The following is a 56,138-nucleotide window of genomic DNA, read 5'->3' on the forward strand; positions in this document are numbered from 1 at the left end:
AGCAACTTTCGTAGCTCAAAGCTCCCTAAATTTTGTGGATGGTATTGATATGTATCGGTGGCCTAATATTTGATTATCCCATTTAATTTTGTGAAATGGGTAGCTTAATTAAATAAAGTCACACTATTTCATCCAGGTAATGCTAGGTGGACGAATATTTTTAAACTAAATTTGTAAACCAAATTATATGGTAGTTGATGATTGAATTATTACTTAAATCTCACAAAATAACCAAAATGATTGATGGTGGACAAAATTTAAGGACCACTTCTATCAATTTCAAATCTTAAGAACCAAAGAGGAGTTATGCCAATCCTTGAAACCATTTTTATAATCCTCATATTTTGTCCAATGTTACACTTTGATAGAAAAACAAATAGAATTCATAATAAGAGCTGAAGTGAGACACAAGATAAATACGAGATTTTAGAAAATTAAAAAGCATATTGCAAGACTAATGTAAGAATAGCGTCAATTAGAGAAATAATTTAAATGTAGTTTACAAAATTTCGTTTTTATAGCATACCCATATACAAAGAAAGATAAACAGAACAGCCCCGACATGGAGCAACCGGACTCTAAGAGATATTTTAAAATTTAAGACTTTGCTAAGAAGATAAAGAAGTTATTCGAATTAATTATTTTTTGTCCTTTTTTTTTTTTTTTCAATCAATATTTTTTGTGTCTTATTGGAGTTTGATGATGTTCCTTCCATACCTTTCCGTAACAAAGTTTGAAATACAATTCCAACCAACTGCAGAAAGTCTTTCTCAAATAACCACCACGGGGCCAGCAGGGGATAAATTTCAAATCCGTATTGCACATGGCACATTTTGAATTCAATTGCTGACAGAACCGCAAGATGGTGGGCAAAAAGAAAAAAAAAAAAAAAGAAACAAAAAAGTCTTTCTCCAATCTCTCCATGCATGCACAATCACAATTCACGAAATTACGCACTCTATATATAGACAGTATTTGTTCACTTCTTCCTTACATTACAACGGACGTCTTCAGCTAATATATTATCATGGCCTCTGTATCCTACTTCTTCATTTTAGTAGTCTTCATCTTTGGCTGCTGCAGCAATGCACAGCTCTCTCCCAAATTCTACGCCTCAACTTGCCCAAACCTCGAGACCATCGTGCGCAGAGCTATGACTGAATCCGTTATTAAAGAGTTACGGATCGGTGCCTCTATCCTTCGCTTGTTCTTCCACGATTGCTTTGTCAATGTGAGATCATCGATCTATATATATACACACTACACAAATGCTATATGTGTTAATTGAACTGGTATTTCATGTTAACAGTGTGCATTTTGATTATTTTCTTCTAGGGTTGCGACGCTTCCATACTGTTGGACGACACGCCCACCTTCACAGGCGAAAAGAATGCGTTCCCAAACCAGAACTCAGCTAGGGGCTTTGAAGTGATCGACACCATTAAAACCCGTGTGGAAGCAGCTTGCAGTTCTACTGTATCTTGCGCAGATATTTTAGCACTTGCGGCACGAGACGGAGTAGTGTTGGTGAGTAGACTCCTCACTATTTTCTCGTCTCTACAAAATTTAATCGGAAACTGGATCTAAGAAAAGTGTAGACATACTTGTTAATGCTTACGGGCAAAAGAGATTTCAGATCAAAGCCCTGATTAGGTGACATCTTACATACAGGCTATATTGTTAAGTACGTATTTTCTAATTGCTGTATATGTGCAGCTTGGAGGACCCAACTGGACGGTACCACTCGGCCGAAGAGATGCAAGAACAGCAAGCCAAAGTGACGCCAACACCCAAATGCCAGGCCTGTTCTCTGACATCGCAACCCTGACCGCCATCTTTGCAAGCAAAGGCTTAGATGCCGAGGACATGACCGTGCTCGTTGGTGCCCACACACTTGGCTACGCTCAGTGTGCAACTTTCAGGAGCCACATATACAATGATACCAACATAAACCCCATTTTTGCAAATTTTCGGAAGATCGGTTGTCCAACTTCTGGTGGAGACAGCAATCTAGCCCCCTTTGATGCAACACCAGTTACTTTCGACAATGAGTACTACAAGACCCTTGTTGGTCGTCGCGGTCTTCTTTATTCGGATCAGGAGTTCTTTAATAATGGGACTCAGGATTCATTGGTTACAACTTATAGTAGGGACAATGCAGCCTGGAGAAGCGACTTTGCTGAGTCCATGGTGAAGATGGGCAACATTAGTCCTCTAACTGGGACACAAGGAGAGATCAGAGGGAATTGCAGATTCCGAAATTAAACATATATAACTATAACCATAAACAAAGTTTACAATAACTGTGAAGTTAAGTAACTGGAAAATGTTATTAAGTTTCCCTAGTTTGATTGAAGAAGTCTTGTAAGGAAGTGCTCAGCAAGATCATGCAATTCAAGTTTAGTGCACGATTTGTGTAAAATTTCCTTTGTAATGAAGAAGGTACGTGATAATTAAATTAAGAAATAATTTACATTTATGTGTTTATTTGATAAAGAAATCCATGCTTTCCAAATATTTCTATGGTTTGAAATATGTTTGTGATTTATTTCATTTCTTGTTGGAAAATCAATCCAATTAATTAGAAGTGTCAAACAGGCTAATCTGACTATTTAAAGTCGGTCCAAGCCTGTTTGGCCATATTCAGGTCAACCCACTTAATAAATAGGAGCAGACTAATAATGTTTTGTGTAAGAGTTTAAGACTATCTCCCTCTGTTGATGGCAATGCCAACATCCTTTTTAACATATCCGGTAACTTTCAATTAACCTCATCAAAATGATTTTTTTTTGGTAAACAACGGGGCTAAATTCCCTACTAAAAAGCAAAACATCACTGAGTTCTAGAAAGCCCAACATCAAGGGATGTCTACAAGAGGCAGCCACTGTGTCGTAGCCAAATTGCAATATGTTTGGCGCTAGGAGTCATAATTAGGTATTCTGGCCTCTAATAACTCCAAACGTTAACAATCATGTTGGTGCTTTATGTCAAAGAGGCCTCTTTGAAACTGATTTTGTGTATGTCTTCCCTCTTGTAATGCGATTTGTAGATAAAATCATTTTTGTTGATATCTTGCTTCAAAGCTATCATTTTGATTGATCATAAGATACCACCGGGGTGCCAAATTATGTCGCTATTTTTAGGAAAAGCCACAACCAAACAATTTGGTCCCTTTTGGATTTAGGGTGCATGAGCGTGCCACCACCAGTTCGTGCCTTGGTCTACATGAACTAAATGCCCCTTGGTCCTTACTTCGACTAAGCTTTGTGTGGCCAAACAAAGAACCTCGTCCGTAGGAGACTAGGACTGGTTTATTTTTCTACCCTTGGGGAAAAAACCTTGATGGACAACCAAGAAACGGAAAAAACTTAAAAGATTGAAGTATCCTTGTGGAGGAAATTAATTGATAGGATTTTTCGTACCTGCGCAAAGAGGGGAAAAATCTCGCAAAATACTTGCAAGAAAACAAGGTGGTTGTAGTAAGAATGCTCATGTAAAGTCGTTCTCACGGGTTTTTTGTTGTTGTTAGATGATAACTTTTATTAAATCCTAATAAAAATATTTACATCTTCAGCAAAAATATTAAATAAAAACTCCGGACTAATAGCATCCCAACAGAAAGCACTTCCATGCGAGGCAACGTATGAGGCTACAACATGAGTAGCGGCATTTCCATTCCGCTTGACAAACACAAACCTCACTCCTCTTAATTGAGACGTCAGGTGACCAATATCATGGATAAAACACTCCAAAATAGCATCTACCACATACTCCCCATTAAGCATACTAATTATCACCTGAGAGTCAGACTCAATCTCCACTTCATCACAACCCATCTCAATACATACCATTAACCCCACACGAATCGTAGTAGCTTCTGCCATTGCCACATTATTGAAAAATAGGTCTCCTTCCCCACCTGCCGCTTGCAGCAATTCGGCAAAGTCCCTCATAACCCATCTATATCTTCCTTTGGGTGTCTTCCCACACCATGCACCATCACAATTAATCTGAAGCACACCATAATTGGGCTACCTCCATCGAACTAATTGTCGAGCAAAGATAGCTTCATCACCATCCTCTTAGAATTATGGCATGCTCTGAATTTAATAAGTTGATGTCTCACCAAATTAACCCCTTCCATGGGCTTAGTCAACACTCCTTTAAACACCATCTCATTTCAACTCTTCCAAATTCTCAATATAATAAAAACAAACTCCTGCAAAAACTTATCTTGTCTATCTTCATCACGAAATCGAGCACATAACCGCTGCCAAGACTCACAAAAATCCTGCCCCATTATAGACTTCATGTCTAGCAGCAAAGAGCAGCAATACCACAACATACTGCTGAACTCGCATTAAAAAAAAAAAAATTGTTGCTCCACACATAACACATGAACTGTCTACTCTAGGGGTAGTGGATTCCCAGTCAAATTTGCACTAGACCGAGTTCGGATTCGAGTTCGAAATCGAATCAGGACAGGAAGAGGGCACCGTCATAAACAAATAAGAAAACTGGAGCGATGAAATCGATCAACTTCCAGTATCCCATTCTCATCTGCAATTATCGAACCACATCGACATCACCCCATACAAGGCTCCAAGCTCTTTCCTTAGTCGCTGCGAGGAAATCCTGCAAGCGTCCATCCTCAGATCAACAACTACAGCCACAATGTCCCTCACGATGAACCAGTCTTGGTTGCATTTCACCGGGTACACGTCCTGGTAGTGGGAGTCGTAGTTGTGGGACTGGATTGCCAGATCGAAGACGTCTTGGAGCTACTCGAGCCGGTTCTTGAGCATATGGGGCAGGCGAACAATGAACGGTAGCTACAACCCGAGCCCGCAGTCCGATTTTGAATCCGAAACCTTCTTCACGATCTTCAGCAGATCAATTTCCTGGTGTGGTAGAGTCGTCCTCCCGTGAGGACGGACAACAATGTTGCCGGAGGAATTGAGCATGAGAAGACTAATGGTGAGATATGTATGCGGGTGGTGCGAGGATGAGAAGACTTAGAGTCTGGACGATGATCTCTTCAGTTTGGAATCTAGACGATAAAGAGAAACGGATCAAGCTTTTGTTATCTAGGACTAGTTCCCTTTCAACTTAGGTTCTCCTAAGCCCAACTCATAAGGTCCATGCAAAAGCCCAAAAGATTAAAAATGGGGCTGTCCGGGGACTCGTTTTTCTATACATTTGGAACCGACTTGCCCCTAAAATTTCATCAACCTGCCTCGCCCCGCCCCGTTTCTCTTATTAAAAACTTAGAACCGGCCCGTACCCTCCCTGAACCTTGATTACCTGCCTCGACCGGCGGTTCATATACCTGTTTAGCCATCCCTAGTCCACTCGTATCCGTCGTCGGAGAAGACTAACCCGCACTGCTAAAGATTTGTTGCAGCAGCGCCAAATAAAAAACTTCATTTTATTTGGCACTACCAACCTCCAAACATTCTGCCAAAAACGGTCAACCACGTCCCGCCAACTAGTACCCCCCATCCATTTCCTACCAAGTTCCCCATTTTCCTGCATCTCCATGGCAACTTCATACCCCGTACTAACAGTATGATCCCTGTTTCTAGAATAGTGTTATATGACTCTATCCTTACACCATGTTAAACTTATTGGTAAACCAAGAATAAGATTGCCATCCTCTTCCTCAAAACACCGCCGAATCAAGCCTACCTTCCAAGCCCCCACCTCTAAATCAATCAACTCCCTCACCATCACCGGCATCTCATTATGTTTCAATCGAACTCGATAAGTGTGAGGTCGTGGAAACCAAGGGTCATGACTAACTCGAATACACCTACCATCACTAACTCGCCATCTTATACCTCTCTCCAGTATCCTTCGCCCCTGAATGATGCCCTTCCACCCCCACGAAGACCTTCTACCCAACTTAGCCTCTATAAATGATCGATCCGGGAAATATTTTGCTATAAGAATTTGTCATAACAACGTACTAGGATTATGCAATAGTCGCCACCTAATCTTTGCTAAATAAGCTAGGTTAAAAGACAATAAGTCCCTAAACCCAAGCCCTCCCATCTTCTTCCTTTTTTTCATTTTCTCCCAAGAGATCCAATGCATGCCATTTTTGTCCTTACTTCCCTACCACCAATACTTTGCAATATCATACTCCAATTCCTTACATAGGCTCACTGGAAGTTTAAAACATGACATCGCATAGTTTGGTAACACCATAGCGACCTCTTTAATTAGAACCTATTTTCCAGCAGGGGAAAGAAACTGCTTTGCCCAACCATTAATTCTCCCTTCCAAAGCCTCACGAATCCCTTTCAAACATCGCATTCTTATATGAGCCAAAATCAGCACTTAGCCCCAAGTACTTACCAAAGTCTTCACTGCCATTAATATTAGTATAAGTAGCAAGTTTCCTTCACCGTTTCCACAAACAGTGAGCCCCAAAATACAAAGAGCTTTTCTCTCTATTAATAACTTGTCCGGAGGCTTCCGCATAACACTATAACATATCCATAACCTTTCAAACCTTATCCTCATTTGCCTTGCAGAAAATTACAGCATTATTTGCAAAAAATAAGTGAGATATTGATATCCCACCAGGTGCCACCCACATCACATGTAGAGAACCACCCTTTTCCCTTATTCATAGCAAATCCGAAAAGTCCTCGGCACAAATTAAGAACAGAAACGGGGACATAGGGTCCCCTTGCCGTAACCTTCTCTTCGGCTCAATAAACCTAGTGGAAAAGCCATTAATTAGCACACTATAAGTAACCATAGTTATGCATTCCACAATTCGAAGACAAAGATCATTTGGGAAACCTAATGCTTTCATCATTTCCAATAAAAAAAACTCCATTCAGCTCAATCATAAGCCTTCGCCATGTCCAACTTCATTGCCACGCAACTCTCATCCTCGTCACATTGTTGATTAAGAGAATGAAGTATCTCATGCACAACCAATATGTTATCTTGAATCTGTCTATTGGCCATAAAAGCCGATTGGTTTGCACTGATAAGATGCGACAAAACCATCTTCATATGATTGGTAAGTAGCTTAGCAATCACCTTATAAACAACATTACATAATGAAATCGGTCGTAACTGAGTCATATTCTGAGGGCTAGAAACTTTCGGTATGAGAACAAGATGTATATGATTCAATTTCCTTAGGAGTTTCCCAGAAAACCAAAACGCCTTCACCATATCCACAATATCACCACCCACCACATCCCAATATTCATGATAAAAACTTCTAGTGAACCCATCTAGACCAGGTGATTTACTAGCAGGAATCTGGAACATAGTTTGTCGCACCTTTTCATCCGTTATCGGTTGCATCAATCTCCTCGTGTCCTCAGAAGAAATCCGAGCCTCTACGCAATCCGTTATTTCCAGCCCTTCTCGGACTACATGTCAGAAAGAGATTTTGAAAATAACTCACTGCGATCTCATCCACCTTACTAAGGGTCGGTACACCAAACCCCCTGACCATCCTCCAATCTTATAATTTTATTACATCGACGCCATTTCGCCGTTTGAGCATGAAAAAATTTTATGTTCTTATCCCCCTCTTGAATCCACTGAGTTCGTGACTTTAGCTTCCAATACCCCTCTTTCTCCCTAAGCATAAATTTTAACTCACCCTCCTTACGTCGAACTTCCTCACTTGCAAATCTCGATGACTTATAAGCATTTTGTAGTTCTTTCTTCAATGACTCAATACGAACTTTCAAGTTACACCCATTGGATCTTCTTCAATTTTGCAATCCACGACGTACCCATATCAACTTTTCCACCACCTGAAATGCATAGGATCCCACAAAACCATGCCTCCAATTTTTCTCCACAATGTTGTGACAATCCTTCTCCTTACTCCACCATGGATCATAAATAAATTGTCTCCTCCGTTTTAATGCAGTAACTTTTGTATCCAAAATAAGCATAGCGTGATCGGACCTCTCCAATACTTCATGTAAGACTTTCGCCTCTAGATATACATTAATCCATCCATTCGTATCCAATCCTCGATCCAACCGTTGTTGTATGGGCCATTCATCCCTTTGATTCCTCCATGTGAACGGGTAGCCCATAAACCCCAAATCGAGCAACCCATTACCGACAATAAACTCACAAAAATCCCTTACTTGCCACTGATCTATAATTTCCCTCTTCCTTCTCCTAATCGTCAATAATATCATTAAAATTCACCAATGACCAAACATTTATCTCCCGCTGCCACTATCCATCGAAACAAAATTCGCCATTGATCTTTCCTCTTCTTATCATCAATGCTCACATAAAATGTAGACAACCTCCATTGCTCATTTTTTTTTACCATCACGTATACCCACCTCAATGAAAAAATCCACATACTTGACAAGTAACACTTGATCATAGTTCTGCCAAAAAATACACATACCACCTGCAATTCCTGTAACGCCCCGGCCCCGAAATATTTATTTTGGGAAATAATATCGGTGACAGGCCCAAACTAAACTCTTATTTAGTTAACTACCATTAATCACGATTCCTTACTTCAATTCCTTAACTCCTCACAAAACCATATCCATATTTCAATTATCAAAACATACAATTAGATTATCAATTAAATCCCCAAACTCCTTCTATTAAAACAACTTCCCAAAAATATTTAATTCTCGATTATTTAGGGCTGCATCTAACCCTTGTTAGACTGTCTACATACCCTTGAGCGGGATCAAACCCTTCCTAGTCCACCATTCAACCTTTTATCTATTTCTGAAAATATTCTAGAAATGAAATATTCACCATTATGCTTCCACAATTGAATCATATCACATAGGTACCAATTACGGATTTTAAAATATCAAAATCTACATGAAAATGAAGCATCGGCCCACTGGCCACGTGTCGCCGCAGGTGGCGGTGTCTGACAAATGTAAACCCAATTTTTTGACTAACTCTAAAAATGAGAGGAACAACTTTCATACCTGGGCTGAAGTCCAATTCGGCCGGGAAACGCCTGAAATCATCCTTTGACCTTAAAATGAACTTCAACGCCCCAACCATTTATTGGGTTTTGTTCCAGACATTGAGGGGAGACTATTGGTGATGGTGATGGCTGGAGTTAGCTTTAGGTTTTGGCGAATCGAGCCCAAACCCACCATGCGATTACTCTTAAAATCAACCTTTTTTCTTCGGTTTCTTGGGTATAAATGGGAGGGAGAACAACTGAGTTCGCAGTAAGAATTGTTTTGGCACCGATCCTGTTGTCAACGGTGACCGAAATCGGAAGATCCGATCAGGTGGGGTCGGCAGGTCAATGAACGATCTGATTCTCTCCTCTACTTTTCCCTCATTTCCCCTCCTTTCTCTTTCTCCTCATTGGCCGGTCTCCCCCTCATTTCCCTCATTTCCCTCCTTTCTCTCATTTCTCTCATTCCCTCTTCATCACAGCCACATACGTGGCATGCTCTAGATTTTCTAGAGCATTCCAGATTATAGGAAAATTACCAAAGTGTCCCTAACTTTAAACATTAATAACTCTTTCGTTATAATTCTGTTTCACGAACGATTTGTACCTACACGCTCGTGAGACGAGCTCTATCCAAATATATCAAGAAATCCGTTAAAATATATGAGGATAAAATACGTCCTCGTATAATTAAATTAAGCCAACTAGGGTATTTTTGTCTTTTTATTACTTATCGATACAAATATCCGCCGTAATTATAAATATGTCGTAATTACGAATATGACTACAAAATACTTATTTTAATATTCAAATCCAAGAACGGATTTCACATATTTTTTTTCCACTGAAATTTCCTTAACCATTTATTGATTTATTTTCCTATTCCCTTCACATATTCATAAACATAAATAATTAATTTGTATATTTAAAATTTTCAGGGTATTATAATTCCCCTTGGCTCAACAGCATGCATGAAATCCATCCCAAGCCCCCTCTTCAGATAAACATAGCGATTACCTTGCTTTTTTGTTTCAAGAAGTTGATGGAGCAAAATAGGTCAATTTTAACTTATCGCTATATTGTAGGTGCATTATATTAATTAGCTAGAACAGTGTATTTATCGAGAGATTTTTCAGTGTGACCAGTACACGTAGTGGTACACCACGTGTCACTAAACAAATGGTGAGATATGTATGTTAAAAAGTTAATAACTTAAAATCCCATTATTCCTATTAAAACACGTGATATATTACTTGTGTTCCCGTCACAACTAAAAATTTTCCGTATTCATCATGTTGCAAGAGTGATTTTTTAATGTGACCAAAACACAGGGTGGTACACCATACACGTGTCAGTATACAAATAGTGTAATATGTGTGTTAACAAGTTAAACTTAAAAAATAAAATTTCTCATCATTTTTATGAATACACACAGTGTACAATAAAAAATTTCTTCACATTGCACCTCAGCTTGATCCAACTTTTCACAAAATTAAAGGTTTTTTTTGTCTTCGACCTCTTTTTTTGTTTATTTATTTATTAAAGAAGACGAGTAGTCTTGTTACAAAAAATAGGTTAATGATTCTTGTCAATTATTTAAGTTTTTCCTCTTTTTGAATGAGTGTAGAATTATCAATCATGAGAAATTTTTCAAGTTTTTCAGAACATGGGGTAGTACACTAAATTTCATTATAATTGGAGAAAATGTTTTTTTTTATTTAAGTATCTCTCTAATTATATAATAGCATGTGGTGTATGTGTTTGTGTGCTTGGCACATTAAAAGTTTTCTCCTCAATTATGTGGTCCCTACTTTCTGGCTTTTAGTCATATGTTGGTGCATGCCAACTCCGTCGTCATGCATGGGGACAAATTAACCTGCTACGTACATTTTTCAAAATTTCAGATAGTAAGTGATTGTACCACACGTACCCATTTTTGCATGGATGCAATGCAACTCCGAAGCCTAATCCACAAACCATAAAAAGTCATGTATTCTATTATCTCTAGAGTTAATCAGATAATATTGATCACATGACATGAGCACTTGTCGTTTGTTTCTATGTGCAGCTTGGAGGAACCTCATGGACTGTAGCCCTAGGCCGTAGAGATGCAAGAACCGCAAGCCAAACTGATGCCAACAACCAGCTCCCCTCCCCATTCGCCGACCTCGCAACCCTACTCTCAATAGCTTTGCAGCCAAAGGTTTAACTGACAGTGACATGACCGTGCTCTCCGGCGGCCATACATTAGGCCGGTCTCAGTGTTCTCATTCAGAACCCGCATATACAACGAGACCAACATCGACCCCGGCTTTGCCACTACTCGTAAGGATACTTGTCCCGCTTCAAGTGGCGATACGAATCTTGCTCCTTTCGATCGATATACTTCCAAATCGCTTTGATAACGAATACTACAAGGCCCTTGTTGCTCGCCGTGATCTTCTTCATTCGGATCAGGAACTCTTCAAGGGTGAATGTCAGGATGCGTTGGTTAGAACTTATAGTTAGCAACAACGTTGCTGCTTTTACGAGAGATTTTGCTGCAGCTATGGTGAAGATGAGCGCTGTCAGTCTTCTAACAGGGACAAATGGAGAGATCAGGAAAAATTGCAGAGTAGTCAACTAAGTTTGTGAGATTTACTGTAATACGGTGGTATTGAATATGTAAACTAGAAATATAACAACTATCTAGTATGTAGCTAGGAAGTGGGCGAGAAAGTGCTGTTAACCAATTAATCTGTGTCAAAGTTTCATGAGGACTTTTCCTCCCAAAAAAAAAAAAAAGTTTCACGAGGACTGAAGAAGTATTAGCAATGAAAGCAGTTATAAAAAACTTGAATATTGTTAATGGTTGAAAAAAGCTATATGACGCAAAACCAAGTAGTACATAAAAGAGATAAATATTGGACATGAAAATATGGAGAAATTAGGTTTCCATCCTGTTTTTTTTCCTACTCTATTGATTAAAATTTTATTCATTTTCAACTTAGATCAAGGTTCTTATATTTTAATGAATGTCATTATTTCAATAATAAACTATTTACATGTCAAGATAATTAAATTTTATTTCTAAATATATTCATGTAGTAATATATTCATTTAGTGTTAGAAACGTTACATTTGGTCTATTTATATTTATGACTAAACTTTGTATCATATATTTCTATTTTTAGTTTGTACCCATTTTTAATTTGCAACCCTTTTTTTTAATTTATACCCATTTTCTTTACAGTTTTTAATTTGTACCCATATATTAATTTTTTTTGTTCCCATATTTTTAAAATTTTATTTATACTCATAATTTTTTTCCCATTTTATTTGTACCCATATTTTATTTACAATGTACCCATGTATCTTTAAAAATGTACCACTTGTTATATGTAAAATTTACCCATTTTTTAATGTAAAACTATTTTTTTTAACGCGTTCGAGTTATTGGCCCGTCCAACCCAGCTGCATTCATGAATCTAAAATGTATCCATTGTTGTTTATTTAAAATGTACGTATTGTTTTCTATATAAAATGTATCTATTTTTTAATATAAAACTTCCCCATTTTTTGTATATAATGAACCCACATTTTCTAAATTTATAATTACGTGCACCATTGTCACATCCCGGCCCGGGACGGATCACTTCCCGGGCCCGCTCCACCACCGTAGCACGATATTGTCCGCTTTGGGCTTACCATTCCCTCACGGTTTTGTTTTTGGGAACTCACGAGCAACTTCCCAGTGGTTCACCCATCATGGGATTGCTCTAGCCCCCTTCTCGCTTAACTTCGGAGTTCCTACGGAACCTGAAGCCAGTGAGCTCTCAAAAGGCCTCGTGCTAGGTAGGGATGAGAATATACATTTAAGGATCACTCCCCTGGGCGATGTGGGATATCACAATCCACCCCACTTAGGGGCCCGACGTCCTCGTCGGCACATTTCCGGCCAGGGATTGGCTCTGATACCAATTTGTCACATCCCAGCCCAAGGCGGACCACTTCCCGGGCCCGCTCCACCACCGTAGCACGATATTGTCCGCTTTGGGCTTACCATTCCCTCACGGTTTTGTTTTTGGGAACTCACGAGCAACTTCCCATTGGGTCACCCATCATGGGATTGCTCTAGCCCCCTTCTGGCTTAACTTCGGAGTTCCTACGGAACCTAAAGCCAGTGAGCTCCCAAAAGGCCTCGTGCTAGGTAGGGATGAGAATATACATTTAAGGATCACTCCCCTGGACGATGTGGGATATCACAACCATTGTACTCATATAATTATATGGGTACATTCTTTTTAAACATTTTTATGGGTTACATATTAAAACATTTTACTTTTGGAACAATGTTGAAATTGTACCCCATAGATAATTATATATGGCGAATGTACGAGTACATTCTTTTGACATGTGACAACTATTTTATCATTCATAACAATGTTTTCTTTTGGTCAAATTCATAACAATGTTGGATACATTCTTTTGACACTTTTTTTAAACACTGTTTCCAATTGATTGATACATACATACATAAATACATACATACATACATACATATATATGCGTACATGGACTTAACATCTATTAATATACATTTTCAAAAGAAATTATACTGTTATATTGATTTTTTATTCAATCAAAATTGTGAAAAAATTTCCACATTTTTTGTTGGCCCTTTTTTTTTTTTTATAGCTCATTAGATGTGAGATTTTAAATACCATATAATCTCAAGTTTTACTGTTCACATGGAAATATATTAATAGTAATATATTGAGGTGTACAAAGTCCTAGTGGCCAGCAACTGCATTCAAAGTCTTCTTAAAAATATACCCAGCTGAAATTACACAAATGAGACATAAATTATTTGGGAAATTGGGGGTTGAGTTTTAGAGAGAGATAAGGAGGTGTGTGGCAATTGAGCTCAGAACAGAAAAATTTATGGGAAATTGGGGCGGGGCGGGGCGGGGCGCGGGTTGGGGGGGTGGGGGGGGGGGGGGAAAGAGAGGAGGTAGAGAGACCCATAACTTTTATTTGGGGAAGAAGACTTCCCAAGAAATTTTATAATTGAAAATTATTATTTATTTTTTTATTCATGTAGCACAAATTTATGGGACCTACGATGGTATATAACAGAAGAATTGACAGAAATTTTAACAGATGTATGAAATTATAAGAAAATAATAAATAATGTATGATATTGAAATGTTTTAAAGATATATGATGTTGTAATTGCACTCAAACCTAAAAAGATAAGGTGTAATTTAGTCAAATCTCTAGAAGAGAAATACAATCACCCTTCTTAAACAAGGTGTATGACAAATTTCATTTTGAAATTAAGTTAGTGGGCAAGTTGGTCTCTCAAAAAGCAAAAGTGCTTTTAGATTGATTGAAAATGTTTTTAGTGAAATTGAGTTTGAGTCCAAAAACACTTTAAGTGCTTTTTAGAAGAAGCACCATGTGACATCCCACATCGTCCAGGGAAGTGATCCTTACATGTATATTCTCATCCCTACCTAGCACGAGGCCTTTTGGGAGCTCACTGGCTTCGGGTTCCGTAGGAACTCCGAAGTTAAGCGAGAAGGGGGCTAGAGCAATCCCATGATGGGTGACCCACTGGGAAGTTGTTCGTGAGTTCCCAAAAAGCCTCGTGCTAGGTAGGGATGAGAATATACATGTAAGGATCACTTCCCTGGGCGATGTGGGATGTCACAACCATATATGTGCTTCTTGCAAAAAACACTTAAAGTGCTTTTTCATGATCTTCTTTTGGATTTTAACTAGGGGTTGGTTTAAAAAATATTTTTTCCAAAAGTTTTTTCAGTCATTTTAAAAGCATTTCTAAACAAGTCTGCCATGTAAAAAGTTTTCCCTTGAGTGTTGTGTTCATCCTTCTTAAGGGTTGAATACATGCAAGCCTATGAGAGCTTAGAAACTCAAAAGGAATCCAAAAACACCACCACTATCACTTTGGTGTCCCCTCCTCTCTAAAGAGAAAAAGAGAGCACTAGCACATCTCTTTTTCTCACCCACCACCATCTTAGTCCTCCGGAGGTGTCGAAAGTTATAGAGATTCTACCTTGGAGCCTAAGATCAAGAAGAAAAACTAGTACCAAGCAGTTTGGAGCGTAGAGGAAGAAGCTTGAGACACAAAGCTTAAAGGAGCACAAACGAGACCACCCATACGTGTTTGGTTAAAGCATCACATATATGTTTTGTACTAAATCCATGATCCATGGAAGACTATTTAGGAAGTTCTACATAAATTCATGCTTCCGCTTTTATCCTTTGCTTGCATATGTTGTTGAATCTTTGCGTGCATGTTGTTCCAGAGCCTACCATGAAATCCCAAGGTCTCAATTTAAAAGAAATTTTAAATTGTCACCTCTTTAAAACTAGCTAGCTTAGTCTCTTTAACACTACTAACTATATAGGTTGAGTTGGTACGTCTCCAATCTTATTCTAACGTCAATAAGCTTTTCTTAACATCATCCTCAATCTCAGCTAGGTAACCAACCTTGCTATTGAAGCAATGTTTAATGAAAGTAGGACTATGCATACGTAAGTTACGACATCTAAAAATTGATATTTAGTAAGAATATACTGCATCAACAACAAACCGTTGCACCCTTTCTCTAACAAAGTGGTAAACAGAATCTAAATGTATAATTTGAGAATGGAAGATTGGATTTGCACAAAGAGGTTGGGCAGACATATTGCCACAGTGTAATGTAGAAGGGTTGGAAAAAACTGATGCAAAATTTAGAAGAGAAATTATGTATAGTTTTGCAATATATTTTTTGGAGAGAAGATTCAAGCTCAAGGATTGGGTTGGGATTAGCTTTAGCTCGATGTTTTTTCAAGGTAAATTAAAGAGGGAAATTGGACTTGACTAGAAAACCTAAAAGAAGCAAATACATTGTAAAATTCCTAAATAGCTGCTGGAAGTACTATAAGAGCCACCGGGAATATTTCATTAACTCCGAAAGCATTTCAATGTAACAACAAACCAAACGCTTGGGAGCTGTTGGAAGAACAACAAAGTATTCATTGGGACTCACTTCTCTTCAGGATGTTTTGTGCCTAGTTCTGGCTAACTTAGAAATGGGGGAAACGAAGGCTCGTCCACCAATTTCAAACACAAGCTCAACAAAGGTCTTCGAACGAAAAAGACCCTAACAATTCTATGGTACCTTTAGTAAGAAATTGGTATTGATATCATTTAATTTGAGAGTTAATACTACAAGGTTATAATTAATAGCACATAATTACGTTATTATTACTATAACAAGGTTAGTACTTACATTGAAGACTGTGAGTCTTCCCAGCCCTCATAAGAGGTGGATAACCATAACTTGCTACCAATTGTTTCCCTTTAAAAACAAAAAAAACAAAAAAAAAAAAGACTTTCTATTACAATGTAATGGTAGATTTTTATACTTAGATGTGATTGAATTACAATAACAACGTTTATGATTACACCATTGAGTTCCGATTACGACATAGACGTATGCTATTAATAAGAAACATCATAAAATTACACTACATCATAATGGTGTTACAACATAACGCTAACATTCAACATCTGAGGTGAGGTTACACTATAATCATTTAAACTTACACTAGTTACAGAACTATCACAACGTTATAATTAATTACACAGAATGACAGTGTTACTACAACAAAGTTGCCTTTTACAATGTAGATGCTAGATCACATTGTTAAGGTAGAAAGTTATACTTGAACGTTATTACATTAAAGTATTAACGTTCAAATTAAACGATACTGATATATTTTTCTATTAAACGTATTGTAGACTAAACCTTCATTTTATCCTTACATAAACATCGTCTCTAAAAGAATTTATTCATAATAAAAAATATAAAAAATATAAAATTTATTCGATTTTGTCAAAAATAAAAAAATTTGATTTAAAAACTGCTTAGACATTCATATACTTAAACTAATTGACGATCACATTAATAAGTAGCCTTATCACGAAAAGATTTTAATTTTATGATTCATAAATAATCATACCGCGTTCAAGTTTCCAAATCAAATGAATTTTTCTAAAAATAATCTTCGTAACGATAGAGAAAAGAAAAGGTTTCATTTCTGACGTATACCAAAATAACGACACGTTAGGAAAGATGAGACTTTCTCCCATTTGTAACAGTAAAAGAGAGTAAGAGAGTGAAGAGAGAGAAGGGGGTGTGTGTGAGAGAGACTCGCAATCTCACATCACATGGCCTCTGTGGGTTTGGGGCCGAAGCATCAACAAGCAGAGGCACATCCACAGCGACAGCCAGACAACAGTGAGCCACTGAACCACGTGACTCGCCGAGCCCCCCCAATGGACTCCGACAAGGTACTCTCTCTTTCCTCACTCTCGCTCACACATTTCTCAGCCACCTCTTTGAGCTCTGCTCCTCTTAGAGGTTTGCTTCATCTGCGTAAAGGTAGGTTTTTGGTGCTCAGATCGCCCTTGATCCACCTCAACTCTTCACTTGTGTCACTAATTCTAGTCGATCCGCAACTTTCTGCGTCTTTTGAGGTCTTACCCACCTCGCCGGAGCTTCTCTCCGGCCAGATTTTGTGCTTTTTTTTTTTCAAATTTTTTGTTTAATTTTGGTGTTTCTTCTATTATTTCTGTAGTTACAATAATTTTTTGTAAATTATGTTTTCCTGCATGAGGTGGAGCTGCTTTAGGACAATTAGGAGAAAAAATTATAGAAAATGTGGGTTTGGGTTAAATTATAATTGGGTTTATAAGCTTGTTAAGTTACTTAATATGGAAATTAAAGCTTAGTGGAGCTGAATTTAGAAGTTCTGATTGCTCGAACTTTCCCACACAGCAGCCAATTTGAGCAATTGGGTTTTGTTGTTTTTGAACCGTTTCCTTTTGAGCAAATTCATATTTTAAGTTTGACGCCGTTGCACTTTTGCTTTCCGACTCGGTTTCTTGTGATCGAATGCTTGTTCTGGCACTCATCTGATGGTCTTTGGAGGCTGTTGTTAATCTGGTTTTCATTTGGGTTTTCTAGGTTTGTTAACAATGTTGTAATTTTTGCCAACTTTTTGTCCTTTTTCTTTCCTTGAGGTGGATTGTTCTTCGGAGTATTCTAGTTTGCTTCAGGAAGTTGATGTTCTTTGATTCTTTAGAATGCAAGTTTTATAGCATGTGATGCTTTCTTGTAAACTAGGGTCACCTTGTTTTGCTTTTAGTTTAAATATGTGTTGAGATCTTTGTGCTTTCCCCTTTGCTAAATTTCGTTTTGAATATCCATACATTTGCGGCAGTTATGTTGGTTTGTTGAGTCTCTTTTAAACTTGTATGTATTAACTTCTGTTATCATCAATGCATTCAACATTCGGTTGCTTAAGATGGTTGTTAAGTGTACTTTAATTTCTCACTTTGTGTAGTACATAGGTTTCCAAGCATAACATTTTTCCAAATTCTTACTACTATTATAATATAGAGGGGGGTGCATGCTTTCGTAACTTCACCATACACATAATGTACTGCATCACATATTCAATCATACAAAACAATATGGTATACACATAAGGCACTTACTAGCCATTTGCGGTTACCTAAAGTGATGACCAAACAGTGATAAATGTTAGAATTGGTATGAAGACAAAAAGACATTGTTGACGTGTTCATTTGGATTCTTTTAGGGCTATTTTGGGGTATCACCCATAAGGGGCCTACTGGTTTCAGTTGCATTTAGGCAGGGTGAATCCTTAGCAGGCACCAGCCTGCCAGTCATATTCTTTCAAAGCAAGCCTGAAGTTTGTGCTTGTGTTTGAACTTTTTTGTTTCTGTAAATTGCAGGAAATGTCAGCTCCTGTTATGGAGGGAAATGATGCAGTCACTGGTCACATTATTTCAACAACAATAGGTGGTAAAAATGGCGAACCCAAGCGGGTTAGTACTGGTTCCTTCTTCCATCCCTTACCCCTTTTGATCCATTTGATGGCTAAAACTGTGATCAAACCTTTCTTCATCCCATTTAATTCCTTTTATAGCACAAAAAGCTGTGCAGTTTTCTCATTCATAATCAAGGATTACATAACACGAGAGAGGATAAATTCTATATGAACACTGTTTTTGGTCAGTTTTTTATTTCATGTTCATCAGAAAGAGGTTCTAACAGTTGAGGCTCTATGTGAACACTATAATTTCTGAAGAATTATTCAGTTTCCATTTATTTTTTTATTCTTAAGTGTACCTTTTGTTCTTGATTACAGACGATCAGTTATATGGCAGAACGTGTTGTAGGTACTGGATCATTTGGAATCGTTTTTCAGGTATATATTTTACTCTAATGACAGCTAAGCGCTCTCACATTCTATTCATAATTTAAGTCTCTGATGATCTTTTTTAATTCAGGCTAAATGTATTGAAACTGGAGAAACGGTGGCCATAAAGAAGGTCTTACAGGACAGGAGGTATAAAAATCGTGAGTTGCAGTTGATGCGCTTGATGGATCATCCAAATGTTGTTTTGTTGAAGCATTGTTTCTTCTCTACAACGACTAAAGATGAGCTTTTCCTGAATTTGGTTATGGAGTATGTACCCGAGACTATGTACAGAGTTCTGAAGCACTACAGTAGTATGAACCAAAGGATGCCACTCCTCTATGTGAAACTTTATACATATCAAGTATGACTCATTGTTTGTTATGATGTTTTTTTCCTTGTTAATGGTTGATAATCGTTTGTATTGACTTATGCCCTTGTAATAAATGGAAAAAATCCTTTTCAGATTTTTAGGGGCCTGGCTTATATCCATGCTGTTCCTGGGGTATGCCACAGAGATGTGAAGCCTCAAAATCTTTTGGTGCGTGCTCTTTGTTTATTTTTTATTTTCATTCTCCATTATGAATTAAAGTACTTATTCTATTTTCACATACACTTGGCAGGTTGATCCCCTCACGCACCAAGTTAAGCTTTGTGACTTTGGAAGTGCAAAAGTTCTGGTATGGTGTCCTCCACATTATTTTCCACATTTTTCTGCTAGTCTGAATATTAGACTGGCCATACATCAGTCATCTATCTATTCAGAGGCTTCATGTTAATGCAATTGGGAAGTTGCGAAAAAAAAAAAAAAAAAACCAGTTTCCTTGTATACTTTATGTTTTAATGATTTTGGTTGTAATCAGGTCAAGGGGGAAGCAAACATATCATACATATGTTCTCGTTACTATCGGGCTCCTGAACTCATCTTTGGTGCGACAGAATATACATCATCCATTGACATCTGGTCAGCTGGTTGTGTCCTTGCTGAGCTCCTTCTAGGCCAGGTTATCTACTTCTTTGGGAATAAAGTTCTTATTCTTGGCCTAATTTAACTTTTGGGTTAAACTGTTTGTACTTTGGACTTATAAAAAAAATTCAAACTATTCTACAGCCACTATTTCCAGGAGAGAATGCAGTGGACCAACTTGTGGAGATTATCAAGGTCATGCCGTTAACTCTGTTGAATTAAATAAATCACGCAAGTGTGTGTGCTTACTATTTGTGTGTCTTCTTGCAGGTTCTTGGCACTCCAACTAGAGAAGAGATTCGATGCATGAATCCCAATTACACAGATTTTAGGTTCCCTCAGATCAAAGCTCATCCTTGGCATAAGGTATGAATTTAGTAACCCTTCGAATAAGTTGATTGTTAAGGCAATGCTTGTAGAGGAAAATGCTAGAACACTGTGAAGACATACATATACATGTATCTAAGTTCTGGACATGGTGAAATCTTTTGTTCAAAATTTGAGTTAGCCATTATTGTCTGGTAGCATAAGGTTACTGGGAGGGTTAAGTAAGCTAAATTGGTTTTGGGAGTATGATGTTAGCTGGACTTTGGTTGGTTTTGCGGGAACAAAATAGAAGAATCTTGAAATTTATGAAGGAATGGGTATGGAGTAACCATGGGAAAAAATTTGTTACTGGTCCTCTCTTTGGGCTTCAGATGTGATGGAATTCAAGGAGCTTTTGTTTCGTTCTGTTTTATTCTTATAGTTTATTTCTTGGGTATGTGGTATAGTAGCAATTTAGAGTTTTTAGTTTCATCTCTGTTGCTGTGAACTACTGCTCCCCAAAGTGTAATTTCCTCAAGTAAAATTTTGTTTATGTGGTTCTTTCCTTTTATCCTTGTGTTGTCCATAGTGCTTAGTCTGCTGACTAATACAATTATTAATTATTATGCTATGATTGTAGGGATTTAATTACTGTTATCTGTGGGATTATTTTCTTTGTGCATCCATCCTATGGTTTGCATATGTGACAATGCTCCTCTATTCAGGTTTTCCACAAGAGAATGCCGCCAGAAGCAATTGACCTTGCTTCACGACTACTTCAATATTCACCGAGTCTACGCTGCACTGCTGTGAGTTGGACTTCTATTCGCATGGAGTTCTACTGTTTTCAAAACCGAGACATCATGCCTTCACATTGATGTGGTTTTGAATAAAGATTTGAGAGAGTTCCCTCTATATGGCATCTTCCATTTTTGTGCTGAGTTGCAGCTTTTGCACTCAGCTGTTGCATTTGAAAAATTAATTGGTTGATTTTGAGTTGCTTGACTCCATTACATGTGCTAATGTCTGAATTCTCACTGATTGTCCAATTACAGCTAGAGGCATGCACGCATCCTTTCTTTGACGATCTTCGTGAGCCCAATGCTCGCCTACCAAATGGTCGCCCGTTGCCGCCACTTTTCAACTTCAAACAAGAAGTGAGTCCCATATTCACTTACTTTCTACCTGTTAATGACATATTGAAAATATTTATTGCTTGTTGAAAATATTCTGGGCCTTTCAACACTTGAACGCGTTGAATTTCTTTGAATTTTAGTAACGTGAAGGTCAAGTAGCAACCATTTCCCTAGGTTTAGATGGGATGCATAATCTGAAAGAATTAGAGTAGGGGACATCTAAGTGGTTGTAAATTCGTAAGGCACCAACTCTATGAACATACTTTGACACATACATAAATATAAATAATATATATATATGTCTTGTCTTGTCTTTTCATTACCATCCACAAGTTCAAATGAAAATTTTCCGTCTTTCTTAGCAATCATATTTTCACATTTTACACTCCTGCAAGTGTTGATTGATTCATTCCTCCCACCGGCTCCAAAATTGAGTTGCAGTTAAACGGAGTGTCACCAGAACTGATCAAAAGGCTCATACCAGATCATGTGCGGCAGCAGGCCGGACTTGGATTCCCACACCCAGTCGGTACTTAAATATAAAGTGATGAAACAAGGAATTATCTTTTGTACTAGTGGATGGATGTGAAGCAAAAGAGGGCCTCTTTGTGGTCTATATATAACTGAGCATTTTGGCCTAACCTGCTGTTCTCGCCTCCCGAAGATGTATACATATACTGGCTCTCCGGCTTAGCCTGGAAATTGTTGGCCCTATCTACCGTCATTTTAGCTGTCTTCCTCCGTCTGTACATCATTTTTGAGTGTTAAGGATTCCAGAAAGCCAAATGTACAAGGTATCGCTGTTCAAATCTAGCTAGTAGGGGGTGTAAAAAGTCCAGCAGGAGCCCGAGGGGCGTAATAGTAGCGGCGTGTCTTTTACTTTTGATCATCGTATGTTATTTCCACCGTATGTTTGCAGTATCATCGTACATTTTATCCTTGCTATTGTTGATCACTGTCTGTTTCAATGTTGCACTTTCCGGATAATTTCTAATGTAGCTGAATATTCTTGCTTAGTATTTTTCTACTCAGTTATTTTTCCATGAGGACGTAATATTAGTCCAAGAACATTGACCTTATTTCTAACTTGAGGTAAAACCAAATAACAAATTTGCCTCTCAATGTATGTAGTGTATCCAAAATAAAAGTCAATAGGTGAGCAAAAATTCAATGATTTGAACCTAACGAGGACGTAAACGTAATGTTCAACGATTTTACGATTTGAACCGTCTGTATTTTAAGTACTCTTTTAAAGGTCAACCTTCAAAAAAAAATGACCCAAAAAAAAGGGTTTATTACATGATAAAGTTAGGATGAAGGTTCGGTTCTTTTTATTGTCTCTCTTCAACGGTTCAGATCTCCGGATCTATGAACTCCAAAAATAAAAATCCTGAAAGAATCCCGACTTGTGTCAACTTGTTGAGGAAGGGAATTGTGTCCAACACGACCAGACCGAAAAACACCCGTTTGCCAAGTCTATCCCTAAAACATGAGTTAAAAACAAAACTGGTTTGGATCCAGGTTGACCCGACCCGCAGTATTACTGGTAAGAAAACCAAGAAAAAGGAGATTCGGATCCCACTTCGAATTTCCTAGCAGCCTGCAAAAATAGGCGCTTTTTTTGCACTGCTTCCCTTTCAACTGCTTCACTTAGTTTACAGTGGCTAACCGTTACGCAGCTCAGCTGCAGCTATGCTGCCCCCAAAGCCCCACCTCTCACTCTTTGGCTCGAACCATCCACGCCCACATGATCGCTTCTGGGTTCAGTCCACGTGGCCATATTCTTAACCGTTTGATTGATATTTACTGCAAATCTTCAAATATTAGGTACGCCCGCCAACTGTTTGATAAAATTCCCAAACCAGACATCGTTGCTCGAACAACCTTGGTTAAGGCGTACTCTGTCATTGGAAATCTGACGCTGGCCCGTAAAATATTCGATGAAACCCCGTTGAGCATGCGAGACACTGTTTCTTACAATGCCATGATCACTGGCTATTCCCATAACAACGATGGCTATGCCGCTGTTAGACTGTTTTGCGACATGAGGCGAGGGGATATTAGGCCTGACGATTTCACCTTCACGTGTGTTCTTAGTGCTTCGGCGCAGATAGTGGATGACGAGAAGCAGTGCAAGCAACTGCATTGTGGAATAGTTAAGTCTGGAACGGCGTTTGCCACTTCGGTGTGGAATGCGCTATTATCTGTTTATGTTAAATGTGCTTCCTCGCCATTGGTATCATCGTCATCGTTGATGAGGGAAGCTAGGAAATTGTTCGATGAGATGCCTAAGAGAGATGAACTGTCGTGGACGACAATGATTACTGGGTACGTAAGGAATGAAGACCTTGATGCAGCTCGTGAGTTGCTGGACGGGATGGATGAAAAGTTGGAAGTTGCATGGAATGCCATGATTTCGGGTTATGTGCGTCATGATTCTTTCCAAGAAGCATTGTTGTTGTTTAGGAAAATGCGTTTGCTGGGGATTCGTCAGGATGAGTTTACATACACAAGTGTTATCAGTGCTTGTGCTAATATTGGATTATTTCAGTTGGGGAAGCAGGTGCATGCTTACATACTAAGAACCGAAGCAAAGCCCACTCTGGATTTTTCATTATCTGTTAACAATGCATTGATTACACTATATTATAAATGCCGTAAACTTGATGAAGCACGATATATTTTTAATAATATGCCTGTTAGAGATCTTGTTTCTTGGAATGCAATACTGTCAGGGTATGTAAATGCAGGGCGCATTCAGGAAGCAAAATATTTTTTCGAGGAAATGCCAGAGAGGAGCATTCTAACATGGACTGTGATAATATCTGGTTTAGCTCAAAACGGATTTGGAGAAGAGGCTATGAAGCTATTCAACCAAATGAGATTAGAGGGTTGTGAACCATGTGATTATGCATTTGCTGGAGCCATTACTTCTTGTGCTGCGCTGGGAGCATTGAAGCATGGACACCAGCTCCACGCTCAACTGATTAGGTTGGGGCATGATTCAAGCCTTTCAGCTGCAAATGCACTTATCACGATGTACGGCAGATGCGGAGTTGTTGAGGATGCAAACACTTTGTTCCTCACGATGTCTTATATTGATTCAGTGTCTTGGAATGCTATGATTGCAGCTCTCGCACAGCATGGATATGGTGTCCAAGCGGTAGGACTTTTTGAGCGAATGTTGAAGGAGGATATGCTACCAGATAGAGTAACTTTCCTCATCATTCTCTCAGCTTGTAGTCATGCTGGTTTAGTCAAAGAAGGGCGCCATTATTTTAGTTCAATGCGTGATTCTTATGGTATTAGCCCTGATGAAGAACATTATGCTCGCATGATTGATCTGTTGTGTCGGTGCGGGGAGTTCACAGAAGCCAAGGACTTGATTGAATCAATGCCTTTTGAGCCAGGTGCGCCGATATGGGAGGCTCTTCTTGCTGGTTGCAAGACTCATGGGAATCTGGATTTAGGAATTCAAGCTGCAGAACGACTCTTGGAGTTGGTGCCACAGCATGATGGAACCTACGTACTATTGTCAAACTTGTATGCCACCGCAGGCTATTGGGATGATGTGGCTAAGGTACGGAAACTAATGAGAGATCGAGGGGTTAAGAAAGAGCCTGGTTGCAGTTGGATTGACGTTGAAAACATGGTCCACGTCTTCTTGGTTGATGACACAAAGCACCCTGAGGTGCAAGCAGTATACAAGTATCTGGAGCAACTAGGACTTGAAATGAGGAAGTTGGGATATGTACCGGACACAAATTATGTGTTGCATGATATGGAGTCCGAGCATAAGGAGTATGCCATTTCCACTCACAGTGAGAAGCTTGCGGTTGCATTTGGGCTCATGAAGCTTCCTCCTGGACACACAATCAGAGTATTTAAGAATCTTAGGATTTGTGGGGATTGCCATAATGCATTCAAGTTTATATCAAGAGTGGTAGGGAGAGAAATAATTGTGAGAGATGGGAAGAGGTTTCATCATTTTAGGAACGGTGAATGCTCTTGTGGCGATTACTGGTAGCCGGGAGTGAAAGCTTGATGGAAAGAGGATTCATATCTGAGGCAGTTGATCCCTTCACCCACCAGGTTAAGCTTTGTGACCCCGGAAGTGCAAAAGTTCCGGTACATTCGTCCTTTCGTCATACTTTTTTATTCGGCTATGTCATTACACTGTTTATTTAGAACTTTGGTAGCAGAATGACCAGCTGCAGTTTCTTTCACGACCGTTGAATGTTTACTTCCTGATAAAACCATAATCCATTCCTTCTGGTTTGATGAAAAATAATGCACGACTTCAACAGCAACATATTGCTACGAAGAAAATCGTGCTAATGCAGTTGCTACGTTGCTAAGAAAATCAGTTTCCTTGTATGATTCTAGTGATTTTCTTTCTAATCAGGTCAAGGGGGATGAAAAGATAACATACGTATGTTCGCAGTATTATCAGGCTCCTGGTCTCATCTTTGGTGCAACAGAATATATACAACGTCCGTCAATATCTGGTCAGACGGTTGTGTCCTTGCTGAGCTCCTGTGCCAGATTATCGGCTCATTTGGCAGTAATATTCTTAGTCTTGGCTTAAGTTAACTTTTATTCCCATTTTGAATTGAAGAAATTCAAACTCTTCTACAGCCATTGCTTCCGGGAGGGAATCATGCAGTGGACCACCTTATACAGAATATGAAGGTGAAGCCTCACTTTCTCTGTTGAATCAAGTGGATCATGTAAAAAGCGTAAATTTACGGTTTAGGTGTCTTCTTGCAGAATGCAGGTTCTTGGCAATCCAACTAGAGAAGAAATTCGATGCATGAACCCGAACCCATGTTATAAGTTTCATTTATTTGTAATAGTACCTCAAATATAACCCCATTGTTCACTTGTATTATAACACGTAGATCTGCTACATCAGACCATGATTTGTGTATTCTGCAACCAAAAGTCAGTGTTGCACCTTGTATTCCGAACATAAAGAGATCATTTTTCTTTGGCAATGCTAACTTGAAATGGTAGCGTGTTGACTGTCCCTACTCGATATTCCAATGTTGCTGAAAGGGAAGGTATACGAGCCATGTTTCTATGGCAGCAGCCAACAAGCCCCGCCATTTAATCACCATGGGGTGATCTAATAGTTGTGGACGAATTCCATGCCTATATTTTACACATCACGTCATCAGTTTAATTTTTTACACTGGTCAACCACACGATGATGGTCATGGAAGGTTGAAATGCCTCTATGTGACTTTTAACCCCCGAAAAAGAGGACTACCGTGGCAAAGCCACCGGTTAGTCCCCTTTTAAGGGAGAAAAAATTATATGCAACCACAATTTCATTGCAGAAATTATTACCCACCATTCAGATTTCAATTTGTCCATGCAAATATCGTAATCGTCTAAATCATGGTTGTAGTTTATGATGATTTGATGCAACAAAATACTTCAAAGCTAATTTTATTGCTGAAGGCAAAACCCATAGTATTTTACTACAAATTATCGGGATAAATGTCACTCCTCTTTTAGGACTACTTGTAGAGAGAACAGCTCGCCCTTGCAGAATCAAAAAATGGGGAACGAGACTGAAAAGAGCTCACCAATGGCGGTTGTTGTTTATTGATCCTTCCTTTTCTATCATAAGAAGATGAGGACGACAAGCAAATCAATGTCTGATACAGTTCCTAAGGTCCCTTGGGGACTGACCGACCTACGATTGAATTCTCTATGTTGATTTTGTGACTTCATGTATAGCATTTGCTAGATATCCAACATTGCCCGTTGTAACACCGGCCATGCTGCATGCACATGAATATCATACGTGAGAAATATCCAACAGCACTGCTTGTGTTTGTGTGTCTGCGAGTGTGTGTGTGTGTGTGTGTGTGAGAGAGAGAGAGAGAGAGAGAGAGAGAGGGTACCTTATACGACCATTGCGAGTCATATAGATATGAAATTCATTTGTCAAGCGATCAACCTGTTCAGGTGTCATCCCGCTGTAGCAAAACATACCTATCTGTTTGCAAAAACCAGCAAGATCGTAAATAACATAACTAGAAAACAAGCTGAAGACCCAAAGAGACCGAGCAACACAGATTATATGTACCACAGACAAGGGACCCCTAATTATAAATACATTTACACAGAAATTACCAACAAAAAGGAAAAGTGTTCTTTTACGTTAGACCAGCGCCCTAAAATTTGGTAATGTTTGTTTGACGACCATAATCAAACAACAAAAATACGATGATTAGACAGAATATACACACCTGATTTGTTATGTGCTCCCACGATAAGGGTGACCCTAGTTTCTCAAGATTTTCTCGTAGAGCAGTTCTCATTCCAATGATGCGATCTGCCATGCCCTATAGAGAAGAATGAAGGAGATAAAAATCAGAAGATAAAAGAAAAAAAGATACAGCATAGCATGCCACCATTGGTTACATATTTGATTTGAGGATAAAAGCGACTGAATTTAAAATACGTTACGACAAAACACTTGTATGAAATACAAGTTTATCCTCAAATTCCCCAGTTCCAAGGAAAAAGAATATAATAGAACGAATTTTTAGGGTAGAATCACACTATTTATGTAGTCTCAGAGGATAAATGGAAAACATCTGTGAGCTCCAAGGACAATGAGGCCTAGCCCAAAGTTGGCCAGCTAATCCATAACAAAATTTCTTATAGGAGGTGCAAAACCAGCCAACATCCGTCATTGGAAGTTGAAACACTAAAACAAACGTGTCGGACATACTTCATAAATATAAAAAAGTTTGTCACCAGGTGTGTACTCTATTCACTTTACTTCTACTTTTCCAGCTAAAAGCATAAGTTAGTTATAGCATATCACCTTAAAGAATGAAGTTCATCACAGAAATGGTAAACACAAGAAGCCTATACATGATGATCAAGTTTTTAAAGAAGTTCTACAGTCCACCATTCAATTCTCCATATTTCAGCTAGTACTTATTTTTAAACTAATGACCTGAAGAGAATTTTGAACTTAACAGAAACAATGTAACATATAGGAGGCGCTGGATGTCGATTTCATGATAAACATACTGGTACTTCTGGTAGCATGTTATACAGAACTAGAGAATACACTAATCAACTTACAGACCTCACTCTTTAACGTATATTTCATGTTCAATGTTAGCTTTGAAACAAAGCTTTTCATGCAGTATCAAAAGTATTTCATTAAAGATGTACATATGTACGATAAACATAGATCCAAAGTCACTTTTAATTACTTTATACTTGGATATGGGCTCCTACTTGGTAGTTGGTTTGATCACATATCGGCATCTCCTTTATGGTAAAGAGTTGAAAATACGTCTATCCTACTCTAAAATGAGACTTAATGAGAAATTCTAACGATAACTTAGAAGTATAGGAACAGTTACCTTAACTTCCTTCAGCCATAAAGTTTTCAATTCTTGATCACCAAGGATAGTTGAAACTATAAGCGCTCCATGAACAGGTGGGTTACTATACATGGGCCTGGCAAGCATCTGCAACTGGCTTTTTACTGCCACGGCTTGTTTTTCATCCTCACAAAGCATGCTGCAAACATAAAGAACATCAGCATAAAAGATGTACCGAAAGACCCCCTGCTTTCTTAGTATACTTCCATAGCTTACAAGTAGAGTGGACATATAAGCCATGTGTACACTAGGTACCTAAAGTGCATTAGAAAATATGGCCATAATCCTACAAATGCTACTCCACAAGACTAGTCACTGTCATTTAAAGGAGAAAATAAAAATTCACATTGTCCATGAGTAAAGTTCAAACTACTTGCGATATGAAGAATGCTCGTTTATCATATATAACCTATGTTTCCTTCACAATGTTAAAGGCATGGACAGAGATTCTAATGAAACCAGTGTCATATTAAGCAAAGTGATGTATGAGATTAATCATCGAGTTTTGATTGAAATATAACGGAAATTGACTATAATCAATTTAAGCATCAAATGTAAAGGTTGTACACAGTACTAAACATAAAGAATATGTCCTACTTCTATGTCATCCTATACACAATTTGCTAATTGATCACATAGTTAATATTCAATCTTGTCTTGGATTATAGAGAGAACAGATGGAACAAAAGAAACAAGCAGCTGCTACTTTCATTAAGATTGCAGTAACAGCCACTAGGCAGTAGGATTAAAAGTACCAAATTAAATAGACAGTATTTAGAAATAGACAATTACCTAAGACATCCTACTCTCTGGCCATAGAGTCCCATGTTTTTGGCATATGATTGAGCAATTCCAATTAGATGACCATCCTCAAGGAAAATCCTGATGGCTTTTGCGTCTCTCTCTGGGTCACCGCTAGCAAAGCCTTGATATGCCATGTCGAAGAAGGGGAAATGTCCCTTTTCCTGAATCAACCACAAAAATCAAAATAAGCAAAGGGAGAAGCGGAAGGTTATTAGAGGTAGAAGAAGAAAAAACTTTTAAAGAAAATATTCTGAGAAATTTACCTTGATCAGTTTTGAAATCTCTTTCCACTGTTCCTCTGAAGGATCCACTCCAGTGGGATTGTGAGCACAGGCATGAAGTAGAAAGAATGAGCCGTTTGGAGCATTCTGTACAATACCCCGTCGCAGAGGAAGGAACAGGGTGTCAATGAAGAGAATATACATATAGGGTAAAAAGTACATGCAAATTATATTTACCAGGAAGGATTAAAGCAGCAGAATTTTTAGAACAACATAGGTGGAATAATGTAAAAGTAAGATATGTTTCTTTCTACCTTTATGTCATCGACCAGTCCTGCAAAGTCCAAACCCTTCGTTTCTGGATGATAGTAATGGAATGTCTTTTGGGGGACGTGAGCATCTCTCCAGATGTTATGATGGCTGTTGATATTTCATTTAAGAAGCGCCGCATCAGAAAATGCTATTAGTTAAAATGGAGAGGAGTGGGAAATTTTTAAGCAATAAAAGAAGTTCTAAACAATGCTCACTTGGCCCATGTTGGCACTGGTATATAGATTTGAGACTCGGGACGAAAACGCTTTTGAAAGTCTGCAAAAAGACGGCATGCACCCGTTCCAGAGAGAGCTTGCACTGCTGCTATCCTTTTATCTTTGATGTGCTCCGAATTCTCCCCATATGCTAGCTTCAATGTTTCTTCCACCTTCTTCACACTTCCCCCCATAGGAAGATACTCCCTGTTGAGAACAAACCAATCGTAAATCACTATACCTTAGTATAAGGAGAAGTTAAGAAGATAAGTGAACTTGCATAATAACAATGGAAAGTGTTTGGTCTTTAGTTCCTATTGTAATATGTAAAAGATGCATGTATTTGCGAGATTCCAGTCCTTACTTTCTACTTTGCGCAAGAGTTCCCACAGTAACTTATCTGGCACAAGTGCTTTTTGAATTATAAGGAGAGTAGCAGTTTAGGGTGTCTACGAACAGTAGATTGAATAACTCTATTCTACCTACTTATCTTCCCTCTATTCATAATTGTAAAAGGATTACATGTTCCTTTGCTACTGCTCCTAACAGACTTCTCCTACATTTCACATCCTATATAAACCCTTTCTTGTGTAGATTTTGATAAGGAAATTGTATACTAATCTTGAGATGTACAATTACAAGAAGATATATACATGAAGAAAGATTGAGGGTCAGCAACTAGAGCTGCACCATACTGAAGACCCATAACATATGACAGCTATGATGGGTTAGTAAGGTCTAAGAACTATTACACCCCATACTTTGGTAAAGTGAAAACAGCTCAGTAAGGTAGTGGCTACAACTCTCAGCTAGATAGGGTGGTACTACCCATGCTTTAATCATCCAATAATGTAGCTGTGAGGGAAATGAAATCTCAATCCAAATCCAATTATTGAATACCAGACACAACATTACGAAACTCAAATAACAAAGTCACGATACAATATACAGGCAAAAATTTCGTTCACCACAACGTGGTTATCAAGAAAACACGTCCAAGCATGGACTGACTTTACATGATTATCTTCTAAAGTTGCCAGTTTTTAGTCCAGTTTTTCAGTACATCAAACATCCAATTCCATAAAGCTCCAGCACTCCCCAAATAAAATACAACAACAACAAGAAAGCCTTATCCCACTAAGCAGGTCAGCTGTATGAATCCTAGAACGCCATTGCGCTTGGTTTTGCACCAAGTACTCCCCAAATTAAATAAACAGAAAAAGCAGAAGCATATATTACTTGGATGATAGAGATTCGAGTCAGTGAATAATAAAGTTAAGAATCTAAATCCAAATAGTGAAAAGGAAGCACACTATGTGAGCAATGTGACAAAAGAATCAAATGTGTTTGTGCCTGAGTGGGGCAATGTAAAGGTGTACTTAAAGGGACCACTGAAACATTGGCAAGTTGTGAAACACAACACGTATCGAATAATTTCACAGCTCTAATTATAAATATAAAAATACTAAAAATGCATAAAAATGGGGAAGTGACGGATCAATCTATTCGGTATCCTTCTTGGATCAAACTTTTAGTTTTTGAAAATGATGAATGTAGCTAAATTAGTTGCTACTCACATGTTTAAGTTTCCGGCAATCCTCCGCTCGGCTTCTCTAACGCATTCCAGAACAACTGGCTTTCCATTATCATCTCGATACGCACCCTTTAATTAATTAAACAAAATAATTAGAAAATAAATATGAAAAAAATTATTAAACGCGATGAACAAACAACATAGCTCAGAGATAAATCAGCATCACTGTGTTAGCTGTTGATTGACAAACATATTACAAAATAAATAAAACATTAAAAAAAAAGGAAAAAAAATAAGAGATAAAATCATCTTAAATATTACTGCAGAAATATTGAGATTCAAATTATCGTCGATTAGGATCAAACAAAATCCCGCCAACCAAGCACAAGATACAGTCCAGCCCGGTGAGGATTTGCATGTCCTTCAATTAATAGCAAAAGAAATTATCCACTGCTTTTCCTTTAGTTCATTTAATTCTTGTTTGGCTTCTGAGAAATTGAAAATTTTAAAAAGTACCGGAATTTTTTTTACTGTTGTATTCATGGCCCTGTTTCCTACCAAATTTCCAAAATTTCTGAAAATTCCGATCTCAGTTGAGCTAATCGAGTTTCACAGAGAAAATATAAACACACAAACAAATTAATGTTTAAATTTCTTTCTTATCAAAAGCTTAATCATTCTCTCTCTCAAAATGATGAAAGAGGCTCACCACTCCAACATTGACTTTATCGGGACTTGGATCGGCGAGGAAAGCCTCGGTGACACCGAGAATCGGATCCTTAGGAGCCGGCTCGACGCTCCGCCACCACGACATGGATCGGCTTCCGAATACGGAACTCCGCTGCTGAACAAGTTTCCGGGAAAGCGCCATCGGAACGGGAAGGGATGCGGGAAGCCGAAGCAGCAAAGCAAGCCTGACTTTTGGTTTCTAAGATGGGAGGTGACAAGATCGAGGGATTAACAGTTGATATATATAGGTGGAGAGAGATAGGAATTGGGGTGGATTCTTTGATGTGCGTGACAATTTTGTGTACGTTGTTTCTAGAACATTAGTTACGCTTTTGCTGACACTTCTTTTGGCATCTCTCTTCTCGCTCTTTTTAGTTACTAATTACTTGGTTATTTTTGGTGGAAAATGATCTTCTTCTGATTTATTTTGTGAAAATTTTACATCTTAATCGTTTATTGTATATAGTATAATTAGTTTTGGTTAAATAGTATTTTTGTTTAATTTTAAATAAAAAAATTAAATAATTTATGATCGCACGATAAACGATGAATGATTAAGATGTAAGGATCCCATAAATTGAATCAGGATGGCCAATTCCATTTTTGGCTGTAATGCTTACGGGGTTTGACTGGCTCTGCAGTCACTCGTCAGCACAAGCATTTCCCATGTCGCTCCATCCACCTAGAGCAATTCGAAATGGTTACCAACAATTTTTAAGCAAATTAGTATTAAATTTATATACTCACATAAATTATATTTAACCGCCAAAATTATGGTAGTCAAATTCGCAAATACGTAAACTTTTAGTTTATATTTTTGTCTTTGGTCCAAAAATAATTTAAGTATTTTGACTTTTTTACTCAAATCTCAAATGCAAAAACATGTATTCTTAAATTTTGAATTTAAAGATATGAGTCATTTTGCATTTGCATTGCAAGACAAAATAGTGGATGCAAAACATGCATGATCGAGTTGGATTTGGGCTTTGGTAAAATCTCTCAACTCCTTTGATTCATTTTCGATGTCAAGTCCCGCAATACTTTGAAAAAACTAGCATGTCTTAGAAAGTATTCAAGATGAATTAATGATTCTGATTTAGCAGTGATTGAATAATTACAATAACTTGTAACTTGCCTGATTGAAACGTGGCATAAAAGTTAAAAGCTCACTGGTTTATCATGAAAGAGAACTTGTGCTTGCAGATGGCTAATCTAGGGTTTCTAATACTTCGGCAGTTTTATAAAGCCTAAGGAAACTTAAGGAAGAATGAAAGGAAAGCTTATCGCTCAATAATAAGGTTTCCTGCACTTAGAGGAAGTTTACTCTGTTTGGTGCGTTCTTGCCCTAGTCCATCCCATCTTTCCCTCGATGTTGTCCCCTTCAACATATTATCCTTTGATTTCCTCTCTTCTTCCTGCTTTTGCTAAGTTTTATCCTTCTCTTCTATGGTTGCAACTATAAAACTCCTCTTTGGTATAACGCTAAAGGAGGTTGGTAGCCTCGTGAACCTAGGTTGAACACGTTGCCCAAAATGCCTTCTTTATGTACCAGGTTCAACAAACTACTCCATATTTTAAAGAAAATAAACTTCAAGTAACTAGCTAGTTCATGCGGTTTGATTTAAATTGGTGAAGTATTTTTTTTGGATAGCTTAAGTTTAAATTGTAAGATCTCACATCGCCCAAGGGAGTGATCCTTGTATGTATATTCACATCCCTACCTAGCACAAGGCCTTTTGGGAGCTCACTGGCTTCGGAGTTCATCGGAACTCTGAAGTTAAGCGAGTAGCCCGCGAGAGCAATCCCAAGATGGGTCACCCACTGGGAAGTTCTCGCGTGAGTTTCCAGAAACAAAACCGTGAGGGTATGGTAAGGGCCCAAAGCGGATAATATCGTGCTACGGTGGTGTCGAGCCTGGAATGTGTTGGGGGCCCGGGTCAGGATGTGACATAAATCATGATAGTTAGGCCTCCCATTAGGTCGGAAAAATTGAGTTTGATTCAATTTTATAGGAATCAAACTCTTGAAATGACCTGAGAATTTTGAGTTTTAAAATAGTGATTTCATTTCTCGAGTTTAATATTAAACTCATGAGTTTGATTCTTATACAGTAAATAACTAATTATTTGAGAAGTATAAAAAGTAGAGAAAAGGAGAAATAGATGGTTTTACACAATTACATATTTTCGTTTTGAATAAAGGAAAAAAAAATCTAATAAGCAAAGGGATCAATAATTATTATAATCAAGAAGAAGAAGAAAAAAAAAAGAACCTTTGCATGTTAGCTTTAAATTACTATTTATTTTGTAATCTAAGACTTTGATTCATAGAAACTTTTTTGTTTTGTTTTGATATAAAAGATATCATGGGAAATGAATTGAACTCGGAATATTTGGTAGTCGGGTATAAGGATAACTGTTGTTAAGCAATTGAATTATAAATTGTCTTTTTTTATTAACTCTCAAAATTTGGTCTAACTACAGATTTATTTTTCTTGTGAAAACAAAAAATGGCCGGTGGATTTTGTTTAATTAGCTATTGGATTTTGTTTGGATGAGTTTGAACACATAAAATTTGAGGAAAAGAAGAAAGAAAAAGAAAAGGGAAGGATTTGTTTAATTAGCTATGAATTGTATACACATGGAAGATCTAATCTGAACCGATAATTAAATAAATCTCAGCCACAAAACTCTATAAATTGAGCCTTAGTGAAATATTTATCATTTAAAAATTTTCAGAACAAATTTGAACGAGTACAAAATCATGACTAGTCAGGGTTGGAGTCTGTTACTGTGCCTTGCTTTTTTAAGCTTGACCGTTGCAAGTTGGTGCCTCATCGCCAATGCCTCGCCAAATACCAACGAGGATGAGGGAAAAACACGCATGGGCACTTCAAGTTGCTGGATCAAATGGTTATATGAATTATAGGCATCAGGTTTTAATTTGTCCAAAATTTTTGCATGCAGTGTAAAGCTCGTTTGGATGTGCTTTTAAAATGATTGAAAGCTCTTTTGGTAAAAATGTTTTTAGAATCAATTTTTAGTAAAAATGCAAGTAAATCCTTAAAAAACATTTAAAAGTGTTTCTTGAAAGAAGCACATTATTAGTGTTTCTTGCAGAAAATACTTGAAGTGCTTTTGGAATAGAAAAATATTTTCTCTAAAAACGTTTTCAATCATTTTAAAAAGAACATTCAAACGAGCCCATAATTTTCTTTCTACAAAGCGTTGGTCCTTTAACAAAATAATGCTCGTGTAAATAACATATCGATGATATGTTTTATTGATACGTTTTTAACCTCAAACAAAGGCCATACATTCTGCACAGAGAAAATCTAAGATAAATAATTACTGTGGCTTAATTATTGCAGGCTGATGTATGCCATGCATACCAAATACTGAAGAAAGGTGGAATGAATGATGAAAATATCATTGTTTTCATGTATGATGATATTGCATTGGCCGAGGATAATCCCAAACCTGGTGTCATCATCAACAAGCCAGACGGCAAGGATGTTTATAAAGGAGTTCCAAAGGTTTATTTGTTCTAATTGATTTCTAATTGAGTAATGCTAACGGGACTTTCTGTTATCCTACAGTTTATCGTAATTTCTATGCCAAATTATAAAGCATTGTGTCAAAATTATAAGGTGGTGGACAGTCTATGAAAAGTGTCATTTTTTGAGAGAGTCCCCTTGGTATTTCTCATTCTAATTACTAGCATAATTATAAGTTTAACCGTATTTCATTTTTTTAATGAAAATATAGAAGAATAAGATGAGATTAGCTCTTTGTCAATAATAGCGCGCACATTTTAGATGTACTTGATTAGATTTTTTTTTTTTCTTTTCATTTTTTCAATCAGGATTATATAAAGGATGGTGTGAATGCAGCGAATTTGTCTGCAGTTATTCTTGGGAACAAAAGTGCCCTCAGTGGAGGTAGTGGCAAGGTTCTGAATAGTGGTCGAAATGATCATGTATTCATATAGGTATCATTTGATATGCAGACGGGACGGGACGGAACGGAATGGGACGGGATGAGACGGAACAGGACGGAACGGAACGGAGCGGGAGCAAAGATGCCCTCGGATGGAAACAAGGAGGAAGAAGAAGGAGACGGAGAGGTTATAATTTTGTGTTCCACGGATGTGGAACGAGTTGTTCCAGGGGGTGAGGTGGAACGAAAATTCACCCAAAACTCATCCCGTGAAACAACTCGTTCCACCCGTTTTAGGCGCAACAAACGTGGGACGGAACGCCTTGTCCCACTCTGTTTCGTCCCGTCCCACGTACCAAACGGTACCATACTATACTGATCATGGTGCTACAGGATTAATTGGTTAGTAACTATTAATATTTTTCTTATTTTCTTGCCGAGGTTCTACAAACAGGTGTGACTTGTGCAATAAAATTTAAGAACCCAATACAGATTGAAAAACCTAAGTGGAAGTTGCCCCAAATTATGAACCAAAACCCTATTGGGAAACAAAGAAGAAATTCTAGTTATTTGGCACCTTTTTCCCGAAAGAATGGTTGGGGTTTTTCATTTCACTTGGTCTACTTGGATTCTTCCCATTATGTTAATAACTATTTGATTTTTTATTTTTAGTGTTCATTTTTTGTGTTTGACGCAAAACCGAACGCAGTAACGTTTTAAGATTCATACAATCAACCACACTTAGTGGAACAAAATTCGGTTGTTGTTGTTGTTTGTATTTTTTATGCTTGAGATATAAGAAAAATATATGGTGCAAGAGAAAAATAAAGAAGAGCTAATGGATGAATGGCGGGAGGAGAGATCGAGGACATGTACAATAAAGGGTATACCATATAAAATTTCGAAAACCAAAAAGGGTATCCACTAAATTGTTTCAATTTGTTTTCAAGATCGATTTTGTTTTTATTCATTTGTCGTTCTTTCGTTATCTCCCTCAACCACCCTTCATCTCTTATTTCTCCTTATACTTTCCGTATATGATCTCAAGCACAAAGTAAAAACCAAAACAAAAATGGCACAGCTTTCAATTTGGATTTTATTTGCTAAAAGTTTCTTTGATTTTTTAACTAGTACTAAATTAGTATTTAAATTAAAAAAAGAAAAGGATTTATATTTGATCTCTGTCCAATTAATTATTGCATAACTACAGACGTCTGCATAAAATGTTCCCAGGGATGCCTGTTGGTGATCCTGTTTACGCTAAAGATCTTGTACATGTGTTGGAGAAAAAAAATGATGCTAAAAGCAACTCCAACGTATAAAAGACTCCGAGGGTAACTGCCTATTGAATCTCTTGCAGTGAATAATAACTAGTCATGGCAATAGGCAATAAAATATTAGTATTTTTTTGTTTTATAAAATAATACAAAATAATTTTATTTGTAATTTCGAATAAGATTTTTAATCGTTCTCATTGCGCCACGTGTCATTATCCGAAAAGACAATTTTTGGTGATAGATTTTGATAAGATTTGTAACTAATCACGTTGTGCCACGTGACACAAGAAGATTTTTAACCAATCGTTGAGGATAGAAAAGTAAAATCAAATTTTTTTTCGAAATTTTTATTAATTTTTAACATTTTTTATTAACTTAATTAATTTTTGTCGTTGGATTAACAAAAATTTGAAATCCAACCCTCCAAATTGTGCCACGTGGCACAATTGTAACTTTTTTCCTTTTTTTTCTTTTTATATTTTTTTAATTTTTAAAGATAAATAACGTGGACCGTTGATTTGAAATCCAAAGGTTGATATTGTGCCTCGTTAGCTAGCCACTTGGGGAAGGTTTGAAATTTTTTTTTACTGTTGGAAATCCAAACTTCTGGACCGCGGGCCCCACCGACTGAAAAGTTGTCGATGACGCGCCCCCACACACACATCCGCGACACACGCTTGACGCAAATTTTTTTATAATGTGGCTGACGTCAACCATGCATCATTTGGCCTCATGTTCTCGGGCTTGCGATTCAAGCCCACCCTCTCACTCAGGCCCCCCCAGCCCAAACGCCTACATGGGCTGGAGCAAGGAGAGGGAGGCAATTGGATGAAATGGTTGCTAGTCCACTAGGTTATCACCCACGGTGGAGTTGCTCTAAAGGTTACAAAAGTTTGGTAAGAATTCTTTTTGACTTAATAAATAGTAAATGAATAAGGTGTTGGGTTTCTACTAATGTGTCATGGACCGAAACGTAATAGTTTTGAACTCCCGCATTCTTCTTAATAATAATAATTTGAAGAAAAAAAATCCTAATGCATAAGAATTTTCCGCTGCCTCACTAAATCTAAATTACCACTTCAAAATTAAGGCATTTATTAATTTATTTATAAAAATTATATATATGATCAGGTAATTTACCTGGAAGCTTGTAGCTCTGGGAGTATGTTTGAGGGTCTCCTTCCAAACAGCATAAATATATACGCTACAACTGCAGCAAATGCAGAAGAGAGTAGTTACGCAACTTACTGCCCTGGCCAAGTTCATGTTCCTCCAAAATATCACACCTGATTGGGAGACTTGTACAGTATATCATGGATGGAGGATTGGTATGCATGCATGCCTGCGATATATATAACATATTTTAATGCAACAAAATACTTTGATTTATCAGTATTTAAACATGTTTAATTAAATCCAATCCAAAGCTGATGCTAATTACTTTGCTCTTGCGTTGGACTTTTGGTATTTACATTGACAGCAGCGATGCAGAAGATTTGCAGACAGAAACTTTGGCCAAGCAATATGAACTGGTAAAATCATGAAATTTGTCTTTTCAAATTTAGGGGCTTATTGATCCCTGTCCCATTTAAAATCGTGAATTTTTTTTAGTCTTAAATCTAATTATCTGTTTAAATTAAAATGTAGTATTAATCTGCAACTTCCTCTTTTCTTACTGTAAATTATGATTTTATTTAAATGTCTAAACAAGATCTGTAGTCTCCCAATATAATAAATTTCTAGCCATATAAAGTAAATGTATGATAATCATGTCAACGAAATTACAGGTTCGAAAAAGAACAAATGCATCTCATGTTATGGAGTATGGAGATATGAGTCATAGGCAGGATGTCCCCTCTACTTACATGGGTGGAGCTCCTGCAGCAAACCCTAGCTATACTTCCACTTCCATCAAAGACACCTCCGCATCGAGCTCAAGGGTTGTTAACCAACTCGACGCCGACCTCGTTTACTTCCTGCTCAAGGTTTTATACTCTTAGTTTATCCTCAGTTTCTAGCCTCAAATGCTCTTTATTTGCATTGTAACGTTGATTCATGGTTCAGATTTGTAGTCTGACAACATATGAGAAATTTCGCCGTACACTTTGATAATTTAATTCTATAAGCTCGAGATGTTTGCCTTAAAATCTATGAACCATGTCCCTTTAATCTTCAGTTCCATGGAGCTCCAACTGGTTCTCAGAAGAAGCTGGAAGCTCAGAAGCAGCTGCTCGATGAAATTTCTCAAAGGGAGCATGCGGACTACGGCGTAAAGAAAATTGGCGAGCTTTTGTTTGGGAATGAGGTGGCCTCAAAAGCGTTGATGAATGTCAGGCCTCTGGGGCAACCGTTGGTAGATGATTGGGACTGCTTTAAGACGCTCGTAAGTCCTTCCGCTAACTACAAACATAACGTTACAGACTAAGCCAATTAGCCAGGGCAATGAATCCGACGCCTGACACCTGAGTTCAAATCCCACCACGGAAGATTATTGTAGTTTAGACATTAGAGTATCGCTCCCCTTTAGAAATTTTTTTTGCTAATTATGTATTTAGTTCTTTTAATTAAACTAATAAATTGGATGTTGATCGATGTTGGAATTTGATTTTATTTTTGTATGTAGTTGGGAACTTATGAGAGGCGTTGTGGAGGTTTATCAAGATACGGAAGGAAATACACAAGGGCAATTGCCAACATATGCAATGCTGGGACCAGCATGGAGAAAATGGATGCAGCCTCACATGAAGCTTGTTCTAAGAAACCCCATCTCTAGTTTTAATTTGTTTCTGATTGAATTAAGTAATTAAATAGATAGTCATGCATACGTGACACCATTCATGCATCTTCTTCTTAAGTTGGTTGAATACCATCATATTGGCAAAACAAATTTCAATGCAAATAGACCATCAAAATTGACATGAATGGTTGGTCTAGTTGTATTCCGTCTCCATTTTATTAGACATCTGGAACAAAAACGTCAAATGGAAGCTTTCTTTCTATGTTACATGGGGAATTGAGGACTCAAACTATGGTGGTAGCTCATATATGATCTTGAGCTGATGCGAAGGGAATTTAGATTGTTTGTGAGGTTTTAAGGCACCAACAACTAAAAATCTACACTTTCGTTCTCTGAGAGCGATTTTAAACGCACTTCTAAATTGAAAACAAACAATTAATCAGTTCACTCAGATATGTAGAATTAAAAGAAGAACAAAAAGAAATTGATTTTAGATGATTTATTTACTACAAATTATCGTGCTCAATAACTTGAGCTCCTCTCCATTCCTCAGCAGGGTTAATAACCACAGGAACGAGCAATGAAGCTGGTCCAGTGCATATAAAGTACTCCTTACTGCCATATTTCTCATAGAATGAACCAGGACTTGACAAATATATATCCTCAAATCCCATGCATATCACCCTGTAGAACAAATCACGCCCCTGAAATATTCACAAACCAATAGAACAAAATGAGTTTGTCTATATACATATATGAACATGTACAACATTTTATAGGATTGCTAGTTTTCCTGCCCGACCGTGAACCAGAACCCTTGATTAAGGTAAGTGGCACGGCCCTGATTCACAGTCGGGAAATCCGGTCAAAAGCTGCCAAACAATATCAAGTGGCTTTACGTCCGGCCGAGCCAAGTTTCCATCCTTTATGTTTTTGTCGATTTTTTGTTGTTTAGATTGAACAACACATCAAACTCTCGGTCATGAGATTTGAGCTCAGAAAATGGAGGTATATAACTGCCATTAGACTAAATGTGTTTTTTTCCACTAAAAAACACATGAAACCTTCATCCGTCAATACGTGCTCCAACAAAGTGAAGATTAAATGTCACTAAACTAGACGCCCATAAGCTATGTTTATGTTTTTCAGGACTTAAATGTAAAAATACTAGATAATGAATGTGTTACCTGATCCAGTGTTTCATATTTTGAAGGTGGGGTGTTATAAACGGGCTTCAGTCTCTCTTGAGGAGGCGCAGCATAGACTCTGCTGAGCTTGTTTTTCAAAATGGTGTACGGCACATCCTGCCGGCTCCAGGAACCTGGTTTTTCTCGATCCTCAGAACCGAAAGAGAACCACCCTGGAGTGTCAGCTTTCATTGCTTCACCGGGAGACATAATTTCGAAAGGAGAAGATGGTGGAGGGTGCGCAGTGTAGCTACATCCCTTGAGACCTTGGATTGCTGCTCCGCCTCGTCGTTTAAATTTGAAGTGGCTGAGTATAGCATTCGTCATAGTCACCGGCTTCCGGCCTTTGTTTTTCACAATCACAGCCGTTGCCATGCTTACTGGATAGAGTGTCACAACATATGTTATATCAAGTGTTCCACTAGTGCTGCTTAGTTCAACCTGCAACAAATTAAGTTCCGAACCCAATGGGAAAATAAGGAAACAATACATTCATCCGAAAATTTTACCATGTGCCGGTGTATCCTGGAGTTTTTGTTTGTAATGGCAATCGAAAAATTACCTGGAGAGCATCGATGGCATCGGAATCAACATCTTTAACAGTCCATTCGGAAGCGGAAAGAAGTGAGCCTTTAGAGCCTGCTTCCGATGCATCATTCAAAACCAAACCAATTCCCCCCTTGGCTTTGGTAGAATCCGTTTCATTGCCTGGAATGGTGTACAGAACCTCCTGAAAGCCGTCGTCTTTCCAGTACACCTTTGGCTTGTATGAAGTCACATGGGCATTGGGTATTTCAAGCTTTAATGAACTTCCATTTCTGACTGTGAGCTCAACAATTGGGACGCTGTCCGACTCCGAAAACTTGATGCCTTTTCTGCCAAATTTGTCGCTGAGGGTCTCTGGAACCGAAATTGCCGGTGCAGAAGCAGCTGTTGAAGAAGCTCTTATCATCTTTGAAGTGGGAACAGAGAAGGAAAGAAGAGAAGCCATGGGAGTAAGAGAAAGAGAATGAAGAAGCTTTTGACAGCTTCCACACACTCTAGTCACTAGTTTGTTAGGAGGCTCATCCTTTTTGCTCAACTGTTTTGTTTGGATGTATATTTTGGACACTACCACTTTTTCTCTTGGCTCAGCCTATCTGTTCAAAGTTCCACATAAATGTTTCTTTGCAAACCTTAAGCATAATCCTAAGGGATTGGTTTAGTGGAAAGCGAGTAAAGGTTTGAAATGCCAAATTTGAGTTCAAACTCCCATGAATGTATTTCTTAGGGCCACTGGCTTTGCTTTGGCTTACATTGTGGCCTCATGTAGTATCCAGGCTGCATAAGAATGGGATTAATACATCATTAATGTATGGTACGATATCTCCTATGTTCAAAAAAGAAACTCAATGGTTTCAAGTTTTGGCAATACAGCATTTATCCGACTGACAAATCTGACAACTTATGGGTTTGTTTGAAAGTGCTTTTAAAATGACTAAAACCACTTTTGTTGAAAATTTTTTTACAATTAACCCTCGGTAAAAAAGCCAATAAATCCTTATATGAAAAAATAAAAATAAAATAAAAACACACACACACACTTGGAAGTGCTTTCTAAAGCACTTCAACTGCTTTAGGAGCCCAAAAAAAATTCTCTAAATGCACCCTCAGTCATTTCAAGAGCAATTCGAAACGAATCCATAACTTTAATTGTATAGCACTTATTCCCTCTAGCGACTGAGAATTCCCGAGAAAGACTTGAAGTCGACTCACCATCCCCAACTCGAATTACAAACATTCAGCATCTACAACAAAGATTGTATAATCTCAGACTATATTCGTGGCATTCATCACTAATGCTTGAAAAAGAATCAAGAGCTAAATACAACAGAAAACAAAATTCATTCAAGCTTTTCACTAAACATGGCTCAAGCACCAAATCATCTTTCCTATTCAAAATCCGTACACCCCAACAACGGGAAAACAACGCGTCTACTGTAACATAAAAGTGGCATTTACAAGGCGTGATCAGCGATAAGTTTCTTTTCCTCTAAACAAAACTGTTTCTAAAATGTGCTTTTCATATCTTAATGAAACAAAATGTCGCACGAAAATTAGTCTTCGTCCATCCCGGCAGGCTGATCTCTCCGACTTGGGCCACCTGCTGGTTTTGCCATTATGATCTGCAAGACAGTCGAAGGCATTGTCAATAAACACTTCTTATTGAATATTAGAAACATCTCAGTCGTGAAATTAGATAAACGACTTTCGACACTGGACTAGACATCAAGATAGCTTTTATGCACTTTGTGATCCTGTTGTCATCGTTTAATTTTCTATTAGTAGGTAATCATCAAGAGCCAATCAACCAAAAAAAACGACCCCCAACTTATACACTCAGCTGTGATAAGATGGGTAACACTAACAGATGCTATATTAGAAAATACATTTGGAAGCTGAAAATTTACTCTCACACATTTAGGTAACCAGAAAACCCGACAGCCAAGCATATAGAATTCCTATTTCCTATCGAGCCTTCTGCACTGACGCCAAATTTACTAAAAAGGTAAAACAGTGCACAAAACTATCTTTCTTCTTTTCTGTTGTGGAAAAGAAAAAAACTAACATTTGTGGTTCTTTATGGTTATAATGGAACTTTGCTTTGAGTGGGTACACATGAATATATGCGTGTGTACTAAGTTAGAAAGTAGCTCAAAGATGAAATGAGAGAAACATTTCATAAAACAAAAAGATAAATACACAACTAATCCATAGTGCCTCGACCAATTTCTACTAATTAGCATTTTTCTACTTTCGCCTCAAAAGATGCAACCGGAGATATATAAAAGAAGTGCATACCAAGTTTGGGTACTCCAAAACTAAGAAACTTATTGGCAAATATAAGATATATTACCTGATCTACTCGTAGAACAGTGCAGGCAGCATCTGCAGCATACTTGAGAGCAAAGAACCTGAAACAAACATCCCAACAAAGAAGATTGTTACCTATAAGACATGATAAGACTTTCCTGACCAACCAAAACACATTGATTCCCATAAATTAAGGAAAAAGAACCGTCTACAATTACGAAAATATCCAATATGTATGAATTCAAGATCTTTTCAAGTTACCACTCACTTATCCAAATGAAACCTCATTTGTCCCAAAATACTACAAATCCTTTCACGCAGCTGTAGCTCATATTGACTAATGTGAACCATCCACAAGTATCTTTAAAACAAATAAATGAAAAATGTTGCATTGTCGTTTCATTATAACTCAATGACTAGGTCATGTGGCGAATAAAGGATTTCAGCATAAAGATGTAGTTGTTAGACCACAAAACTTAAAACTTCTTTTGCAAACAAATTCAGACCAAAATTTAATGTACAAAACTTAATCTTCAGAACAATATTGCGTCAAACATCACAGCTGTAACAGCATACAACGTATTGAGAACTCTCACACAAAAGCATGGATTGTTACAAGACATCTAACAGCTTACTTGGTTATGTGGAGGTCCCAAACATTAAGAGTTGACACATCTTTGCAACAGCCTCCCTCCAAGTCAAGGCCAACTTTGGTATTTCCTGATGCATGTTCAGCATATAGAGAAGATATGATCTCCATTGCATTAAGCCCAGCATTTTCAGCCAGTGTTTTAGGTACCATCTCAAAGCTTTCAGCAAATTTTGCAATAGCATACTGATCCAATCTGTAAAACCATTGTTTTAGTACGTTATTTCACTCATGCCCATTCGAGGCCAACAACAGGCATGTTACATATAAAAAATTACTGAAAAATAAATAAAATACAAAAGGCAGAGACTATTTACCCTGTTTCTGTAAAAGAGAATTCCTTTAGTCTCCTAGCTAACTCAATTTCAGTAGCTGCAGCTCCAGGAACAATACGGCTATCCTTGCACATTGCCTGAAAATGAAATGCATTATGATAGAAAGATTCCAATGGCTTGGACACCTGATTAAACAATTTTCTTAAAGGTTCCTGAGAACCATACACTAGTAATGATGCAGAGGTAAAACAAAACCATCCCAACAAGAACATATGAATCTGAATGTTTCTCGTAAATTACCTTGTACGTGTTCACTCCATCATCAACTGCTCTTTCGAGGTCATCCAATATACTGTCAGTACTCCCTCGTAGAAGCACAGTGGATACAGAGTTACCCCCTTCTTCATTCTTCACAACAGTGACCTACATGATAAATCAATGGGTTAAAAAGAAATAAGGAAGAACAAATGAGGCCAGAAAAAAAAAAAATTATAAACCAAATTCTATGCCCAGTGTTGTTATCTCAGTCATTTGGTGTGAATCAGAGCAAGGCCGAAGAACAGGCTCTGCTGTACGGTTTAGCAAGACATGCTTCTGCCATGACAATGAGATGGCACAAGGTACAAACGATGCTGCACTGACAGCAAGAATGCCACAAACTACCTGTATCTTTTCCTATGCTTTTTGTTTATCTTTGAATACTTGAGCAGCTTTCTTCTGAGAGAGTTTGAACCTTCTCAATTGATTGTTTGCACAGTTATATACAATTGATACACTGAGGTTAGTTTGGGACTGTATTTTATAGGACAAAGTGAATGTTATTTGTTCTGGGATTGACATCATCCTTGAAACAAAGTTTATACTTGTAATTAATTCTTTTAATTATTTATATTTCTTCTATTTAAAGTAACGTGTCTTAACCTCGCCTCAATGTTCATGGAAACAACTTTCAACATACCCTAACACCAGCAATTTCCTCGACCGAGACAGAGTCAACATATCCCAAATCATCTGGGTTAGGCTGGCTGAGCTTCAACTGTTGCAAAAATACAAAGTGTATTAAGAAGCATTCGATAAGGTACTCATAAGATAGATGACCAAAAACAGGTTTTCTCATAAGATATCAAATTCTTCTAAAATTACCATGGCAACAGCACCACTTGTACAGCAAAAGCGTCTCAACTCAAACTTTGAACTGATTTTCAACACCATGAGCCTGGAACCAAGAACTAGAATGTCAAAACACAAAAGGAGCGCAAGGATATCTAAAGAGATCTAAAAGTACACATGTTGAAGTGTTTATCTGATTCTGCAGTTCTAAGTAAAACATTTACGTAGCATGAATGCTACAAGGTCCGAAAAAGTTAAAAATAACAAGAAGTTAACACTTACTTGTACCGCTCACAAAAATGTAGTGCCATCTCTCCAACTGCTGCTCCGCTGACAATTACTTTAGCACCAGAATCTGCAACTGCTTTGATGAGCTCCTCAATTTTAGCTTCTTCTGTTTTTGCATAATTTTCTAGCTACATGATGACCAAGAAAACAGTTGCTAGTTAATGACATATCAACCACGTTAAACTAAACTTTGCAAATAATGGAAACATATAGGCAAAACAGTAATACATGGAAACTATAGAAACAGACATATTATATATTGCTAATACCAAAGAGAGAAAGACAAGGTCAGAACGATTTAAAACAAAATCTGTTAAACTAATCATGCAAATACCAAATAATTCAGGCATCACCCGATTCAAACATATTTACCATGTCTCAATTTCCTGAGACTAAAAATAAAGAAGGAATATAATCAAAAGCAGTTGCATGGATCTGTAGGGGACAATGAGTTTACAGTAGTCTGCATACACACTAGATTTCAGTAGAGTCATGAGGCTTAATTGTATTTGTACATGAGGTTAGTCTTGTCATTAGAGTTCAAGAACCCATGTCAACCTAACACTATTTAAATATGAAAACCCAAACTACTATATGTGTATATTAGTATACACGTACACGAGACTGCTTCTTAAACAGGATCTCACAGTTCAAGTGGAAATGTCCAAACAATGCAGCAAAATATTCAAAGCCCACACTTCAAGGCCCCAAACACAGAGCTAAATTCTAAATCCCTAGTCCTAAAACCCAACATTACACCCTAGAATAACAAATTATCTCATTACATGGAAAGGATGATAAAGAAACCTAAAGAGAGCGTAGTTCAAAAGGGTTGGAATCCCACAATGTGAGACCCCGTCAGAGGAACTATTAAGATGTATTATATATGACACAATTCTAGACACAGGGAAATTGTACCAAATCATCAATGACATGTAGATATACATATCGCTACAAATTGGATATGAGATGCTCAGTATATTGTCCTCGCAACACCCACAGGAACCAATAAATTGTGTCTTTATATCAACTTATCAACATAAAAGACTTCTCTCACTAATAAAGCACTTCTATTTACAACACAAAAGATTTCTCTCATTAATCCGCTTCAACACAAAGAGAACCTTCCTCTTCGTCAATTACCTGGTCAGCAGTATGAATTAGGACAGTTCCCTTGGTCTCAGTTGCAGAGGTATCAACACCACCAGCAAACACAGCAACCTGAAAAGGTAAAATAGAATATACAAGCTGAGATACCTGAACCTTGCAAGCATATATTTAGAGCACATAAAAAAGTCAAAGGATTTTTTTAATAAAAACTGGATCACACAACGAAGAACAGGCATGAACAATCATAAAGAATTATGAACTACAACAGAAGAAAGTTTAAAAAATAAATGGCACCAAAACTATATAAATTTAATTACTATTATTCATATCAACAATTCACAAAACACAAACATATAACTAACAAATTTAGCTCTAAACCCTTTTTGGTTTAATAATTTAACACTATAAACGAAAGACCCAAGCACACTCATATTAGGTATATGTACTATCCAAAAAGCAAAAAGAAAAAAAAAAAAATATATATATATATATATATATATATATATGTCTGAATATCAGTTACCCTTACATAGAACAAAAACAACAAATAAAATGGTCAAATATATAGAGAGTGTAAAGCATTGGACTTTACTGGGTTCTCAGTTGTTCTCCAATGTCTTTAGAGTTTACTAAACTAAACAAGCCGTCACAGTTAAAAAAAGTAAAATAATACATTATTATGTGAATTGCAGCTAACCAGGTCACTATTTTCCTGCTTCCAAAGGTTTCAAGTGTGACAAATAGGGGACATTGTAAGTCCAAAACAGACCAAAACCTACCCTATTCTAACTGGTATTTCTATGATCAAACATCATCAGACCAACACAGACCAAAGGTTTATTTTAATCATTCAACAAACCTACCATTTCCAGTGATTTTTTTCTGAAATATCATGGAATTAAACTGTCTATGACAAACAAAAAGCAAATCAATTTACACATCTGACATTGGCAAATATCAACCAGCTTAATGTCATTTAATGGGGGCGAAAAAGTATGATAAATGATAATCATGCTAACTTTCCTGTTACAATCATTGAATTTTCCCTTCCCTACACCCAGCATTCCATGCTGGAAGTTCAAATAAAGTGCACCTCTGCCCATCATTTACCAGTTGCTTCAAATTTTATATGAGATTCTCAGTATAATGTCCCTACAGTTCCCAGAGAAACCAATAATTTGTGCCTTTATATCAAAGTCCAAAGGTAAAGAATAGTGAAAACTCCATAAATGGCGCTAAAAGGACAACTCAAAGTAATTAGCAATGAGTAATCTTTCAAAGTTTTTAATAGACCATGTGGAAACTAAACACATCATTTCAAGGGTATAGCATGTACATTTTATGCAAAATGTTCAAAAGTACATATACATAAAAGACTGCTAACCTTGGCCTTCTCCATTCGCTTTATACTCCCCACAGCATCAGTTTTCAACACCATACCTCGAACTACTGTACAATTATGCAAACCCCCTCCCACAATCTTTGCAACACGTACGTTATCCACATTGAAGTTTACTGGGTTCTTCGGGCACACTTGTATACATGCCTGTATCATCCAATATTAGAAATTGCTAGCAAACAGTAATATACTATTCTTCTTTCCTTGGCTTCAAAGTAGCTTAGTAGCTGACGTAGAAACTAAGCAATAACACATAAGGGGATAAAAGTAAATACTTACATCGGCAACAAGCGAGGATAAGATATCTTCTTGCCCGAATTGCTTGCTGGCAATAGCAGCTTTCATTCTACAAACCACTTGTTCTTTGTTGCGCACATCCATGTTCTCAGAACCTTCCTCAACCAGTCCATCTAAGATTTCAATTGTCTGAAACATTCAAAAAACGGAACAAAACTCAGAACACAAGAATTCCAATGATCTCAGTTCGATGAAAGAAAACAAAAAAAAAAAAAAAAAAAAAAAAAAACTCAGTCATAAAACGGAGTTGACAAACCTTTTTGATGGCTTTGTTGTATCCACTAATGATCTCGCTCGGGTGCAGGCCCATCCTGATAAGCTCCTCTGCGTTTTGAAGGAGCTCCCCGGCAAAAGAAATGGTGAGATTAGCGCCGTCGCCGATTTCTTCCTGCTGAGCCCTGCCTGCCAAAACCAATATCTTGGCAGCAGGATGCTGAACCTCCAGTTCATTGACAATGGTGGCAGCATCATTGGTCACAAATAGCTTGTCCAAGTGATTGATTACCATCTTATTCATACCTGATCAGTGAAAAAGCAGACAAATAATTCAAAAAAAAAAAAAAATTTAAAATCTACTTGCAAAAGTATGCATCTGACCAACCAAAAGGGAGTGTGATTTGTAGTGCGTAGAGTAAGAGAGGACATACCATTGGGACCGAGAGAAGTTCTGGTGATGGTGGAGAGTTGCTTGCAGGCATCGATGTTCTTCAGCACCGCCTCGTCCAAACCGGAGAGATGCTTGTGGCCCTCCTTCAGCATCGATTGTATTCCGTAGGGCTGCATTCCGAACCCCTTCTTCTTCTTCTTCTTCTGCTACTCCTGTACTTTTCGTTGCAACTGCAACCCTAGAAAAGTAGTAATGGCCGCTTAAACCTTGCTCCCTCAAACTGAAGCCTTTTCTCGTTCAACCCAGACGCTTCTAGTTCTAGCGGGCTTTTCTTCTCCATTAAAAGAGATAAAAACATAACTACTGACCAGTAAGTACTCTATTTTTACTGACTGCTTACGTGGCCCAATAGGCGTATTAAATAAAAGATTCTCCCATGAAATAGACAGAGATATTTGTGGAGTTATCCTCCGAACTTATATAAAACTGTTATTTTTTTTTTTAAGAATTTTAATTTTAGCCCATTACTTCTTTTAACTTTTATGAATAATCAATTTTTTTCATTGCCTTAGATTTAAAATTTTACATCCAATTTTTCATTCTTTTAGCCTTATACAGTTGTCATGTGTTGTATGCGTGATCAAAATGGACAATAAATTTGATGAAAATTTTTAAAATCTAGCGTCATGAGAAAAATTGACTATTTATAAAAGTTCAGGAAGTAATTAGGAGAATTAAAGTTTTAAAAGGAAATATGCTAATTATAAAAATTTAAACGGTAATAAACTAAAATTAAAATTCAAGAAGAAAATTTACGTCACATACAGATTTTAGAGGCAAATTGACAAATATGCTAAGTACAAATGAGTGATTCATGTGACAATATTCTCCACGGGCGGGCCAGTGCAAAGCAACCAAAGCCCCAGGAAGGGATACTCTTCGGATTCCTTCCTCCTAATCCACCAAATCAAGGGATTCGTGCTGTTGAAATTTGATTCAATGGTTGAAGTTATTATAACTTTTAAAGTGTATCCCTATTTTCAGCTGTTTGATCAAATTTCAACGACACGAATCTCCTGATTTTATGGATTAAAAGGAAAGGATCAGAGATAATCCCTTTCCAAAACATAAAAGCAAAACTGTAATTTTGAAAGTCTAAGAGGGGTAATTCTGTCTCCTAAAACCCTAGCTCCGCATAAGCTGGACCTCGTCATATTTGGGTTCTTGACCCTCTCTCACTCTTCATACCAGACACCTCCTGCGGCTGCCACCCACCTATCCCGAATGGTCTCTCTCTCTCTGTCTTCGGTTTCAATGTTTAATTTCTGCATTTGGGTGTTGGTTAATCAAGTTTGGTAATGGTTGTGATTTGGATTTTGTGGTGTGTGGGAAATGCAGGCTGAAGAGAAGAAGTTGGCGAACCCCATGAGGGAGATCAAGGTCCAGAAGCTGGTCCTCAACATCTCCGTCGGTGAGAGCGGAGATAGACTCACGAGAGCCGCCAAGGTACTCCCCATTGCTATCCTCACCACCCATCTCACACAAATTCTGTAATGCCATCTTATAGTAGAGCCTGTAGAGGAATTTATGTTTTCTGTTTGATTTAATTGTTTTTTGTTTGAAGGTGTTGGAGCAACTCAGTGGCCAAACACCCGTTTTCTCCAAAGGTAATAAATTTTTTTACCCGTTTGGATTTTTATTGGTGACTTAGATTACTTGGCTCTTACGGAAGACGTGACACAAAATCTAGCGCAATGGCGTTTTAGAATTCATATAGCTGACCTCACTTAGTGGGAAAGGGCTTTGTTGTTATTTGGATTTTTATTGGTAATTCATTTTTTTCCATTATTTCATCTGTCTGCTGCTACAAATTAGTTTGCTTTTTCATGGGTTCTGGGATTTGGGGGGTACTCATTGGAAATGAAATCAAAATCTTGGGTTTATGTTTCACTATGTTGACTACTTCTTTTGTTATTTGTTTTCGGAATCGTAAATTGACTATGAGTTTGAGTGCATTAAAAGTTTTCTGATTTTATCTGTATCGTGGGGCGGTTTTTGCTTATGATCTTTTCCTTTGTGTTTCATCAATTTGCCTATATTTTACCTTCTTATTGCTTCAACGGTTGAGGAATTTTGTCTATAATGCTCCAAGAGCCCAAAAGTTGAATTGAGTGTGGACTTTGTTCTGTTTTCGTGCTTTTAGCCCTTCTAGTTAGATATGTTTAAGGTCTTGGCTAATGACTTAGTTGTTAAGGAGTCTAGCAGATTGACGTTGAGTCTAACGGATTGACGTTGTTAACTCTGGTTAAATTTTCTAGTAAAAAAGGTTTTTGCTGATAGACCAGCCTCTTCTGTATTTTGCTTTGTGGAACTAGGTGGTGTGAATGTATGAATTTTTGGAATTTTCCTTTTATTGGATTGTAATTTTTCATTTGGTTTATGAGTATTTGTTGTATATGTTTTCATCTGTTCTATACCGTGTATTTGTGTGATTTTCTCATTTTCAATGTATAGCAAGGTACACTGTCCGATCCTTTGGTATCAGGCGTAATGAGAAGATTGCCTGTTACGTCACCGTGAGGGGCGACAAGGCAATGCAACTTTTGGAGAGTGGATTGAAGGTCAAGGAATATGAGTTGCTACGAAGGAACTTTAGTGACACTGGTTGTTTTGGATTTGGCATCCAGGAGCACATTGATTTGGGAATCAAGTAAGCTGCTTTATTTTCTAGAATAAATGGATTCATGATTTTGCAGGAGACCGTAATAGCTGAATTTTGTAGATGACATGTAATTTCCGTCTACCATGTACAGGCGTTTTGCATGCATAGTAGTGTATTTGCTAGTTAGGATTGCCCTATAATTTTACAGTGACTCTTAGGGAGCAGTTCTTAGTTTGTTTCGTATTCCGTCCTGGAGGTGGTTATAGAAACTTTGCGTCAATTTGATTGTTGTTTGGACTCTTTTGTTGCTTTTCCTGTCTTATGTATCTGATGTTCTTACTCAATGCATTGTTTATTTATTATCTTTCTTTCAGGTACGATCCTTCTACCGGTATCTATGGAATGGATTTCTACGTTGTTTTGGAGCGTCCAGGTTATCGTGTGGGTCGTCGTCGCAGGTGCAAGTCTCGCGTGGGGATCCGGCACAGGGTCACAAAGGATGATGCCATGAAATGGTTCCAGGTCAAGTATGAGGGTGTGATTCTTAACAAGTCACAGCAGCTCACAGCTTAGGCCCCAACTTTTGTCGAATTAGTTTGTCCAGTCTCTATGACCAGCCTCTCGTAAATTTCAGTTTTGTCAAAGCTTGAGTTAAGGTTTGGAACAGATTATGTTAATTTGTTTTTCGAATGATACGTTTCTGGATTTACCTCTAAAAATTTTGTAGTTACTATATACCATTAGATCTTGAGTTGCCTGGAATTTCAGTTTCTTTGCTGCACGCTTGTTGTAAATTTCTTGTTTGTGTCGAAACAAGTTGCGTATTGATCCGCTTGAAAATATGTTCGATTTAAAAGAGTCAAGTACAAATTTACTTCTCAACTTCAGGTAATGAAACAAACGGAACAAAGGATGTAAGGCAGACAAAAGCGACTGCATTTGATTGCCAACATTTCTTGAAACTACAAAGGATGTAAGGGAGGCAAAAGCGACTGCATTTGGTTGCCTAACTTTTCTCCAAACCAGTTTATAGGACAACAGGGAGCGTATGTGTTCATGGAATGATAAGCTTCTTGCCAGCATAGATCGTATCTCCTGTAAGACCGTTCGCCTCTTTGATCGCATCAATGGATACCTAACATGAGACGTGCACGAAAAGATAATGTATACATCAATTGAAAAGCAAACCAAGATTACCAAAATAAATGTAACAAGTCATACTGCTGCGATTCAATTGAAGTAGGCCTTGTGCAATGAGCAACGAGATACGCAGATTGTCTTAACCTTCAATCGTTTCTCGAGTGGAAGCACTCAAGTGTTATACGTTGCTCTAGTAACCAACATTCAATCCGTTGATCAAATGTTATATGTTGCTCTAGTAACCAAGTAACATTCAAATCCTTTGAGCCGGTTAGTTGGATCAAGCTTAGTTCAATCATGAACGAGCCACTTCTTTGCAAGTGACAAATTTCAAGGTTTTCAAAACATGGCCTAGAATTTCCCAAACATTCAAGGACAAAAGAGCAGGAACTTTACAGGCACGTAGTCATCGAGATACAAAGTACATGTTTCAAAGTCGGTCGAAAATTTCACAGCTGTTTTCTTTTTCCAGGGGTTGCGTCTTGTTTGTATGATTATTGTTCGAAAAACAGATTCACAATGTGCAAGTTAAAGGTGTTTTCAACATCTCTTCAACATATATCTCCCAAAGCATATGGATATGGTTTAAAATCATAAACTTAGCAGGCCGCAATTCGACGCCAAAAGAACTACTTCATGGATGCCAATTCTCCAAGAAAAATGTAAACACATGTGCAATACAAAGACAGTTAAAATAGTTGAAAAGCTTACCCCATGTTCTCTAGAGAGTCCCCAAAGAGTGTCTCCTTTCTCGATCTCTATCGTTTTATGCGATGACTTCGGCGTCTCCTGTACAGTTTGGTCCTTGCTGGTAATGGATTTCTGCAATAACATCCACAAATCAAATCAATGTCGATTTTTCAGTGTGCCGAACACAGCCCGATAAAACGATAAAATACACTGAAAATTTTCTCCAAAACTAAATCAGAATATAAGTAAAGGGTTTTTTTTCTCTTTCTAAAATGTACACATGATTTGATCACTCAAATAACAATAAAAATTCAAAAATTCACAAACAAGTCGAAACAAACAAGGAAATGGGCGACCCCAAATCGTCTAATCAAAACTTGCAGGTACCGGAGGTGGAGGGTGTGGTTCCTTGACAGTGATGGGTTGCTGTTGCTGGGAAGGGAGAGGCGGCTGCGATGGAGGCCGAATGGGCTGAGTTGACTCGGAGAGTGGAGGAGTTTCTTCATTTCCGCTTTTGTTAAAAGGGTTTAGAGCTTTGAGAATGCTCATAGCGATGCCGGAGAACACCACTAAGCCGGCAGTCTTGGCGATGGAGTCGTCCTTAGGATCGCTGTCGCCAGCGGCGGAGCTTCGGTCGGACATTGATGGTTTGTTCAGGGGGAAGGGAAGGCGAGGAGAAGAGCTTGAGACTTTAAGTTGGTGTTTTGAGGGTTTTCAGGGAGATCTCCTGCTTTCGCATTTAGACCAAATTACCCACTTATTCACAATCCACCACCCACCCCCCCACACACCAAAAACACAACCCAACCCAACCCAAGCCCAATCTTTGGGCTAAAAGCCAAATGCCAAACCAAGGCCGAATACCCCCCAAGATTTAGCCCACAAACGCGTGGACTCGCCCAAAATTAGCCCAGTCTCGACCCGTTCACTCTCCCACTCGCCTCACGCGGGCCGTTTGCCTTCAGTGCCCGACAGGGAGGGCCTATTGTCAGGGCCGCTGTCGGCCACAAACCAGAGCCCAAAGGCTCTTTTCTGCATCC

At 37.9% G+C, this 56,138-nt stretch overlaps 8 protein-coding genes and 2 pseudogenes across 11 annotated transcripts; 6 read left to right on the forward strand and 4 right to left on the reverse strand.

Annotated features, from left to right (window-relative positions):
- The first annotated feature begins 988 nt into the window (after positions 1 to 988).
- LOC137709405 (peroxidase P7-like) lies at positions 989 to 2,500 on the forward strand. Its single transcript, XM_068448499.1, has 3 exons — positions 989 to 1,231; positions 1,336 to 1,527; positions 1,717 to 2,500. Exons 1-3 carry the CDS (start codon positions 1,028 to 1,030, stop codon positions 2,263 to 2,265), a joined length of 945 nt encoding a protein of 314 aa, XP_068304600.1. The 5' UTR covers positions 989 to 1,027; the 3' UTR covers positions 2,266 to 2,500.
- A 6,688-nt stretch (positions 2,501 to 9,188) lies between these two features.
- On the forward strand, positions 9,189 to 11,573 carry LOC137707702 (peroxidase-like; annotated as a pseudogene).
- A 5,510-nt stretch (positions 11,574 to 17,083) lies between these two features.
- Positions 17,084 to 22,659, forward strand: LOC137707548 (shaggy-related protein kinase zeta). Of its 2 annotated transcripts, none has more exons than XM_068446439.1 (12): positions 17,084 to 17,297; positions 18,768 to 18,860; positions 19,184 to 19,243; positions 19,326 to 19,598; positions 19,701 to 19,775; positions 19,858 to 19,914; positions 20,098 to 20,238; positions 20,346 to 20,396; positions 20,472 to 20,567; positions 21,233 to 21,316; positions 21,563 to 21,664; positions 22,085 to 22,659. In XM_068446439.1, the coding sequence occupies exons 1-12, from the start codon at positions 17,175 to 17,177 to the stop codon at positions 22,178 to 22,180; spliced, it is 1,251 nt and encodes a 416-aa protein (XP_068302540.1). In that variant the 5' UTR covers positions 17,084 to 17,174; the 3' UTR covers positions 22,181 to 22,659. The 2 variants fall into 2 exon arrangements, with proteins under 2 accessions (XP_068302540.1, XP_068302541.1); XM_068446440.1 differs by having other exon boundaries at positions 17,270 to 17,388.
- A 258-nt stretch (positions 22,660 to 22,917) lies between these two features.
- Positions 22,918 to 26,760, forward strand: LOC137707500 (pentatricopeptide repeat-containing protein At1g25360). Of its 2 annotated transcripts, XM_068446378.1 has the most exons (3): positions 22,918 to 25,771; positions 26,049 to 26,335; positions 26,414 to 26,760. In XM_068446378.1, exon 1 carries the CDS (start codon positions 23,391 to 23,393, stop codon positions 25,668 to 25,670), a length of 2,280 nt encoding a protein of 759 aa, XP_068302479.1. In that variant the 5' UTR covers positions 22,918 to 23,390; the 3' UTR covers positions 25,671 to 25,771; positions 26,049 to 26,335; positions 26,414 to 26,760. The 2 variants fall into 2 exon arrangements, with proteins under 2 accessions (XP_068302479.1, XP_068302478.1); XM_068446377.1 differs by having other exon boundaries at positions 22,918 to 26,335.
- A 419-nt stretch (positions 26,761 to 27,179) lies between these two features.
- Positions 27,180 to 33,138, reverse strand: LOC137707501 (aspartate aminotransferase, mitochondrial-like). Its single transcript, XM_068446379.1, has 10 exons — positions 32,860 to 33,138; positions 32,194 to 32,279; positions 30,617 to 30,823; positions 30,404 to 30,509; positions 30,132 to 30,236; positions 29,857 to 30,029; positions 29,044 to 29,203; positions 27,907 to 28,002; positions 27,559 to 27,653; positions 27,180 to 27,435 (listed from the first exon to the last, which is right to left on the reverse strand). Exons 1-10 carry the CDS (start codon positions 33,019 to 33,021, stop codon positions 27,363 to 27,365), a joined length of 1,263 nt encoding a protein of 420 aa, XP_068302480.1. The 5' UTR covers positions 33,022 to 33,138; the 3' UTR covers positions 27,180 to 27,362.
- Positions 33,139 to 35,642: 2,504 nt separating this feature from the next.
- On the forward strand, positions 35,643 to 40,867 carry LOC137707703 (vacuolar-processing enzyme-like; annotated as a pseudogene).
- Positions 40,868 to 41,260: 393 nt separating this feature from the next.
- Positions 41,261 to 43,105, reverse strand: LOC137709441 (photosynthetic NDH subunit of subcomplex B 2, chloroplastic). The gene is made up of 3 exons (XM_068448532.1): positions 42,581 to 43,105; positions 42,019 to 42,459; positions 41,261 to 41,535 (listed from the first exon to the last, which is right to left on the reverse strand). The coding sequence occupies exons 1-3, from the start codon at positions 43,007 to 43,009 to the stop codon at positions 41,338 to 41,340; spliced, it is 1,068 nt and encodes a 355-aa protein (XP_068304633.1). The 5' UTR covers positions 43,010 to 43,105; the 3' UTR covers positions 41,261 to 41,337.
- An 801-nt stretch (positions 43,106 to 43,906) lies between these two features.
- Positions 43,907 to 50,793, reverse strand: LOC137708687 (T-complex protein 1 subunit theta-like). Its single transcript, XM_068447811.1, has 13 exons — positions 50,647 to 50,793; positions 50,256 to 50,518; positions 49,982 to 50,128; positions 49,688 to 49,849; positions 48,337 to 48,414; positions 47,188 to 47,321; positions 46,939 to 47,011; positions 46,754 to 46,831; positions 46,096 to 46,218; positions 45,838 to 45,932; positions 45,507 to 45,716; positions 44,915 to 44,972; positions 43,907 to 44,183 (listed from the first exon to the last, which is right to left on the reverse strand). The coding sequence occupies exons 1-13, from the start codon at positions 50,780 to 50,782 to the stop codon at positions 44,115 to 44,117; spliced, it is 1,626 nt and encodes a 541-aa protein (XP_068303912.1). The 5' UTR covers positions 50,783 to 50,793; the 3' UTR covers positions 43,907 to 44,114.
- Positions 50,794 to 51,782: 989 nt separating this feature from the next.
- On the forward strand, positions 51,783 to 54,011 carry LOC137708307 (large ribosomal subunit protein uL5-like). Of its 2 annotated transcripts, XM_068447356.1 has the most exons (5): positions 51,783 to 51,893; positions 52,005 to 52,112; positions 52,231 to 52,273; positions 53,121 to 53,316; positions 53,643 to 54,011. In XM_068447356.1, the coding sequence occupies exons 1-5, from the start codon at positions 51,891 to 51,893 to the stop codon at positions 53,839 to 53,841; spliced, it is 549 nt and encodes a 182-aa protein (XP_068303457.1). In that variant the 5' UTR covers positions 51,783 to 51,890; the 3' UTR covers positions 53,842 to 54,011. The 2 variants fall into 2 exon arrangements, with proteins under 2 accessions (XP_068303457.1, XP_068303456.1); XM_068447355.1 differs by lacking the exon at positions 51,783 to 51,893 and having other exon boundaries at positions 51,999 to 52,112.
- A 124-nt stretch (positions 54,012 to 54,135) lies between these two features.
- On the reverse strand, positions 54,136 to 55,833 carry LOC137708308 (uncharacterized). The gene is made up of 3 exons (XM_068447358.1): positions 55,486 to 55,833; positions 55,120 to 55,230; positions 54,136 to 54,403 (listed from the first exon to the last, which is right to left on the reverse strand). Exons 1-3 carry the CDS (start codon positions 55,738 to 55,740, stop codon positions 54,323 to 54,325), a joined length of 447 nt encoding a protein of 148 aa, XP_068303459.1. The 5' UTR covers positions 55,741 to 55,833; the 3' UTR covers positions 54,136 to 54,322.
- Positions 55,834 to 56,138: the final 305 nt, after the last annotated feature.

Source organism: Pyrus communis, chromosome 11 (assembly GCF_963583255.1).
Source record: "Pyrus communis chromosome 11, drPyrComm1.1, whole genome shotgun sequence".
NCBI lineage: Eukaryota > Viridiplantae > Streptophyta > Magnoliopsida > Rosales > Rosaceae > Pyrus > Pyrus communis.

What these genes read in the sequence shown, in the direction of transcription:
- LOC137709441 (XM_068448532.1), bottom strand. Translation starts at nt 43,009, where the DNA reads ATGGCTTCTCTTCTTTCCTTCTCTGTTCCCACTTCAAAGATGATAAGA. An exon ending in ATGCCATCGATGCTCTCCAG is followed by an intron (nt 42,460 to 42,580) that starts GTAATTTTTCGA and finishes AATTTGTTGCAG; the next exon opens with GTTGAACTAAGCAGCACTAG. An exon ending in AATATGAAACACTGGATCAG is followed by an intron (nt 41,536 to 42,018) that starts GTAACACATTCA and finishes TGAATATTTCAG; the next exon opens with GGGCGTGATTTGTTCTACAG.
- LOC137709405 (XM_068448499.1), top strand. Translation starts at nt 1,028, where the DNA reads ATGGCCTCTGTATCCTACTTCTTCATTTTAGTAGTCTTCATCTTTGGC. An exon ending in TCCACGATTGCTTTGTCAAT is followed by an intron (nt 1,232 to 1,335) that starts GTGAGATCATCG and finishes ATTTTCTTCTAG; the next exon opens with GGTTGCGACGCTTCCATACT. An exon ending in CACGAGACGGAGTAGTGTTG is followed by an intron (nt 1,528 to 1,716) that starts GTGAGTAGACTC and finishes GTATATGTGCAG; the next exon opens with CTTGGAGGACCCAACTGGAC.
- LOC137707500 (XM_068446377.1), top strand. Translation starts at nt 23,391, where the DNA reads ATGATCGCTTCTGGGTTCAGTCCACGTGGCCATATTCTTAACCGTTTG.
- LOC137708308 (XM_068447358.1), bottom strand. Translation starts at nt 55,740, where the DNA reads ATGTCCGACCGAAGCTCCGCCGCTGGCGACAGCGATCCTAAGGACGAC. An exon ending in AACCACACCCTCCACCTCCG is followed by an intron (nt 55,231 to 55,485) that starts GTACCTGCAAGT and finishes ATGTTATTGCAG; the next exon opens with AAATCCATTACCAGCAAGGA. An exon ending in GACTCTCTAGAGAACATGGG is followed by an intron (nt 54,404 to 55,119) that starts GTAAGCTTTTCA and finishes GTCTCATGTTAG; the next exon opens with GTATCCATTGATGCGATCAA.
- LOC137708307 (XM_068447355.1), top strand. Translation starts at nt 51,999, where the DNA reads ATGCAGGCTGAAGAGAAGAAGTTGGCGAACCCCATGAGGGAGATCAAG. An exon ending in GACTCACGAGAGCCGCCAAG is followed by an intron (nt 52,113 to 52,230) that starts GTACTCCCCATT and finishes TTTTGTTTGAAG; the next exon opens with GTGTTGGAGCAACTCAGTGG. An exon ending in CACATTGATTTGGGAATCAA is followed by an intron (nt 53,317 to 53,642) that starts GTAAGCTGCTTT and finishes TCTTTCTTTCAG; the next exon opens with GTACGATCCTTCTACCGGTA.
- LOC137707548 (XM_068446439.1), top strand. Translation starts at nt 17,175, where the DNA reads ATGGCCTCTGTGGGTTTGGGGCCGAAGCATCAACAAGCAGAGGCACAT. An exon ending in AAAATGGCGAACCCAAGCGG is followed by an intron (nt 18,861 to 19,183) that starts GTTAGTACTGGT and finishes TCTTGATTACAG; the next exon opens with ACGATCAGTTATATGGCAGA. An exon ending in CGAGTCTACGCTGCACTGCT is followed by an intron (nt 21,317 to 21,562) that starts GTGAGTTGGACT and finishes GTCCAATTACAG; the next exon opens with CTAGAGGCATGCACGCATCC.
- LOC137708687 (XM_068447811.1), bottom strand. Translation starts at nt 50,782, where the DNA reads ATGCAGCCCTACGGAATACAATCGATGCTGAAGGAGGGCCACAAGCAT. An exon ending in AGCGAATGGAGAAGGCCAAG is followed by an intron (nt 48,415 to 49,687) that starts GTTAGCAGTCTT and finishes TTACCTTTTCAG; the next exon opens with GTTGCTGTGTTTGCTGGTGG. An exon ending in ATGGAGTGAACACGTACAAG is followed by an intron (nt 45,933 to 46,095) that starts GTAATTTACGAG and finishes TTTCATTTTCAG; the next exon opens with GCAATGTGCAAGGATAGCCG.
- LOC137707501 (XM_068446379.1), bottom strand. Translation starts at nt 33,021, where the DNA reads ATGGCGCTTTCCCGGAAACTTGTTCAGCAGCGGAGTTCCGTATTCGGA. An exon ending in ATAAAGTCAATGTTGGAGTG is followed by an intron (nt 32,280 to 32,859) that starts GTGAGCCTCTTT and finishes AATTAATTAAAG; the next exon opens with GGTGCGTATCGAGATGATAA. An exon ending in CAGAGAGTAGGATGTCTTAG is followed by an intron (nt 29,204 to 29,856) that starts GTAATTGTCTAT and finishes TTATGTTTGCAG; the next exon opens with CATGCTTTGTGAGGATGAAA.